The 72,089-nt window shown below is 38.3% G+C and overlaps 1 protein-coding gene and 1 long non-coding RNA gene across 2 annotated transcripts; both read left to right on the top strand.

Moving 5' to 3' along the window:
- The first annotated feature begins 10,016 nt into the window (after positions 1-10,016).
- LOC103096349 (uncharacterized) lies at positions 10,017-13,548 on the top strand. The gene is made up of 3 exons (XR_008917223.1): positions 10,017-10,118; positions 11,054-11,252; positions 13,199-13,548. It is a non-coding gene; the product is annotated as an uncharacterized LOC103096349 (long non-coding RNA).
- A 19,347-nt stretch (positions 13,549-32,895) lies between these two features.
- On the top strand, positions 32,896-43,981 carry OTP (orthopedia homeobox). The gene is made up of 3 exons (XM_001381591.5): positions 32,896-33,070; positions 34,407-34,816; positions 41,279-43,981. Exons 1-3 carry the CDS (start codon positions 33,034-33,036, stop codon positions 41,807-41,809), a joined length of 978 nt encoding a protein of 325 aa, XP_001381628.2. The 5' UTR covers positions 32,896-33,033; the 3' UTR covers positions 41,810-43,981.
- Positions 43,982-72,089: the final 28,108 nt, after the last annotated feature.

Below are 72,089 nucleotides of genomic sequence, written 5' to 3'. Positions count from 1 at the left end.
TCTGATTCGTCATCCACTATTGCATACGTGGGTCACAGACCTCCCCCACTTAATCTTTAAGTGAGATATTTACACTTTTGGTGATTAAATTTAAAAATGGGCAGGGGAGTTAATTTAATCTTCACAATCAGGGAAGAGTTAATTAATTTCATTTTCACAGTCAGGGGAGAGTTAAATTTAATCTTTACATATCCCTTCCTCATCATGACTTCCCTATCATGATCTTGATATATCTCAAGTTGACTTCAGAACTTATGAGAATTTTTGGGAGTTTTGCAGAAGTCACAGATGAAGTCCAGCAAAAACACAGAAAAAGTTTAGAAATTCAGAAATGCATAATACAAATATATAATATACATAAATATATAATTAAATATGCAATATACAATATTACAATGTGAAATAGCAACATATTTTATCTTTTAATAACATAAATATACACTATTTCTTTTTTTGAATTAAAATAAGTAAAAAAGTTAAAGTTTGTGCAAAGAATGGAAAAGCCAACAGAAAACTCACAAAGACTAGAGAAGTAGAGATATCTTTAAAAGCTCAGTAATTCACAAACTCATAGAAGTTACTGTAAATTCCTATAAAAGAAAATGAAAAAAAATTCACAATTCTTCTCTGGCATGAAGAGATGCCAAAAATTTTTATGCAAATTTCCCAGATTGCCAGGGCATCATGTCCCTAACCCCTGCAATGTGGAAGGGATACTTGTACTTTTATCCTAAAGAGCCAACATATATTTCCACAGCTAAAGAATGTTAAGGCATTGTACTTAATTTCTCCTTTTGTCTTCTCTGTTGGTATTATTACCTATACCATTCATTCATTCATTCACTCATTCATTCATTAATTCATTCAACATGTATCTGTTAAGTTCCTACTGGGTGCCAGGCACTATATAAGGTACTAGGGACACAAACACAAAAACAAGAAAGTCATTGATCTCAAGACACTTGCATTCTGGGGACACCTAAGTGGCTCAATGGACTGAGAACCAGGTCTAGAAACAGGAAGTCCTGGGTTCAAATCCAGCCTCAGACATTTCCTAGCTATGTGACCCTGAGCAAGTCATTTAATACCCATTTCCTGACTGCTACTGCTCTTTTGCCTTGGAACTAATAAAAAGTATTGATAGAAGGTAAGGGCTTAAAAAAAAAACAACTTACGTTCTACTGGAGGGTGATAGTATGTGCATGGATAAAGAAACATAAAAAATATACTAAATAAACTTGATGTAACTTTAGGGGGGTAAGAGAGCACTAACTGTTCAATTTGATTTCATAGCATTTATTAAAATACCTACTATCATTGGGGAGTGGCTGAACAAATTGTGGCATATGTTGGTGATGGAATACTATTGTGCTCAAAGAAATAATAAAGTGGAGGAATTCCATGTGAACTGGAGCAACCTCCAGGAATTGATGCAGAGTGAAAGGAGCAGAACCAGGAGAACATTGTATACACAGAGACTGATACACTGTGGTACAATCGAATGTAATGGACTTCTCCTTTAGTGTCAATCTTCAGGGATCTATGAGAAAAAACACTATCCACAAGCAGAGGACAAACAGTGGGAGTAAAAACACCGAGGAAAGGCAACTGCTTGACAACAGAGGCCAAGGGGATATGATTGGGGATGTAGACTCTAAATGAACATCCTAATGCAAATACCCACAACATGGAAATGGGTTTGGATCAAGGACACATGTGTTACCCAGTGGAATTGTGTGTTGGCTATGGGAGGGGTGCCTGGAGGGGAGGGAGGAAAAGAAAATGATTTTTTGTATCCAATGAATAATATTTGAAATTGACCAAATAAAAATAATGTTTAAAAGTAAAAGAAATAAAAATAAATAAATAATAAAATATCTACTATCTACCAAACACTGGGCTAGTCACAGTATATTATGCGGAAAAAAATTTTTTTTTACTTCCAAGTAGTTTATATTGCACTGGGGATAAACAAGATTGACACAAATAAACAAGTGTAAGGAGGGACTGGCCAATGAGGGCATATGCTATGCCTGGTGTCAACTTAGGTAGAGGCTCAGTGGGCTTGAATCTGGAAGCATATGATAGAGGAGCAGCTCCATACCTCCTTGGCTCAGAGAATCTAAAGGGTTTCTCTGACTACTTCTTGTAGCTTTGCTGTGCAGTGATGGAAAACCTTTTTTAGCTGCTGAGCTAGAACTGATGTACGCAGAGAAGCTACGTAGAGAAGAAATCTTTCTCTGGTAACCTTTCAGTGGCTAAGAAGAAATATTATAAGCCTTTAGGCTGGGGAATCCCTGTAGGCAGGGGAAACCCTGCCCCACCTCATAGCTATGAGGTTGAGAACACATGTCCTGGGTTTCTTCAGATATCATTGTGCTTATTCTTTCATGATCTCAAAGGACTGGATATCAGAGACAGAATGGGTCAGAACACTATGATAAAAATTGTCCTAGGAGCCATTGATTAGGTACTGCTGCCAGTCTTACAATTAATAGAGATAGGGTCTACATTATATTATGTGCAGAACATGGGCTACCCTGATCATATTCAAAAGGTTTTTAAAATTAATATTCAATAATTATTATATTTTAAAAGTTTTATTAATAATAATGAAAGTAAAAAAGAACTAGCCAGAAGGTGTTAACCCAGCCCAACTTGCAAAAGAAGAGAGAAAGATGGAGGGGCTTCAGAATTTATAAAACAACATGATCACACAAATGTGGAGGCCCAGGAGAGATTAAAGGGAATTTTGGGAAATGCTAAGGAACTTCTGGGGGATGAAGTCCAAAGGTTCAAAATCTCCATTTATACAGGTCAGTGAGCCTTCTTCAGCTTCAACTTCTTCAGCTTCAACAACCTTATTTAGAATTTAGAATACATAAACAGGATGCATACAATGAAATTTATATAAAGTAGAAATGAAGGCAAGAATTCATCTATCAGGGAAAAATAATGGAAGGAAAATGACCAAGGATATAAGGTTAGGGAACTAGATAGTCAAAACTGGAACTGAAGTTTATACTCTAAGCTTGATTTCTTTACATTTAAATTTATTATGTGTTTGTAAACCTATGTCTTACTTATTTGTATGTATTGGTTTTTTCTCTGGAGGTGGACATCCTCCAAACAATGTTTTTGCTGCTGTATATAATATTCTTTTGGTTCTGCTCATTTCATTCTGCATAACTTCACATGTCTTTCCTTGTTCTTAAAAATTAGCCTTCTTGTTTTTTCTTACAATACAACAGTCTCCCATCACAATTATGTGCTACAATTTGTCTATCTATTCCACAACCAATGGACAATCCCTTTGATTTCCAGTTCTTTGCCACCACAAAGGGAACTGCTAGAAATATTTTAGAAGATATAGGCTCTTTTTCTCTCCCCCTGATCAATTTAGGAAATCAACCTAATTGTGGTATACACATAATTCCAGATTACTCTCCAAAATGGTTGGATCAGTTCACTCAATTCCACCAACAGTGTCATTTTTCCACATCCCCCCCAACATTTGTCATTTTGACTTTTTATCATTTTAGTAAATCTGATAGGTGTGTGAAATATAGCTCAATGTTGTTTTGATTTGCATTTCTCTAATAAATAATGATTTAGAACATTTTTTCATATAACATATATTATATATCTGTGATTTTTTTATCCAAACACTGATCATATCTTTTAGTCATTTACCAATTGGGAACTGGATCATATTCATATATTTGACAAAGTTCTTTTTATATTTTATATATGAGACCTCTATCTAGTAAATTATCTATAAATTTTTCCCCAACTTACTTCAAATCTGGGCTACATTAGTTTTATTTGCACAAGAAATTTTATTTTAATGTCTTCAAAATTATCTATTTTATCTCACAAAGCTTTCTGTCTCTTGTTTATTCATAGATTCTTCTCCTATCTATAAATATGATGTGTAATATATTCCCTGTCCTTCTGATTTGCTTATGATAACTCCCTTTATGTCTAGGTCATATATCCATTTTGAGCTTATCTTGGCAAATGGTGTAAGATATTGGTCTAGATCTAGTTTCTGTCAGACTGCTTTCCAGTTTTTCCAACAACTTTTGCCAAATAGTGAATACTTATTCCCCAAACTAAAATCTTTACTTTTGCCAAACACAAGGTTACTAAATCTTTTACAATTATTTATCATATGTCTGTTCTCTTCCACTGATCTACCTTTTAATTTCATAGTCAATACCAGATAGTTTTGATACTTTCTGCTTTATAATATAGTGTAAAATCTGGTAAAGTTAGACCTCTTTCCTTTATGTTTTTTTAAATTTGTTATTCTTGATCTTTTGATTTTCCAATTGAATTTTATTATTTTTCTAATTCAATAAAATAATTTTTTTGTAATTTAATTGAGATGGCATTGAATAAGTAGAGTAATTTAAGTATAGGATCAAGAGTGACACAGGGATGCCCATTATCACCAATATTATTTAATATTGTATTAGAAATTCTAGTAATAGCAATAAAAGAAGAAAAATAAATCAAAGGAATCATAATATGCAAAGAGGTAATAAAACTATCTCTTTTTGAAGACAAAATGATAATATGTATAGAAAATCCTTATTCCAAAAGTGTCTTCTTTGGCTTAGGATAGCTTTTTTTTTTTTTTTATCTTGAGTCCCTTGGGATTATCTTGCTTCCCTGTTTCTGATCTCTTTGATATATAAAGCCAGTAGCAGTATTGCTGGGTAGAAAAAAATTTATGTTTTTTTGGGCATAGTTCCAGATTACTCTCCAGGATGGTTGTATCAGTTCACAGTTCTATCAACAATGTATTAGTGTTCCAATTTCCCCACATTGCCTCCAGCATTTATCATTTTACCTTTTTGGTCATATTAGCCAATCTTATAGATGTGAGTTGGTACCTCAAAGTTGTTTTAATTTGCATTTCTCTAATCAATAGTAATTTGGAACATTTTTTAAAATGTGGCTATAAATAATTTTAATTTCTTCATCCAAGAACTACCTGTTCATATTATTTAACTATTTATCAATTGCTGAATGTTTTGTATTCTTATAAATTTGACTTGGTTCTATTTGAGAAATGAAGCCTTTGCCAATGGCACTTGCTATAAAACTTTCCCCCCAACATTCTAATCTTGGTTACATTGGCTTTGTTTGTGCAAAACCTTTTGAATTCTATATAATTAAATTATCTATTTCATTTTTTCATTATATTCTTTATGTCTTATTTGTTCATAAATTCTTTACTTATCCATAAGTCTGACAGGTAAGCTTTGCTTTTATTCCCCTAATTTGCTTTTGGTATCACCTTTTTAAAATACCCATTTTGACTTTATCCTGGTGTATGGTATGAGATGTCAGTCTATGCCTAGTTTTTGCCACATTGGTTTCCAATTTTCCCAGAAGTTTTTTGTCACATAGTTAGTTCTTCCCCCAATACCTTGGATTTTAGGTCTAACTGAATACTAGATTAGTATGATCATTAAATACTGTGTGCTGCTTTCTTAATCTATTCCATTGAGCCATTATTTTGTTTCTTAGTCAGAACCAAATTGTTTTGATGATTATCACTTCATAGTATAGTTTGACATCTGGTTTGTCTAGGTCTCATTCCTTCATATTTTTTAAAATTAATTTCCTAGATATTCTTTTTATCTTTCATTCTTCCATATGAATTTTTGTTATTTTTCTAGTTCTGCAAAGCAGAATAGTTTCTGATGATTTTTTCCCCCTTCATTACAATTTTGTGTCATCTTTCTGGTTAGTTCAATGCACAACTTTGTCCATTCCTTCCATAATGGTATAGTATGGTGAATTAATACCAGTTCTCAAAGTTGTGTGTTTATTTTCTAGAGTTTATCAGTTTAAAAAAAAACTTTCCTTCTCCTTGATTTTTCTTCATATTGCAACTTCCTCTTTCCTCTTAAACAAGTGTTCTAGTTGATAGCAAAGTAGTAAAATTGAATATTTCATCAATATAAAAATACTGTTATAGAAGATATTTTGAGTGAGACTAACCTTCTACATTTAAATAATGTTTGGGGACTTCAAATCATTATTTTTTTATTGTCCTAGAGGTTACTATCAATTACAATGTTATTATCTCTAATTTATAACAACAACAACAAAAAAAAAAACAGGGCAGAAAGAAGCTTATTTCCTTGAGCCCTTAAGGCAAATAGGAGAACCTAAAATGGAATCTAAGGTTTGTCTATGAAATACAAAATAATATTGACATTTGCAAACTCTCTGATGATTTCTATCAATGTAGACAGTTTAGACCTCTAATTCAGGCCCAACAAAAGTATATTTTTGCTTGCTTCTGTTTGGTATTTAAAGTCCTTCATAATCTCATTCCAGACTGAACTTTTCCATTTATTTCTCATTACTACTGGCATATATGAATATAGGCTACAATCCATTCAAATTGATTTACTTTTGGTTCCTATACACACAACTTTCTGTCTTCTGTGGCAGTACCTTTGCACAGGCTAAAGCCCATGGCTGAAATGCTCTCCTTCACCATCTTTATTTCTTGGAATTCCCAACTCCCTACAATGCTTAGTTTATGTGCTACCAGCTATTAACTATTATGCTCTTCTTAACTTCATCTCCCATTCACTTTGAATTTATTTTGAACTTATGTAGCATTGATGGTTTCTGGGCTTATTCTCCCAACTTACCCTATATTTAGAAGATCATACATCAAGAGTAAGGCTATTGCTCCTCTCAGACTTCTAGAAGTAATATTGCTAGGCATTTGGGGTATCTTTTATAGTATTATAGATTGCAAATGCCCATAATATTGCCCTGATACCACCTGAGAATCACCTTATTCTTCATTCAAGTTCTTCCACAAACCTATCATCTGTCTGATACCTCCAACCACCTCTCAACTGAGGAGAGGATACCTGAAACCCCAAAAGAGGAGCTGTGGACTCACGGAGGAGAGAGCCCAGCTCCCTTGTCCCTTCCTACCTTCTTACACCTGTCTCTTTATAGTTTATTAGGCCAAATAGATACATAAAATAATAATGGGATTATTTAGTTGATGTGACAGGTTGGTGAAACCTGAGCCCATGAAAACACACTGCTCAGGTGAGAGACCCTGTAGGAAAATATTGGGGTAACCAAACCCCACTTTCCATCACCCAGACTACCTATAGATCCTTCATTAAGTCTTACAACAGCAGACAGATTTTGCCAAGCCTTTTGATTATATCTGAACATGTACATGTTCTAAGATCAACAGAGAATCATCAGGACATTGTTGAGACAAAGCCTCCATTGGGGCTTGTCTTCAAAGCCTCTCTGTGCCAGAGGAATTGAGGCCATTCTTTGGTTTAGTTGATAAGGGGTGACCTGTCTTCAACTCTTGACCACCCCTTTCCTCAGGGAACCTCAGTATACCTGGTGTAGTAACTGACAACTGCCTCTCTCTTAGAAAAGGTGAGAGGAGGGCAGAGGCTAGTCCACTCAAGCCTTAGCTTTCTCCTTCATATACAGATCCTTCTCCAGAAGTACTCTGATTACTCCCTAATATACCATCAAAATCAGTGAGGTGAAACTTTATTTTTACCTCAGGAACCTCCATTATTACAATTTTAATAAATAAGTTAAGATGTATAGACCATAGTCTTGATATAAGGATTTAGATGACACCTGGCATATAGATGATGTAAACAAACTATTGTTGATCTAAGCCCACAGATTCAGGAACTACATTATTTAAATACTGCAAAGAGCACCAGTCAGTCTGCACAGAATAGGTGGTTAATACATATTTGAAGTTTATTTTTGTTTTGGGGGAGGAGTGCTGAGAATTGGGGACCAGAAGCTATAGATCACCCACTGCCTTATTTTATGCCATTATAGTTGTTTTTCTCCAAATATTGGTCAGAAAGAAATATAATTCCCCCTTTAAAGGATTCACATTCAAACCCTTGACTGTACTTTATCCACCTTAGTCTTCTTCAGTCTAAATATTCAGTACCTTAACAAGATCCATATACTCTCCAGTTTATCCATGGGTAGTTCTTCCCTAAAATGTGGTGTCCAGAATTGAACATAACACTTCAGGAGAGTTTTATCTATGGCAGAACACAATGTTGCTATTCATCATTCTAGTCCCACATCTTCTGCCTCTTTTAATATAACTTACATTTTTGGTTAATTTACTTTTCCCTCCATCATATTTAAAACAGCTTACAACATTTAAAAAGAATATTGAGTCTCAAATTTTTTCCCACTTCACCCCACCCCACTAAGATGATAAGTAATCTGATATAGATTTTACATGTACAATTATTAAAACATTTTTCTACATTAATCCTTTTGTGGATGGAAACTTGAACAAAAGAATTAAGAAAGTGAAAAAAGTTGGCTTTGGCCTGGATTCAGACTCTATCAGTTCTTTTCCCTGGAAATAGATACTTTTAAAATTACAAGTCCTTTAAATTATTGTATTTTTGAGAATAACTAAATTGTTCATAGTTGTTTATCATATAGTATTGTTGTCACTATGTTCTCTTGATTCTGCTTGCTTTACTCTACTTTGGTTCATTTAAATCTGTCCAGGTTTTTCTCAGTTCCTCCTCCTCCTCATTTCTTACTGCACAATTATATGCTATTACAACCATACAGTATAACTTACTCAGCCATTCCCTAATTGAGGGGAATCCCTTCACTCTCCAATTCTTGGCCCCCACAATAATAGGTTCTTTAAATATTTTTGCACATAAAGGCCTTTTGCCTTTTTGTTTTTTATCTCTTTGGGACACAAACCTAGTCATGCTATTGTTGGGTCAAAGGGTAAGTCCTGTTTTTACAGTCCTTTGGGCATAGGTCCGAATTACTCTCCAGCATGATTCAATCAACTCACAACTCCCCCAGCAGAGTGCATTAGTGTCTTAATTTTCTCACATCTCCAAGTTTTGTCATTTTCCTTTTCTGTCATAATAGCCAATCTGACAGGTGTAGGGTAGTACCTCGGAGTTGTTTTAATTTGCATTTCTCTAATTAATAGTGAGTTAGAGCATTTTTACATGACTATAGAGAGCTTTAATTACTTTGTCTGAGAACTGCCTCTTCATATCCTTTGGTAATTTAGTAATTGGAGAATGACTTGTATTCTTATATGTTCAACTCATTTCTCTATGTATTTGAGAAATAAGGCCTTTATTAGAGAGACTTGTAAAAATGTTTAGCACCATTATAATTACTGTGTATTATTCTCCATCCTATTTCCTTGTGTAGCTTCTGACCACCACCTCCCCCAATTTGTTCTCTTTTCTTTATATCTCCTTCCTCCTACCTCCACTTTCCTGTTGGGTAAGATAGATTTCTATATTCAATTGATTGTGTATGTCCTTCTCTCCTTGAGCCAATTCCAATGAGAATAAAGTTTATATGCTCCCCTCCCCATTTTCTCCCACACTGTAAAAGGTCTTACCTCTTTTATGTGATGCAAAGTAAAGTAAACAGAGTCAAGAAAAATGATATGCACAGTAATTACTATGATGTAAATGGAAAGAACAGCCACACACAGAAAATAAAAGATTGTAGCAAAATTACTAAGATCAAGCATGACTTGAATAAAGAGATGTGAGAGGGCACATCTCTTTGTAGAAATGTTGGATGAGTGTTACATTTTGTACATTTTGGTCAGATCTATTTTTGCTTTAGTTTTGTCTGAGGTCATAATTGCTATTCTCATGCCTTCTTTGTCTCAGTTGCAGCCTAGTAAATCTTGCTCCACCCTCTTATATTTACTCTGTAAATGTTTACCTGCCTCAAGTGTGTTTCTTGTAGACAACATAAGGCAGGATTCTTCTTTTTAATCTATCTTTTAATGCTTTATGCTTTAATGCTTTAATGCTATCTGCTTCCTTTTTATCAGTGTGATTTCATCCCATTCACATTCGCAGTTATAAGTAACCATCTGCATGAACTGGTTGACTTCAGCACCTGGTCAGCAACCTCTCCAGCACAAGCTGTTCTTTTGAAAGTTCCACAGAGGTCTATAACTGTCTCTCAGAACCTCTGCACCTAGACTTAACCTAACACCAAACCAACTAACCCTAGATTCAGTACCTTTAAGATCACCACTGAAATAAATGGTAAGGATTTGGGGATGGGATTGGATGTTAATTTAGGCCAGTATCAGAAGAATAACCTGGTTTTGGGAAGGCTACCCAAACCCAGTGTAGGCAGATCCAGAACCTGAAATGAGTAACACACACAGAACCCTATGTTATAAATAACAGTTGTTTAATAAAATAAGGACAGGTTAGAAGGGATTTGGATATACCTTACTCTAATAATAACTATCTACACCTCCCCAGATCTACAAATCTCTTCACAGAGATTGCTTCTGAGTGGTTTCCACACTCTACTCCTATACTCTCTATATAATCCCAAAATTATTATAGTCAACTAAGCTAACACTAAACCCCACTTTGATAATCTAAGGAAAAGGATCTGTGTGCAAGTCTGACAGGGCCCAATGATGGTTTCACGATCAGATGTCAGTAGTCACAAGAGCAGTACAGGAACTCAGCAGTTGTCAAAAGGCCAACAGGGTAAAGGATAATCCAAAGAGCAGGTAGGATGTGAAGAACAAGCAGCCAAATGCCACAGGGGAAAAACTAATATTCTAAGGTCCACCCAGAGAGAAAAGCCACAGGCCCTAGGCTTAACTGTCTCTTTCCAACAATAGCTGCTCTACCCCAAAATGCCAGAACTCTACTACCTCTGTACTCTGCACATACTTAACTTTACCTATAGCAGTCCTGTCTGTATATTCCCCTCCATTTTGACTTCCTCCTTTGATTCTGACTTTTCTCTTATCCCTCTTACTCTCCCCTACAACTTTTCACTTTTAGTCAATCTCTCCCCTTTTCCCTCCCTAATGTTACTCCCCTTCCCACCTCCTTCCCTCTTATTTATTCCCCTCTTATTATATAGTGCCTTTTAAACACCCTCCCAACCTTTCCCTCACTTGTATTGCTCCCCTCCCCACCAGCCTGTTTATTTCCCTTTTACTTCTCCATAGGGCAAGATACTGTCCCTAATTCTGGAAACAACATTAGGAAAAATAACATTATTGAACCACAAACTTCCCAAGAAGATATCTTCAAGGTTATTTAGGCCAACCTCTTCATTTAAAAGATAAGAAAACTATAAAGCAGTGGTCATAAAAACAATATGGTACTGGTTAAGAGACAGAAAGGAGGATCAGGAATAGACTTGGGGTAAGTGGCCTCAGCAAGACAGTCTATAATAAGCCCAAAGATCCTAGATTTTGGGAACAAAATCCACTATTTGATAAAAACTGCTGGGAAAATTGGAAGAAAGTATGGGAGAGATTAGGTTTAAATCAACATCTCACACCCTACACCAAGATAAACTCAGAATGGGTGAATGACCTGAATATAAAGAAGGAAATTATAAGCAAATTAGGTGAACACAGAATAGTATACATGTCAGATCTTTGGGAAGGGAAAATTTTTAAAACCAAGCAAGAATTAGAAAAAAAAATCACAAAATGTAAAATAAATAATTTTTATTATATCAAATTAAAAAGGTTTTGTACAAACAAAACCAATGCAAACAAAATTAGAAGGGAAGCAACAAATTGGGAAACAATCTTCATAACAAAAAGCTCTGACAAAGGTCTAATTACTCATATTTATAAAGAACTAAATCAGTTGTACAAAAAATCAAGCCATTCTCCAATTGATAAATGGGCAAGGGACATGAATAGGCAATTTTCAGTTAAAGAAATCAAAACTATTAATAAGCACATGAAAAAGTGTTCTAAATCTCTTATAATCAGAGAGATGCAAATCAAAACAACTCTGAGGTATCACCTCACACCTAGAAGATTGGCTAACATGACAGCAAAGGAAAGTAATGAATGCTGGATGTGGCAAAGTTGGGACATTAATGCATTACTGGTAGAATTGTGAATTGATCCAACCATTTTGGAGGGCAATTTGGAACTATGCCCAAAGGGCACTAAAAGACTGTCTGCCCTTTGATCTAGCCATAGCTCTGCTGGGCTTGTACCCCAAGAGATAATAAGGAAGAAGACCTATACAAGAATATTCATAGCTGCGCTCTTTGTGGTGGCCAAAAATTGGAAAATAAGGGGATGCCCTTCAATTGGGGAATGGCTGAACAAATTGTGGTATATGTTGGTGATGGAATACTACTGTGCTCAAAGGAATAATAAACTGGAGGAATTTCATGTGAACTGGAATGACCTCCAGGAATTGATGCAGAGTGAAAGGAGTAGAACCAAGAGTACATTATACACAGAGACTGATACACTGTGGTACAATCGAATGTAATGGACTTCTCCATTAGTGGCAATGAAGTGATCCAGAACAACTAGGAGGAATCTATGAGAAAAACCACTATCCACATTCAGAGGAAAAACTGTGGGAGTAGAAACACTGAAGGAAAAACAACTGCTTGATTACATGGGTCGAGGGGATATGGTTGGGAATATAGATTCTAAATGATCATCCTAGTACAAACATCAACAACATGGAAATAGGTTCTGATCAAGGACACATGTGAAACAGTGTAATTGCCTGTAGGCTACAGGAAGGTGTGGGGGGGAGGGGAAGGAGGGAAATTATATGATTCTTATAACCAAGGAATAATGTTCTAAACTGACTAAATAAATTTTTAAAAATGATAAGTAAGCTAAGGTAGAGGAACACGATCAGAGTTTAATGCCCAGCTAGATTCTGTGTGTGTGTGTGAATAGCTTTTGAACTGACTATTCCTCACACCTGGAATGTACTCTCTCTTCCCCTCCACATATTGGGATCCCTTATTTTCTTCAAAAATCAGTTTAAATACCACCTCTACTTGAAGTCTTTCCTAATACCCCCTACTACTTATGTTCCCCCCCTAAAAATTTACTAATATTTATGTCATTCAAATCTGGCCTCAGCTACCTCCTAGCTATGTGATCCTGGGCAAATCACTTATACCCAGTTGCCTAGCTCTTATCCCTCTTCTGTCTTGGAATCAACACTAAATATCTAAGAACTTAGTATCTAAGGATTGATTACCTCTTCTGTTTTGGAATTGATACTAAGCATCTGACAACTTAATATCTATTGTAAGACAGAAGGTAAGGATTTCAAAAATGTTTAATGAATTTCTTTTGTTTTTACATCAGTCATTTACAGAGATCCCCCTACCACTACATTTTGTTGGATCTCCTTTATAAGAAGGAAGAAGGAAGGAAGAAGAGAGTGGTTGGATATTCCAGAATGGGGAGACATTAGATGCTGAGAAAGTTCTGGAATGAGACAGTATTATTTGGAAATCTGGGAACTACAAACAGCACCAGGAGGGTTTACCATTATTAGATTTTGTTGCATTTTCTTATGGCAAAGTAAAGGTTAAGCAAAACCAGTGACCATGTCTGACAGTGTATGCAATGTTTTGTAGCTGTAATGCCTAACTCTCTTCAGAAAGGACAGAAATGATCTCATCTTTTTTTATGAGGCCAAGATTAGTAATTAAAATCACATCATTTCATTTTGTTTTAGTGTTCTTTTCATTTTCATTATTGTAGTCATTATGTATGTTGTTCTGGTTCTGATTGCTTTACTCTGCATCAGTTCATAAGAGAAATCCTCATATTCATATGAATAACTTTTTTTCAAGAAGTTTAGCAGTAAAGAGGAATAGAAAGTTATAATTGTAGATGGATAAGGTAGAAAAGTTTAAATGTTTTTTATTATTGAGTTTACCTAAGGATATGAGTACATAAATGATAAGAAACAGTGGGGAGAGAGAGAAGAAATGCATGACAGAGAGAGAATGAGCCTTGAAGACAAGTTTTAAAAGTGGTGAGAGGGAATGAGGCCAAGAGCACAGGTGGAAGGATTCGATACTTCTACTTCCAGGAGAGAAAGGGGGGGCCATGTTGGATGGCTTCAATATAATCCATAAATAGACCAGATGACCTATCAATTAATGGGAATAGGATGGGTGGAGGAAGAAAGGGTTTGAAAGAAACACTAGGGAATAAGTTGTTGCTAAATTATAGGCAGGGATTATTTGGGTCCAGATGAGGTTCTATCTTACAAATTGATGGTAGGTAAAATATTTGGTTAAGGTCAAGCCCAAAGAAGTAGAAACTCTACTCTTGGCATATAACATGTTCTGAACAAAATTAACACAAAGATGTGGTTTAGAAATTTAGGACGGTGAAGAGGCTAAAAGAAGCAATAGAAGACCTGATGTGATAGGGGAAAAAACACTGAGCTGGGGAGCCTCAGCCCTCACTGACTGTGTGACTGGGAATAAGTCACTTCACCTGTTTGGGTTTTATTCCTCATTTATATAATAAAGAGATCAGAGTAATACTTCCCGAATTATTTTCTAGTTCTATGATTTTATAATCAAGGTTCATCCTAGCTAATGTGGAGTCATCTTACTGGGTGGGGTGAGGGAGGAGTAGGAGAACATGATAGGAATCTCTGCTAGGTATAGAAATAGAAGCCTCTATTTATTCAGGCCTACCCATCTAGCACTTTTCCCTAGTACTGTACCAAAATTCAGGAGGGAAACAAAGCAAAACAGTTCAATTGGGAACTGATGAGCTGATCAATTCTCTCAATTTAGCTCTTTAGCTCAGAGACCCAAATTGAAAACTATGGCCACAGTCTCCAATGGGCTGCAGCCAGGGCACTCTCTCTTGATGGTTCAGCCATTCTGTGATGAGCAGCACTTTGAGAGGGGGTGGAAAGCCAAGGAAAACATTCTGTTTAAGTCAGTGAATGTCAGCCCTTTTGGAGCTGCTCATGGGAACCATGGAAATTCGTTTGTTAGAGTTTTAAATTCATAGACCCATAGGGCTAGGAGGAACATTCAGAGGTCATTTAGACCATTCTCCCATCTCCAAATGGGATAATTAAGAAATTTACTCTGAAGTTAAACTTTTTAAAAGGGAATTGGAAAATTTAGAGACCAATGAATGGGACCCTAAATCCCCAGCTCTACTTCCCTTCTTCTCCACTCTCAGAAGATAGATAAACTCACTTCTTCTGTTAGGAAAGAGATCAAAATTTTCATAACTCCTCTCTTCTCCATCTAACAATCTACTTCATTTCCATATCTTCTATTTCCTTCTTCCTCTCTTATTCTTAACATAGATATTGTCCCTACTATTTGTCAATGCTAACAGTTTTTTTGTATCTTTGACCCTATCCTCTCTTACCCTTCCTAGAACACTGATTCATTCATCCTCTCCTCTTTCTCTTCCACCCTCAATTTCTTCTTTTCTCTTGCCTCTTTCCCCTATGACTACAGAAATGTTTAGGTCTCCCTTACTCTTTTTTTTAACCTTACCTTCCACCTTGGAATCAATACTGTATATTGGTACCAAGGCACAAGGGGGGTAAGAGCTAGGTAATGGAGGTTAAGTGACTTGCCCAGGGTCACACAGCTGGGAAGTGTCTGAGGGCAGATTTGAGCCCAGAACCTCCTATCTCTAGGCCTGACTCTCAATCCACTGAGCTACCCAGCTGCCCCTTGGGTCTCCTTTAGTCTTAAAAAATATCAAACTTCACTTTTGACCTATTTATTCCCTCAAATTACCATCCAATTTTCCCTTCCTTTTCCTATCAAACTTAAAAAAAAAACTATTCTTTACTTTTCACCTCCTACTTGTCCTTCAGATTCTTGCAATCTGACACTTATATGACTGCTTACTCAGAGGTACACAAAGTGTCATGAATTTACTTTATTATTATTTATTATTTTACCCATGTAAGAAAGCACCAGAACCTTTTTATTTTTGTCATTGTATCCCCCGAACTTAACATGTTGGGAGTGCTCAGCACATTTCTCTCCAGTTGAATTATAAAAATATTTTATGATAGGAAGTACATATATGTCTGTATAGATGTATACATAAGTCTATATCTTCACATTCCTCATAGAACCTGATATAATTCTTTGAATGCTCAATAAATATTGAATTTTTTGATTGACAGGCAAATTTATAAGCAAGAGTTGTTTTGTTAGAGGGTCTTTTATAATTTAGGGCCTTATCCTTTATAGCTGGGCAAAACCATTCTACTCTTAGAAGTTAAAAGACATTGCAACCCTTCCAGTTAAGAAGCTATTAGAAGGGGGGGGGCAGCTGGGTAGCTCAGTGGATTGAGAGCTAGCCCTAGAGAAGGGAGGTCCTAGGTTCAAATCTGGCCTCAGATACTTCCCAGCTGTGTGGCCCTGGGCAAGTCACTTGACCCCCATTGCCTAGCCCTTACCACTCTTCTGCCTTGGAGCCAATACACAGTATTGATTCCAAGGTGGAAGGTAAGGGTTTAAAAAAAAAAAGAAGCTATTAGAAGGGATAAAACTTTCATTGAATGCCTCTTATATGCAAGTTACTGTGCTAAACCCCAGGAACACAAAGACATAATCCTTGCCCTCTTCCTTACATCTATTCTCAAACTCTACTAGTAAAATTAAAATATGTTTCTTCTTACTCTTTTCTGACTAGCTATGGAAGCTGGCCATGACCCATTGATCAATCAATATTAGATTGCTTCTCAGCCATCTCTTCTGGAGGTCTCATAGCAAGCATGAATGAACACTCGTTAGATTGGTTATAGAAGAGATTCATATTGAAGTATAAATTGAACTCTGAGATCCCTTCTAACTCTGATATTCTGTGATTGTAAGATTCTCAGGCTCATTAATACTAAATTCTTGAATTTTTTCCCTCCCAAGTTTTGACTGTAGACCATTTGATTACTTTCATTTTTCTCCTCCAAAACCATTTTTCTGCACTTTGACCAATTTTTTGGAACACACACACACACACACACACACACACACACACATATATATATGTACTCAAGACTCCAAGAAGATCCTGGCCATTATACATACTCATGTCACACATGCCTTTAAGGGATAGTGCTACCTTATGTTGTGATTCATTTGTGGTACATTATGATCTTGTAATACATATTGAACCCATGGTTAAGTAGTTACTTTCCACCTTTTATTAACAGACATAATTATGGTAGAAAACCAAATGGAATTAGACCAAATCTCCTAACCCATTTTAGTTTAGCTACTTTGTTCTCATGATAGCATATTTTCTAATGGCTAACTAGAAAATGCTGATGGAAAAAATTTCCTTTGCCCAGAATGGACAATGTAATTTTAGGCACCAAGTTCTGTATAGAGAAACCCAGCATGATATATTTTAAACATAAGAAAATCCATGAATGTATTATTTTGTGCTTCTCTTTACAAAAAGAATTGCCATAGTCCTTCCAGTCTATGATTCTGACTTTGCTGCTGGTTTCAACGCATGTGTTCTAGATGGGAATGGTTGCGTAGCAGGTGTACTCCCCAAATAGAAAACTAACCCCACATATACAAATTTCCTGTAGCAATCTATTAAAGAATACTTTTTAGGGGCAAAGAGTCTCATAAGTTTACCACACTATAATCATACTTCCTTTACTTTTCCAAAATTCATTTTTTCTGATTTTCAAAGATAAACTCAGAATCATCAATACATCCACAGCAAACATTTAAGTACCCATTATGTGCAAAGCCCTGCGCTAAATGCTGTAAGAGACACAAAGAAGAATTAAGATAGTATATCTACCCTTGGAGAGCTTACACTAGCAAAGGAAATGACAGAAGTAACCATAAAACAAATTAGAATATGACAAGCACAAAAGATAAGTACAATGTTTCACAAGAGATCTTAGTGATCTAATATTTAGTCAAAGACAAAACTGAACCATGTTCCCACTTTTATCTGTATTTATTTTTATATCTGTATATATTTTTAGAGACTTCAGTTATATCCTTTCTCAACTGTTTTCTTTGCAAACTGAAGAATTCATCATCTCATCAACTTGTATTTGCTGTCCAATTTCACATTTTGGTGTCCATACATATTTTCTTGTCTTAAGTAATGCTTGTGCATGGTCTCCCATATGTTCTTCCCTAAATATCAACAAATAGCCAAGAAGCCTTCTTTCAGATTTAGGGTTAATATTCCATGTGTGCCAGTACTGTATCTGTGAGAAATAATCCCCAACACACCTTCAGAATTTTCTGAACATCAAAGGGATGCTGTTACAAAAGTGAAGGCCTCCTACTAACAACGGAGTATAGGAAATTTCATAATCCTGATCCCAAATATCCTTCAGCAGATTTATCTATAGTTGCTGCTAAAGAACAGTCTCTCATTCAGAGGGCAAGGGTGCTAAGATTACAACCAAAAAATTATTTTCCCAGCAAAACTGAGTATGTCTTTGTGGGGGGGATGGATATTTAATGAATTAGAATATTTTCAAGCATTCCTGATAAAAATAATAGAGCTGAATAGAAAGTTTCTGATACAAGATTCAAGAGAAGCATAAAAAGGTAAAACAAGATAAGGAATTCAGAAAGTTCAAACTGTTTACATTCCCATATGGGAATAATACTTGTGTAATTCCCAGGAACTTTATCATTATTAAGATAGTTAGAAGGAGGGGGCAACTGGGTGGCTCAGTGGATTGAGAGCCAGGCCTAGAGACGGGAGGTCCTAGGTTCAAATCTGGCCTCAGACACTTCCCAGCTGTGTGAACCTGGGCAAGTCACTTGACCCCCATTGCCTAGCCCTTACCACTCTTCTGCCTTGGAGCCAATACACAGTATTGATTCCAAGGTGGAAGGTAAGGGTTTAAAAAAAAGATAGTTAGAAGGAGTATACATAGAGGCACAGGCATGAGTTGACTGTGATGGGATGATAACTAAAAAAATAAAATTGAGGGGTGAGAAAGAGGGATGCACTAGGAGAAGGGGAAGGGAGAGGTAGAATGGGATAAATTATCATTTTCAAAATTATCATTATAGAAAAAACCATACACAAGAAATAGACACAAAAGGGCTTTCACAGAAGGGGTAAAGATGGGAGGGGTGGCAGACAACCCTTGAAACTTACTCTCTTTGGAATTGGTTCAAAGAGGGAATAACACAGATAGGTATAGAAATCTATCATCCTACAGAGAAGTAAGAGGAGAAAGGGAGGTAGGGATCTGATGGAAAGGAAGCCAGATTGGGGGAAGTGTTGGTCAGTAGCAAAACACTTTTGAGAAGGGATGGAGTGAAAGGAAAGAGAGAGCAAAGGATCAGTATTGGGGAAATAGGATGGAATGAAATAGTAATCATAACTGTAAAAAAATTTACAGAAAGTTTCTCTAATAAAGACCTCACTTCTCAAATATATAGAGAATTAAGACAATGTATAAGAATACAAATCATTTCCCAAATGATAAATGACTATAGGATATGAACAGAGAGTAATCTACATCACAATTGATTAGAGAAATGCAAATTAAAACAACTCTGAGCTACTGCCTCATAGCTTCAGATTAGCTAATAGAAAAGAAAAGGAAAATGACTTATGTTGGAAGGAAAACTGGAATATTGGGGGAGATGTGAACTGATTCAACCATTCTAAAGATCTATATGTTAAAAAATATTTATAGCATTGCCTTTTCTGGTGTCAAAGAATTAGAAATGGAAAAGATGCCCATCAATTGGGAAATGGCTGAAGAATTTGTGGCATATAATTGTGATGGAATGCTATAAAAAGTGATGAACAAGATGTTTTAAGAAAAACTTGGAAAGACTTAAAAAGTGATACAAAATGAAGTGAGCAAAACCAGAGCACAATACACAGTAACAACAATATTGTAATGCTCAGTTGTAAATGGCTTAGATATTCTTAGCAATAAGAGCCAAGATAGGTCATAAGGACTTAGGATGAAAAATGCAAGCTATCTTCAGAGAGAACTGATGATTGAGTCTGAATTCAAATTGAAGTATACTTTTTAAAATTGTATTTTTCTTGAAGTATTTTTGATCTGCATTTCCTTTCACAACATGACTACTATGGGACTATAAATTTGTATGAGTGAACATGTATAACTTATACCAGATTGTTTGCCTTCTCAATAAGGAGGGAAAGGAGGAATGGAGGGAAAGAATTTAGAACTCAAAATTTTAAAAAATGAATGTTAAAAATTATTTTTGTGTGTAACTAACATTACAAACATACTGAGCTTTAACCATTGGCCATCAGTGGATAGAGTGGGCTTAGTGTCAGAAAGACTCGACCTCCTGAGTTCAAATTAAAAAAAAAAAAGAGTCTCAGACTCTTATTAGCTGTATGGCCCTGGGCAAGTCACATAACCCATTTTCCTTATCTGTAAAATAAGCTGGAGAAGGAAATGGTTACAACTCTTGTATCCTTACCATGAAAACCCCAAATGGGATCGATTTGGACAAGATTCAACAACAACAAAAACAACATTTGTTGGTGATGTGCTCTGTAGATTACATTGTATTTGGTAGTGAAGCAGAACAATAAAGAAACAGTGGATACATCGCTTTAAGAGCTTCCTTTTTACAATTTCCATGTTGGCAATTGTTGTAAGAGAATAATCGTATAATATCCTCAGAAGGAAACCATAAATAAATCAATGTGAAAGACAGTATGCTTTGATCTATATTCAAATCCAACAATTCTTTCTTTGAAGATGGATAGCATTTTTTTTGTCCCAGATCATTGTATTGCTGGGAGTAGCTAAGCCTTTCACAACTAATCATTGTATAATAGTGCTGTTACTGTGCATGATGTTCTTCGGGTTCTGCTTATTTCACTCTGCATCAATTCATGTAGATCTTTGCATCTTTTTCTGAAATTATTCTCCTTATCATTTCTTATAGCATAATAATATTCTATCACCAACAGATACCACAATTTGTTCAGCCATTCCCCCATTGATGGAGATCCCCTTAATTTCCAATTCTTTGCTACCAGAAAAAAGAGCTGATATATATATATATATATAAACATATATATATAGATATATTACAAATAGGTCCTTACCTCTTTTTTAATAATCTCTTTGGGATTCAGACCCAGTAGTGGTATTATAGGACTATAGGGTATGCACAGTTGAGCATAGTTCTAAATTGCCCTCCAGAATGGTAATATTTCATAACTCCACCAACAAGACATTAGTGTTCCAATTTTGTCACATCTCCAACATTTATCACTTTCCTTTACTGTCGTTTTGAAAGAGTTTTCCTTTTAATGAGGGAAACAAGTCATATCTGAACAGACAAGAAATCAACCTGTGAAAAAGCATAAATAATATATAAATTGTGTTTATAAGCACTGCCCAGACTGAGTAATGATATTATCCCGATCAAATCAAATAAGCCAAAGAAAGCTTTCTTGAAGTGAATTTTGACCTAACTTTTGAATTGGGGGAGAGAATGAATTTTTAGGGAAAAGAAAGGCATTCTAGGTTGTTAAAAGGCATGTGAAATTATTTTACCAGGATTGTTAATGAAGCCCAACAAACAGATTTACTTGACTGAAGAAGAGAATCTTTAACAAGTCTGTTTATATTACTTGGTGAGGGAACAGGCTGCAAATACCTTTGGATTTCAAAGAATAGTCTGTACAGGTTACCCTCCACCCCAGGTAACCCTCAGTTTCAATTAGAGCAATTCAGCCATATATAACCAAAATTTACTATAGTCATCCTTATGAGTGACCTGTATAACTGAGGCCACTGTTCATAATCATTTGCCAAGTCTTTCCAAATTGAGGTTGAGCATCTTTGGATATTGCCCTAGGTGTATCATAGAGAATAATTTTCACTTAAACTTTGTCTTATAGAGTGTCTGGGGATAAGGTGGGTTCTAGAATGAGAGATAGTGATACTGTAGTTGTTTTGGCAATTCATTTTCACTCCCCTACCTATAAGTCACTATAAATGGATTTGTATTATCCTTTCCACTCAGAAATTAAAAGGCATGTGAAATTATTTTACTAGGATTGTTAATAAAGCACAATAAACAGATTTACTTGACTGAAGAAGAGAATCTTTAACAAGTCTGTTTATGTTACTCATTGAGGGAAGAGCTGGAAAGGAGCTCAGAGATAATTTGGTCCAATTATCTAATTAACTTTTTTCCTTTTCTCTTTCCTTTTCTTTTCTCCATTTCCCTTCATTCTTCTTTTCTTCTCCTCCTCCCTAAAATCCAAGTGAGATAAGTGAGAGAACATGGTGAAGGTTGGAAATTGCCCCTACTTCTCTATCCCCATCTCAAACCTTGCTTGTGGTATACATTTACTGAAGAACTGATTTGGTTAATTAGCTAAAGTTAGGATGTCATCAATGTTAGTCAAACTTTATTTTCTCCTCACATATTTTGGTATCTGATATGGTTCATGCTACCAGAGTTATATTTGGGAAATCATAGCATAATAGACATGAATGTTGCTGAGTCTATAATTCTGTTTCTAAGAAGGATGATGCCAAAAATATGTCAGGACAGAGACGCCCTTCTCTCTTTACCTCAACAATTAAAGTTATATTTTCTAGGATATGAATTGGAAGGTCTCTGAGGAAACATCTAATTCATCCCCTTCATTCTACAGGAAGAGAAACTGAGAATCAAAGAGGGAAAGTGACTTGCCAAGGATAAAAAGGTAGATGATAGCAGAACTATGCTTCAAGTCCATCTTTGAGCATGAATCTCAACATTCTTTCTGCTATATTATTGTGCCTGAGGTTTCATCCACTGAAAACCACATGAGAAAATCAATATCCCTCCTAATGGGAGGCCAGGGATCTTCTCAAACACCATGAAAAGAGGGAAAGCAAATCCTTATTCTCAGAAGCAAGAAAAAAAAAATTAACTACAGCCCAACCTAGACGCCCTGGTTCCATATGTTAGCACTCGTCAAAGGGGGTAGGGGGAGGGGAGGCAGCTTATGACTGTGGGCTTTTAGTCCCTAATGCTTAAAATGTCTTAGTGGGATGAATGAAAGAATTAGCCTAAGCTCTTCTTCTTCTTCTTCTTCTTCTTCTTCTTCTTCTTCTTCTTCTTCTTCTTCTTCTTCTTCTTCTTCTTCTTCTTCTTCTTCTTCTTCTTCTTCTTCTTCTTCTTCTTCTTCTTCTTCTTCTTCTTCTTCTTCTTCTTCTTCTTCTTCTTCTTCTTCTTCTTCTTCTTCTTCTTCTTCTTCTTCTTCTTCTTCTTCTTCTTCTTCTTCTTCTTCTTCTTCTTCTTCTTCTTCTTCTTCTTCTTCTTCTTCTTCTTCTTCTTCTTCTTCTTCTTCTTTCTTCTTCCTTTAGCAGACTTAAGGAAGACTCATAAAGACCCTCTGCTCTCTGTGACTCTAGTGTGTGAATTTTAATCACCTTATTAAGGGGATGGAGAAGAATTCCAGTTCCAACTGATGGCATAGATCTCATAGTTCAGTAGCTATAGCCTATTAGTGCAAAGGTAGAGGAGTATTTCAGGTAAATTCTGTCTAACTGGGAATAGTGTTAGACATGGCATCCTTAATATTGATATATAATCACAAAATACTATTATATATATATAAAATATAATAGCTATAAGAGAATTGTCAAAGTTCAGCTAAGAAAAAACTGAATGTGCAGAAGGAATTGAAAAGCTTGTATTTTGTATTTGTTATAATTGATTCCACTAATCAGCTCTTTGGTTTTAATTTACCAGCTCATCTAATTGTCTTTTGTCATTTTCTTTCTGAGATTTGACCCAGCTTTTTTCTAAATGGATATTTTTAACTTTATTGATGGGAACTCTTCAGGAGTCATTCTTTCTTTTCTGAAGTTCCTGATGAGAAAACCATATACTCTTGTTGCACTTTAAGGTGTTCAAAGGTTCTTTCATACATTAGAAGAATCACTCAAGTCCTATTAGAGGAATCCTGAGGATGTATAATTTAAGGAGTGGCATGATGTCCTCCCATCCCATCCCAAAATATATCTTCAAACTTTCTTGGGTTTAGGAATGGTCTTCTTCCTGCCATCCTTTTTAAAAAATGTGAATTCTCTTGGAAGAGAAATCAACATGAAGCCCTTAATACTATGGTATTAATGAGATTAGTTGGTTCCTTTCCTTCTGAAAATATTGAAAATCAAAAGGGGTGGGGGAAAAGGACAGAGAAAAAAAGCCAAGAGGCTTGGGAACATTCAAGATCCACCAGCTTTTGGTGGCAATGATTTCTATATTGGAGTCACAGTTTGATCATGCCATTGCTCTGCTCAAAATCCTTCCATAGCTCCCTGTTGCCCACTGAAGAAGTTCAAACTCTTTAATCAGGCTAGAGTCCTCTACAATCTGGCAGCACTGGACATTTCCAGCTGTACTCATGTTGGTCCTGTCCATATAGTCTAAGCTTCATACAAAATGAACCAGAATAATTATTGTCTGGTCCTTTTCCATCATCATACCTTGGCCTTTGATTTTCTTTAGCCACAGCCCACCTCTCCATCTGTTGAAATTCTACCCATCTTTTAAAGTTCTGTCTAAATCCCACTTCCTCCATTGAGACTCCCCCAAACTCCCAATCTTTCCTCCTAATATCTCACATAGACCTTAACTTATGCTTTTCAGATATGCTAATCCTGTATTATCAAGTCACTGAACTGGGGTAGTTTTAGGAGGTTCACATATCAGATGGAAATTGTTTCAAATGACTAAAATGAATTGACACTCAAACAAAGAAGAATTTAGTTAATTAATAATTTAGTTAGAAAGACATTTTCTTTATAGATTAAAAAAAGGGGGCAGGGAAAGAATTTTAAAACTACCTAAAAATCAATCAATTGTTTAAAGACTACAAAAACATTTTGGGCCCTTTTTTATGATAAAATTAAAATACAAATAGGGATGATGCCCCTTTTTTCAGAGCTAGAACAATATATGAGGAGCCATTGTTTACAATACTAACAGGCGGGCCCTTCTGACTCTGGACCTCAACTTAAACTGGTACACAAATGAATGATGTGTCTATCCATTTGTTTTTTCATCTTGGTCCACAATCCTCTATCTCAACCTGTAATTACACACATGCCCCCACAGAAGATGGTATCAATTGAATTCGAAAAGACTTTAATGTGATTTCTCTTCCACACTACATCAGAGCCCCAGATTCATCTGGCTCCATGGCCACACCCCGGGGGAATGGTTTCTGAACCGCTCATGCCTTGCATGTGCTTTATTTTAGCAAGTTTGGATAATGTGTGGGCTCCGAGACACCTGCCACTAAGCACAAACGCCATAACAACCTTCATAAGAGATTTCTGTTAGGTGCTTTCTAAGGTCCTTCCAGACGCAACATTCCCTGACTCTACTCCACTCCGTTTCTCCTGTCCTGCTGCTATGCTAACCAACCCAAGCCCAGCTTATCTTTCAAACCCGCCGGCAGCTTCTGCTGGGGTCTTGGAGAACATTTGGTGCCCGGGGCCGATGCCGCCCCCTTGGGGTCGGAGATAAGGAAGGAGCCTCGGAGAGGCGGGACCCTTCCCGGTAACTTTGGGCGGGCTCTGGTTTTGTAAGAGGAGTTGGGTTATTTTGTAACTCCACCATCCACCCAAGCCTCATTACCACCTCTTAATGAGACCCCTTTACTCCGTGACGTGCAACCGCTCCATCTCATTAAGGAAATCGCTCTTCAATGCTGATTATTTTATTTGCAGCCATAATTATATTTCTTTCGGCTAAATCACGGTTTAATCGAGCCCACATGGAGGGCAGCAGCACTAATTACGGCGGGAGATGCGGTGGCGGTGGCTGCCGGGCAGGCTGGCCGAAGGAAGCAGCACCCGAGGCGGGGCACGCAGCCCCTGCTAGCCGATCTCCTCCCGGGTAGGGCGGGGGAGGGGAAGAAGGAAAGGGAGAAGGGGGGAGGGGGTCTCAAACACAACAACTTATTACTTCTAATTCCCCAACTGTCACCAAATCACCTGCACGAAACAAGAATCTAATTTGTTAAGCTGGCATGTCTGCAGATGGAAGATCGATCTTCTCTTTAGATTTCTCTAATTGAGTGAATATAGACGCCCTGAATTAGCCGCACTTGGGGGGGGGAGGGGAGAACAAGGGGGAGAGGGAGAGAGGGAGGGGGAAAGACAGAGGGGGGGTAATCAGAGAACACACAGAAAAAGAGGTGGAAAACAGAGAAAGTGAGGAAAGAGACCCTGTTAGAGATGGAGACAGAAAAAGAGAGCAGAGGAAAAGAGAAGAGAAAAAGCAGATGGAGAAAGAAAAAGAAAGTGAAAAAAAATCTTCCTGATAAAATAAGCCATATTACCTCTAGAATTGCCCCCCCCTCCCAATAATAAAGGGAGTTGTGGTTCGAAAGGCCCAGAGTGAGTGACAGTCATATTTCTGTGACTAACTGGTTTTTAAAGGGAAAAGGGTTAGGATGGCTAGAGCATTCTAACTATCTGGAGAAAGGCGGGGAGCGAGAGTGAGCGTTGGCTGATCGCTGAAATGGCTTACAGAATTACATTTGTTTTTCTTGTGATTTTATTAAAAGTCACTCCTCATCTCCAGAATGCGTGAAAATATCTACTTTCCACTCAGATACACCACATTAACTTGTTGGAGGCGAATTTGTTTGTTTGTCTATTTTATTTATTTGCTAGATAAGATTGATGCAGTCTTATTAGCGGTATATCTAGTTATAGAAAGAGATAAGGATGAGATGTTTTTCTTTTTATTCCAATTACTAGACTTGTCACCTAACTGAATAACTGATATATGATTATTTATCTTGAGTAAATAGAAATCAGAAAAGCAACGAACTTAACCCATACAAACAAAATCTCTATGTTACTTATTATAGTCAGTGTATCTAATTGGGGACATTAGAATTGCGGGGTGAAAGGCAAAGAAGGAAAAAAAAGTGTCTGTCAATCGCGGGCGCTGGGTTTCCATTGTTGGGCTGTATTCCTCCAGCCAGCCTGTGAGTGTTCTTACAAAAACAAACAAGCCCCACAGACACCCGAACAAGTACTGAGGGGTTTTGTTACGCTTCTATAATACAAGCCGTGTGGGAAGCCGCGCTTACCCCGGCGGCAGCAACAAAAACAAAGAAGCTTTCTCCAGTCACCTTAGACTTTCCGGATAGGGCTGGAAAATAAAGACGCGCTTTTACATATTTGAGGTTCCCTACTATCCGCGCCTGCCGTCCCGACACTTTCGCTCGCCCCCTCTGTATATCTGACAATTCCTGTCATCTCACATAATCTAGAGCAGCCCCGAGCTTTCTGTTGACACGCGCAACCCCCAATATACACGCGCGCGCGCGCGCGTGCATTCCTGCTCTCTGCCCTTGGGAGTGGGGGGTGGGAGAGAGAATGCAAGAGATGAGCAAGATTGTGACTTTGGGCTTGTGAATCCTTTGCTTTAGGATCGGTAGGCGTTTAGGGTCACCAGTACCTCTTGCTAAAATTGTTTCCCCCCCTAAAAGACTGGTTGTCATCGCTCTGATGGGAATTAATTGAAAGCAGCCTGAGCTTTCCATCTAAGGTAACGGATTCGGCAGTGAAGGTTTCCACACCTAGCCTGTCAGCCATCATGCAGTTTGAGGAGTTGCCACAGACTTGACCAGGCAGATTTCCTGAATCAGGCAGGGACATGGGGGAGTGGGGAGGACCTAGATATTGGGGTGGAGGATGGGGTTTAAACTCGTTTCTCAAATGTCCGCAAGCCAAATTACAATAGGGCGTTTGTGCAGCTCGGATGGGTACCCTATGGGGAGCCCAGCGGCAAAAACACAAAACCTGACCTCAGTCTGTCTAGCAGAGTCTAAAGTTGCCTTTCTGAGAAATGGGTACTGACATCTCATCCTTCCCTCGGTGCCTTTCTTTACCTCTTTCCCATCCCCTCCATCCATGCCTACCCCAAGCTCGTCCTCCACTCCCACATCCCAAATCTTCCAATAAACAAGCAAAACCTACTACTATCCATACCGCAAACTTTCTCTAGCTTCTTGACTAGGAAATGAAGAGGATGCTAGTTGGAAATGCCATTCCCAACAACATATTACACACACACACGCACGCACAAAGTTCTCTTTAACATCTTGGGATGAGACTTTTTTGAAAGAAAAGTTCTATTTTGTATATTGGCATATCACGATTCTTTTCCCGTTTTCATTCCTTCCCTTTCTCCCCACAACCAAAAGATATCTTCCCAGGAAAGGCGAGAGACTGCCTGGCCGTCTGGGCTTGGGTTAGTGTAGATCTTGAAAAGTAAACAGTAGCGGCGCACGCCACTTGATTTGTTTTCTGTAAGCAAATAACACCCAAAAGCATGGCTGTAATTTACAACGAATTAAAATTGATTCTTTTCATCAGGCAAGAAAATAGGAAAATGTGAGATCGTTAATTATTGAGGGAGGCGCTCCTCATTAAAGGGAACAATGTTACAATTCAGCATTTAATAGCAGGAATGTGAATAATAATGCACCATATTTCAGCCCGTTGCCTGCAAATAGGAGAAAGCAGTTTACAAACAACTCAAGCAGCCGAAAGTTACATTTAATAAACATCCCAGGCTTCTGTAAGTGTAAAAAGCAATTAGAGCGCTGAGCACACAGTCCATTTCTTTCCCAAGCCTATTTTTTTTCTTGACAAAGGATGCGCAGTGAACGTATAAATACAATTAGAAGGAAATTTAGAATTACAAACCTATCGCAGTAATTAGTATAAATCCATCTTTATGACATTAGTAGCTCAGCCCCTCTCTCCCCATACACCCCCATAACGTTTTTAGGTCCAGTTTCTAAGCAGAAGGGCTGAGCTCAGCCTTTACTGAGTATGTTTTGCTTTTCTGTAGTGGCTGACTGTACTTCTCTATTACAATATCGTCCGTCTAAACTTTGATTTAAAAATAAAATACAAAAAGCCCGCAACCCCCCAAACTCTAAAGTTCTCCACCTTTGCTCAGGCACCCAAGTCCCAGCAGGAGGGGAAGCAGGTTGTTTCTTCTTTAACCACTCCGCGAGCTTCGTTAAAAAGGAGAAAGGGGGGAAAAAGAGGGAGAAAAAATGATTTCCCTGTGCCTAGCCCCTTGGCAGGCTCTTGTACAAAATTCAATCTCTATTTTTTATGAGAAGTAAACTGTCTAAATAAATTTTATTAGGGGCAACCAATATATTTTCTGGTAGTTCCCTTTGTTCCACTTCTACGTGTGTGTAACAATCTAAAACCTATTTATTGAGGAAAAATCACTGGATCCGTCATAGAAAATCCTTTTACTTTGCTTTGAAGTGATTTCTAAAGACATTCTTGTCATTCTGAAGATTTTGGGGCCATTGCGCGAAAGCCTTTCCTTGTTAGGGACTTCAGCTCCCATGATCATGTGGGAAATGCCTTAAATTATCCACGAAAATAGGCCTGACTGGCACTTTTCTGGCTGCCCCGAGAACGTGTAAAGATGACGGAGAATAAAATTCTTGTAAATACATCTCAGCCACTGCACAGGTGGATGCAGACATTTGACAAAACGAGTGGAGGAGAGGGAAACAGCGCCGGAACGCCGTTTTACACCCAGACTATTGTCATTTTCTTCTGACGTGCCTCCTGTCAGCTCCATTTCTTTCCTTCTCTGCTCCTCCTTTCCCTCCCCCATCCAACCTCCACCCTGTGAGCGCCCACCCCCACCCTCGCCACAGAGACACCAGCAGACTTCCCTTCCTCTTTTTTCCCCCCTTTCTCGTCTTTTTTCCCCCCTCCCTGAGACGATTGTGCTCTGAAGTCTTGGAAGAAATGATTTAGTTTGTTTATACTGCTATAAAAATCAAGAGCAGTTGAAAAGTCATAAAATGAAGCGGGCTATCAATCACGCCGCAACATTGTTATTCAGCAGTTACTAACAGAGATGGATAATCCTTAGATTTCGTCCCATTGTTATGACTCTGATGTGTCTTCACATTAACTATTACACATTTATTTATCGACCTGAAAGATACAACAAAGCAGAATATATGAGCGAGTGCAGGCGCGGCTGTGGGTCTGCGTGGTTGGAAACTTGTTCGAGAATATGAGGTTCGTGCAATACACAATATCTACCCATCTGCACTCACACTCGTGGAGATGCTGTCTCCTTTTCCTAACCCAGGGCTGTCCTCTTCTGCTTCCCTCTCTCCCCACCTGGTCCAGGCTCACGGGAGCACCTTTTCTCTGATCATCCTTCGAGCTGATCTCGTCTCCCAATTACGGTCAATAAAATAAAGTCAAATAAAATAGGGAGCAAGACCGTTTTTCTTCACCTCCCCCTTTATTCTCTTCGTAGCTTGCTCACCCTCCTTACACCTCGCCTAGGATCTACTCCTGAAGAGTTGTAAACCACCACTAAGCCTCGTCTGAGGAGAAAAGACCATGGCGCTCAGATGCACTGGGAGGCGCACTTTGGCCTGGACCCCACAGTCTCCACAAGGGTTCGGGTGGGGCTGGGCCCAGCTCCCCCTCCTGGCACCCCCGCCCCTGAGCAGTGCTGGGTGCTTCTCCATGGCTGGGGCTTTTAGTGGTCTTGGTGATGGCAGACACCGTTTCCTGATCCTTTTTCTTCTTATTTATTGGGGGAGGGCGGGACAAGAGAAGGCAAAAATCGAGACCAGTAAAGAAAAGAAATAAAAGGGGGGAGGGGCGACTGGGGAGAGACATGGCACTGTTTTGGGAGCCCAGCGGTTCTCTAACCCGGCACGATGATCTTTCTCTAAAAGTACACATTAGGAGAGGGGAGTTTATTGAAACTGAAACAATAAGGAAAAAAAAAAACCCCAACCCCCCCACTCGCCCCCCAAAACCCCTAACTAAATAGCTTTTAGGCACGGTAACTCGGAGACCAGCTTGGGGTCGAGCACCCTATCTGTGTGTCTGTGAATGTGTGTTTTCCTCTGTCTCCCCAGCTCTATAAAAAGCTTGCAGTGGCAGCAGGGCGTCTGCGGCCCTGCTGGCTGGTTCAGGGGAACCGCCTGGCATCTCTATAAGCTGGAAATGAATCAATGTGGTTGAGGCCCTCAACACTCTATGCTATGAGTGTGTGTTTGTGTGCGAGAGAGAGAGAGCGCGCGCGCCCTCGAGGCTGCGGGGTGGGTGGGCAAAGTGTAAAGGGGTGGGGGGCGCGGACAAGAGAATAAAACTGCCCCAGAGTTCGCTCTGTCGACTCCTTTGTCTCCTCGCTCAGTCCCGGTCGAAACACATAGTAGAGGAGACACGCACACGCGTATGCACACACAATTCCTCTCGCATCTGGTCGAAGGCAGCATTTTCAATGTTTTGTGTAAGTCAATTGGACTACGAACAAAAAAAGCCATTTGTTCGGTATTATTTAAAACAGACTTCATAGGGCCATCCTTTTGTGGAAGCTTTATTTGCACTAAATGAATAATCTTAATTGCATCACTTTCGAATTAAAAATCAATGTTAATCAAGTCGGGAGTAGTAAATATCAGTTTTCATTGTGTCTGGGTAGAGGGCATTTTTCTTGTTTTGCAAATAAAAATACAAGTCAAATAACTTTAAAGGGGCATTATGTTCTGCTACAAATACAATTGAAACGGATTGTTTAGGAGCGGATCAGAAATGGTACAGAATTTTGCACTTAATTTCCTCAGTTATCATTTACAATAAGACCCTCTTGGCTTGACAGCCAAGTCTAAACAGTAGTAAATTAGTACAAATTTATACTGATTTTACTCTAATAATCGTAATAAAAGCTTATAGATTTGGCACTAATTACATAAATGCCTAATGATCTTGAAAATTACTCTGGTTAGAAATATATTACTAATCTAAACTTTGTTGTTGGCTGGCTTTGAAAAATCAGAACATTAGAAATGGTTCGCTTCACTTGTGCAAAGCACTTTAAATTGTTCAAGTAGTTTAACATATTCAAGAGGAAAATAAAAAGCCTTTAACTTTATTTACGGTCTTAAATGGAGTTTGAGAACAAACTGAACTTGGAAACTTTGACAAAAAACCAAAACAAAACCTAGCTCCAGGCGTGGGGGGAGAGGGGGGTAGGACTAGGGGCAATGTTAAAATTTCTGTCTGAGCCAGGGAAGAATTGGGAGGCGGAAGGAGGCGGAAAGAAAGGACTAGTGGGAAAGCTTGCTCAGCGCTGACCCTTGGAGGCCCTACGAGCTGGGTCTGGGAGCACTGAGGAGCATAAAGCCTGAGAAGCAGCGTGCCAGCTCGGCCCACAGAGGAGGAGGGGGGGACCTAGCCTTCCCTTTGCTCGGAAGAATAGGCTCAGGACTTCGGAGTCCTGACCTCAGTCACAACTAGGGGACCAAGCTAGAAAAAGTTGCTGCTGGAAGCCTCTGGGAGACACCGAGTCTCATCCCCACTTCTCTAAATTCTTGTCCAAAAAGTGCGTTTGGATTAGAGACCCTGGCGCCCCAAAATCTTCCCCTCCCCCCACCGCGGTATCTAGAATCGCCTCCAGTTTATTAGATTTGTTAAATCTTTGAAGGGTCATTCCCGACAGGATCTCCTTTCCCCCTCTACCTCCTTTCACACATGCCGGGTCTTTCCTCGCTACCCCTACTCAAGCTAAAAAAAAAAAAAAGAAGGTGGAGTTGGAAATAAAGAAAAGAAAAAAGGAGCAAGGATATGGGGGAGGGGGTCTTGGAGGGAGGGAACGATGGAAAAGAAGATGGGTTCAGAGAACATGTTGGAAAGGAAAAAAGATAAAAAGCCCAAGCCAGCAGCTCTGAGATGATGCCGATGTCGCTGCATTTGCAGCTACTGACTTGCTATGGCTCGTCAGTGTTGCTGCTGCTGCCGCGGCCGCCGCCGCCGCCGCTGGCGCTCCGGGCTGCGGGCGGGCGGGCGGGCGGGCGGGCGGAGTGGGGGACTCTCCGGGCTCTGACATTTGCAGGCTGCCCTCCTGATTGGTCCCCTCGCAGAGCTGCTCACGGGTTCATTCAACTGTTAAGCACCTCCCCGTCTCTCTAAAGGACATTATAATGCAAGAAGCCCCCTTTTTAACCACAAACCGAATTTTCTTTCATTTAGGTGATCTATATATATCTATATCTTATAGCTTATATCTTATATCTATTTTAAATAACTTAAAGCCGCTAAAATTTGGGGGGGAACAGCTTTCGCCCTGGAGCGGTGCGCGATGCTATCTCACGCCGACCTCCTGGACGCCAGGCTAGGTGAGTGTGCTCCCCTCGCCCCGGCAACCAGGAGAAGCCAGGGCAGGAAATTGTCAATTTGTTCCTTATTTTACCTTAATGCGCCCTAAATGGGCTAATTTCTTTAAAAGTAATTGTGCTGCATTAAAGTTTAATTTGATTTAACATCGTCTTTAAAAAAATCTATGGAATATGTAGATTCAAAAAACGACTTGGAGAATATTGCTACTTTTCTTCCGTTTTCTTTTTTCTTCTTTTTCTTTCTTTTTTCTTTTCTTTTTTTTCTTTTTGGAGGGAAGGGGAGATCTACACCAGCGATAATTTGTTTGGGGCTTTTCCCTCCTTTTCTGTTTGTTTTAATTTTAGTTTCTCTCTCTCTCTCTCTCTCTCTCTCTCTCTCTCTCTCTCTCTCTCTCTCTCTCTCTCTCTCTCTCTCTCTTTCTCTCCGTCTCCTCCTATATCTCCCCCCCTCCCGACCCTAAAAAAAAAGATTAGGTTTGTCAAAAATCTGGCAGGAAGAAGGCGATGAAATGGAGGCAGTTTTGTTTAGTCTATGCTTTTGGAAAAGAAAAGATACAATTTACTTTCACAGGCTCTTCTGCTTTCTGAAAGGGGCTCAGAGATCCTGATGACTGGGAGATTCCCGCCTCTCTTCACTGAAAAGAAAAGCTTAATTCTTTAAAGTTTGATTCACTGTCCTACAAGCCATGTCAACTTCAGTTCAGTTATATTCGTTGGCGGGTTCCTGGCTTTTACTAAAATTTTCATTATTTCTTAGCCTTTGTTGAATGTGTCTCCAATTTTCAAACCCAGCCGTGTACTTGGGAGGAGGAGACAGTTAGTTGGGATTGAAGTTGGGACTAGGGTCTTAATTTGTTCCCGGGATGGAAAGGTTTGGAGATTTTCGTCAGAAGGTGAGAAGTGTATTGGCCATGGGGGAGAGTTTGCTGCTCTTTGGAAATGCAGGTGGGAAGAGCGATGGAGTTATGTTTGGTTTACTGTTGCAATGGGAATGCGGTTTATCAAAGGGGCCTGGGACATGTTTTATTGCAGGGGATGGGAGTGTATTTTATTACAGGAGAGACGGAGGTATGTGCTGTTTATCACGGGAGATGGATCTAGAGAGTGAGGAAGGGGACATGAGGTATTAATCCAACTTGAATTTCCAGATCATGGGCTCACAAGGCGAAGATGTTGTGAACTTTGATGGGCCGACTGGAGTTGATGCGAGTAGCAGTCAAGCCAAGATGAGCAGATAGAACAGGGGTTGCGCTGACTGGGCTGAGAGAGGCAGGAAAGGAGTCCTTGTTTTGGCCTCTCTGAGAAGGTAGTGATGCCACTTCCTTTACTCCCTCAGGTATGAAAGATGCAGCCGAGCTTTTGGGACACCGGGAGGCGGTGAAGTGTCGGCTGGGCGTGGGGGGCTCCGACCCTGGGGGTCACCCGGGAGACCTGGCACCCAATTCGGACACGGTCGAGGGAGCGACACTTCTCCCCGGGGAAGACATCACCACGGTGGGCTCTAACACGGCCTCACTGGCGGTCAGCGCCAAGGACCCGGACAAACAGCCGGGGCCACCGGGCGGTCAGAACCCGAGTCAGGCAGGACAGCAGCAAGGGCAGCAGAAACAGAAGCGCCACCGCACTCGTTTCACCCCAGCGCAGCTCAACGAGCTGGAGAGGAGCTTCGCTAAGACTCACTATCCAGACATCTTCATGCGCGAGGAGCTGGCCCTCCGGATCGGCCTCACCGAATCCCGGGTACAGGTATGTGGGGCCTTGGGGCTTGCACCGTCTTTTCCTACCTGGGGGAGGGGGGGGTCGGATAATTTAGGGACACGCGGCATCTTTTCCCTTGTCCTCCTCCCTTATCCCTGGCTGCTATCCAAATCGCCTCCAAGATCCTAGATAGGGTTTCTTCGTCATCTACTCTATGTCAGGGCTCAGACTCGTCACTCTAGCTCCCCAACAAGTACAAAAGCAGGTCGCTAACAACCTGCCCTTAGCCCTTTATTGTGAGGCCGAAATACACACATGAAACTTTAACGTCTGAAGACAGAAACGAGGGTCTTTCTGAAATCAGTTTCATTTCACTCCTATGGAGGGGAAAATCCAGATTTTTCCTTCAAGCTAAGTCAGTTGACAAAGTACTCTCACTCCAGCTCCAATTATAAAAATACATCTTCCCTTTCTCCTCCCCCTCAACTACTCACAGAAAATATCTAAGGTTTGCTTCCAAATTGGTGTGAAAATAAACATAGTACAAACACACAAACAGAGAGAGAGAGAGAGAGAGAGAGAGAGAGAGAGAGAGAGAGAGAGAGAGAGAGAGAGAGAGAGAGAGATTTGGTCCGGAATTCAATCCTTGTTAAGAAATCATACCCGGGCTTGCATATTTCTCCTTAGTGAATTACACAAATTCAAGCTTTGGTTCTTCATCGATTTTTACATTTAATAGGCCACAGGGATCACGGTGACAACTGGAAAATGGACCTCCAGACACGCCTTAAGGGGCTTAGTATTATTTTCCCAACATTCATTCTTTCTTTTTTGAACAACAGCACGTTGTAAGTGATCAGAGACCTGAAGGGTCTTCGCAGTAGGCTGTGAGGTTTAAGAATAACGTTCACGTTTGTAAATATTGGCAGTGGAGATAACTACTGACCACCAGGCCAGCAGGAAAGCGTAAATAATCTAGGGGATTACTTTTATAAAGATTCCTGGAATGTTTGAGATAAAATAAAAGCCTAATAAATTTCAAAACCTAAAAGCACTGTTGGTCTCCAAACCCAAACAAGAATAAGAAGTCCAAACTTAACTCTAAGGTCTCATTCGTGAGCTCTCCGGGGTGCTGAAAAAGCGACAAACTCTGGGGCGTTTTCTTCAGGGTAAATTGGAGTAGTATCAACTCTTCCAGGCATTTTTCAAACAAGGTAAAAAATTTGTTGAATCAAGGTCAGCTGCTTTGAGAAATTTAATTTTAAAATGTCTCGGTGGTTTCAGATGTAGATACTATCCAGTAATAGAAGAGGGAGGATGTTGACAGTTATAACATTATTATACCTTATATGTATATGAGTTCATATTTAAAAATACATATATATACATATTATATATACTCCTATTACTGGATTTTTTTAATTGCCTATATTAGATGTCCTAATATACAGCAAATGAATGTCGTCAGGGGCCTGGACAAATCTAATGGCCAAAATTAAGGATACTATACAGGACACAATATTATGACATTTTTAAAAATTCTGATAAATCTAGGTGGTTCTCATACTAAAATGCAAAGGCCCAAACCTGTCCTATTGAAATTACTGAAAGACCTTTAATTGCATTGTGCAGTAACATTATGAATGCCCTTTAACATTTTTAAACCAGACCTCTTTCTCAATCTGAATTTGAACCTGTATAAATACAATTTCAATATTTCCATTAACATTAAGATCATATTGCCAGCTAAATCGCTATTGTGGTGTTTCAAAATGAGAAAGTTTGGCAGTTATTTTCCTTCAAGCAAAATAGTAGCTATATATTAATTTTTGTTTTTAAAAGTAAGCTTCTTTTGCTTAACCTAACCACATTGATAATTAGTTTAAATTAAAATAGAGATTGGAATCACAAATAAAATATAATTGGACAAGTGACTTTATGAAAAAAGAAAACGAGGTCTATTAAACTTTATTGGGTCTTCCAAAGGTTAATGACAGCAATTTCTATATTAGGAAAGTTATAAGTGAAATAAAATATAAAATATGTAATGGAAACAGTTATTTTCCAAAAGTACACAAAAGAAATATGTAAGAAGAAAGAGACAAAGTACTTTAATTGTCTCAGCATAATCTTAAACCAAAGATAATAGCTTGAGACTGCTGATAAAAACAATTTAATAGAGTGGCAATTTCAATATTTTTTAAAAATAATGTTCTGTAGTTTAAAAAGTAATCAGATCAACATAACCTTCTTAATTAACATTTCAAAATGATTAACATTATGTAATGTAATGCAGAAATAATTTATGTGAAATGTATTTACTTCACAATTCACTGTACCACTGCTCCTTGACCAAATTCAAATTAAGTAGTAATTGGTTTATGTTCTTATATGATGAGTACTTTATAGTTTTCTTTATAGTTAACAGATTGCTAGTGTTCTTTCAGTATGTGGGCCACCACACTGATTAAAGAATGATCTAAACATTTAATTTATTGCCATTGTATATGTTTTAAAATGCTTCTGATTCCAGAGCAAATTGTCCCGAATATTATATTTCAACCTACATTTAATTTATATTACACTTCTAAGCAATTATTAAATAGACTTCTACTCATATGGAGACCAATTCCATGTCTGATATCTCTCCCCTTTTCAGGCTGGTGTAATAAAACCATTCCTTTTATAGCATGCCATTATTAGAAACCAATTTCAGAATTATTTATAACCTGGAATGGCTTATTAAGCAGCAATGCGAGAATCATGCAAATTACGCGATCAAATGCAATATAATAAGCATAATCATTAGTCTCTAGCACGGATTAATTAACTTTCAATATTTTATTTACATAAAAACCAAATCAGTGAAATAACTTCTGCACAGTCAGGCTTGTCTTTCAATATTTTATACCAACCAAAATAATGTGCTGTAATTCCATTGACCGTGTCCCCCAGAATGGCCCCTGTCACCTGCCACATCTTAATAGGGGACAAGCTGAGAGTATTTTCTAGTTTTCTAATGGAATGAGAAATTGCATTTTCTTCCTCTCCCAGCACTATTAAAGTGTAATGAATTCGGCCCAGAGTTCACGGCTGGCTGATCGAAATGAACCTGAGATCTGAGCTTTAATACAGCTTTCCAGATTTCCTACCAAATCTTCACATTAATCATTCTCTGGATTCCAATGAGATCTTCATAAAGCTTTCATTTCTAGAAAAAAAAGAAAGTAATATCCCGCACCACCCCCACACACACACACACTCTATTTCTGAGCCATTTATAGCTAGGGAATTAAACGGGCTATATATTTTAAAATACATTTACAGTATGTCTATATTACTGTAACAGCAGATATCATGAAAATAGATTTTTAGATTCCAACCTCCATTAGACCCTCACTGTTGTATTAAGCATTTTCAAGGAATAGTTGCATTTCCAGCAGAGTACAAAGTTGGCCAATGCTTATGGTTAATATATTTTCTGGAGTTGTCATCTGTGCATTGTCAAAATCTCCCTCAGGTTTTCTCTGCATTTTAATCTGTCATGCACTAGTTTTCAACCGGAAACATTCATATTTTTTAAAACATATGTGCCATATCCTTGAACTGAGGTGATCAAATCTGATGGAAATTCTTCCCAACCTCAGTAAGCCATGAAACCATAAAAAATTTCACAGTTGCCATTTAACTGTTAACCCTAAAACGTAATTGAACACACTTTTTAGATTATTTATGTAATATTTAGTTCCTGAACAACTTCATTTTGCTAATGGCTGATCTTATTTGCTAACCTGCATAGATGGTAGTCTGTGACAAACCACTGCAGATTTTGAATTAGGACCATTAGGATAAGTTCCCCTTCCTTCCCCCAGTTTCAAGACTTTTAAAAATATTTCGGGATCCTCTAGTTGAAGCCAAGTTGAATTTGTAGTGTGAGGAACTCATCTTGCACTTACGTATTCTCGGCAGAACTATGTGGAGTAGGATCATATATTTGTGTAGTGTGAGTGTGTGTACACGGGAGATGCAATCACCTTGAAACCAAACACTAGTTCATCTTTGTCTCATTCTCTCCTTCCTTCCCCTTACCTCCTCTCCCAAATCAGGGTTAGAATTCAATTCCCAGAGCCAAATATTTTGAACCAGATTTTTATGGTTTGGAAGTCGGCCTTGGGGAACCAGGTTGGCAGCATTCTGCTCACTCATCAGAAATCTGGAGGAAAATGAGACCAGAGTGGTTTCCAGATCTGCTACAAGTCTCTGAGAAGGAAACTTCCAGTACCTCCTGCTTCCCCTTTAACTTGCTTTCTCTAGTAACAGGTCACAGACAGCTCAATTTTAGGCTGGCCACATTGATCCCTTCCACTATCAAAGTTACTGCAGCTTCATTAATCCGTCATGCCGCCAAATAGCTGGGCAGCAGTTCGAAAGAAAAGAACCCTCTCCAATGAGAAGAGATTAGGGGGGGCAAGCAGTTATCTTAGTAAATAAGTCAGAGATGAGAGAAAAGTAACAAGGGATACAGAAAAGCAGGCCCCATATGAAAGGTAGTTTCTGAAAATATTGTCCCTTGTTCCAATTTTGGAAAGAAAGAATGAGGAACTCCAGATTGCAAAATGCTTCAGTACTGGAACTTTAGATAGATACATAGCTCAGGGTGGCCCTGTGTCCACATTACCTTCTTCAGGTAGAATGACAGGTACTTGCTTTGTGGATAGTGACCCATAAGTGGATGAGGTTAGACTCCTAGGAATACAATTGTCAAGTTATGTCTCCTAACTTCTGTAGTAAACTCATTCAAATCCTAGAGCTCTGTCCAACATCATTTAAAAAAATGTCCACATGATTAAAAGTGTCCAAATGAAAGGCATGCACAACCAAAAGTCTTCCAAGCATCAGTTGGCCTTTGGATGAAAGAAATGGAAACCTAGTTAGTAAACCCAGAAATAAATATCCTAAAATACAAAGATGATATTAAGCATGAAGTCATATGATTCCCTACAGAATCAGAGGGCCATTTTGGTGATTTTCACATCTGTATGCCAGTATAACTGGTAAGAGCTGTAATTCCAGAAGCCATTAATAAGAAATAAAACAAAAAGTCCTCCATTTCTGTTTGGGGTATTATTTTCACTAATCAAATATTTTTCGTTGAGAAACAGGTTATTCAAAGTAAAATAATATATTATTGACTATTGTAAGACTGGACTATGACTTACTTTCATTTACAACATTGGAAAGATAAATGTACTTTCATCAGAAGAAAATGGAGTAGCTTTAGGTAATGAAGATAGACTTTAGTTTTAGGAATCTCTTGCTGGCTTAAGAAAAGAATAGACTTGAAGGCAAATCAACTTCAAAGGCTCTGAAAACAAGATTAGAGAATTCTAGAGGACATTTGGAAAAGGTGCAGTTGAAGTAGTTGCAGACACAGAGGTGGATTAGGTGGAAAGCTGGGGGCAGTGGCCTCGAAAATTATTGGGGCAACTTGGAGAAACCAGAGGGCACAGTGGCTACACAAACAATCATGTATATCGATAGCATTCACTTTCCCACAACAAACCTTGCCTTAGCCAATCCACTCGTCCATAGTTAGATTCTAAGCCGTTTTCCTTTTGTCTTTTGAATCTGGCCACTGTTGCCCAGGGTATCTTTTTTCCTTCCAAATTTAAAATTTCTGAGTTTTCTGGAAATGCTATCCTATGTAAAACTTCCAATTGTGTTAGGAAATGTAGCTACTGTGTTAGAAACAGTCCAATAGGAAATACTTGGGTTCACATATGGTTTTCGATGTATATAAAGCTAAGGAATAGGTCCCGGACGCCATGCTCTCTTTTTCTAGCCAGACCTATACCACTCAGTGCTCCTCCGTTTCAGCATGTATTTTCTAGAACATGATAGATTTACTTCGTGCATAAGTTTCCACAGAACTTATATGACATGTCAAGCCAATACATCCATGCCCATAGGGCACGGTCCGGTCCGAAGGTCTGTATTTGTTGGACTCACAGGATATCAACAGGATTAGATGCAACAGAAAATATGCCAGCATGAATAAGGTGGGGTTGGGTCTGGTAGAGAACCTGTGCAAGTAGTGTAAACACTGCATAAAAAAACTGAACGGAGGTGAAGATGAAAGAGCGGGCAGAATCAGAGACGTTGTTCCGTGTGGTTTGGGGTATTTTTAGTGAAATGCCTTTTTGCTTTCCTTTGCATCCCCAGAGCTTAGCTAGGTGCCTTGCACATACTGGCGCTTAATAAATGTTTATTGATTGACCGACCCTTGCACCCATGACTGCCATTCACCCAGTCCTCCCTTGCTTCTCTAGTATCTCCCTGAATTAGACTGTGGGAAGCCCGTGACAGTCTCTTCCTGCCCACCTGGCGACCTCGCTAACTTCGGCCTGTTTTCTACGTCTACCTGTCCGTCTCCCTTCCCTCTCCCCGTGTGTATGTCTTCTCCTCCCCCAAATCACGCCTTCACCCCTCCCCAATCCCGTCCCTCTGCAGGTGTGGTTCCAGAACCGCCGTGCCAAGTGGAAGAAGCGCAAGAAGACGACGAATGTGTTTCGAGCTCCTGGGACGCTGCTGCCCACGCCGGGCCTGCCGCAGTTCCCCTCGGCCGCCGCCGCCGCCGCCGCCGCGATGGGGGATAGCTTGTGCTCCTTCCACGCCAATGACACCCGCTGGGCAGCGGCCGCAATGCCGGGCGTGTCGCAGCTGCCGCTGCCTCCGGCGCTGGGCAGGCAGCAGGCCATGGCGCAGTCCCTGTCCCAGTGCAGTCTGGCGGCCGGGCCCCCGCCCAACTCCATGGGCCTGTCCAACAGCCTGGCGGGTTCCAACGGCGCTGGGCTGCAGTCTCACCTCTACCAGCCCGCCTTTCCCGGTATGGTGCCCGCCTCCTTACCCGGCCCGAGCAATGTCACGGGCTCGCCCCAACTCTGCAGCTCCCCGGACAGCAGCGATGTGTGGCGGGGCACGAGCATCGCGTCCCTTCGCCGTAAAGCGCTAGAGCACACAGTGTCCATGAGCTTCACCTAATGCCCCCTCTCCCGGCCTCCCCGACCCAAACCCCTACTCCTCCTCCTCCTCCTCTTTCTCCTCTTCCCCGTTGGCCCTGCAGCACTTCACCCATCTCCTGGTCATTCCTCTGGCCTCCCCCCTTACCCCACAACCACTTTCCGACCCCACCCCTGAACCTCTACTAGATCTGTCCAATCTCCTCGCCCGCTTCTGCTCCCCCCAACCCCGAGACTCTTCTTTCTTTCTTCGCCTCTTTGCTTTGCTTATCCCTTGCTCTCCAGTTCCCTCTGCTCATGAGGCCTCCTCTTTCTCCTCTTCCATTCATCTCTCTCCCTGACTTTTTCTTACTCCCTGACTTCTTACTCCCTCTCTGCTCCCCCCACGTGCCTCCCCCACCCCCACCCTTGCTAAAAGCCAGTTTCTTTATCTTCACCGTCTCCCTCCCTACACTTGACCCTCCAAATCAAATCCGTCTGTCCTTCCTCCACTCCAGATGCTCACCCTCTATTGGGCAACTACTTTTTTCCCCATCATCCTCTCCAAACCTTTACCACAATTCCTACTCAAACCTCGATTTTCAGTTATTCCTCTTCTTGAAGGATTATTCTCACCGTCCACATTTCTCATCCTCACTGTCATACCTCACCCCTCCTTGTTGTCTCCTCTCTGATTTCCTATGTATATCTCCTATACATTCTCGTCACTCCTCCAAAGCTCTCTCTTCATTGCCCTTCTCTCCAGCTTCTTCTTCATTTTCCCTTTTTAATCTTCCCTACCTCACTCACCTCCTCCTACCCTTCTCCTAGCACCCCGAGAAATGCATTATTCCCTCCATTTTACTTACCAGGGAGTCGACTCAGGATCTGAAATCAGACACCAATGGACTGGTTTGTGGGCAGAAACATACTCAAACACAAATACACACACACACACACACACACACACAATACCTAAGTCACACAAGGACATGCTCAAGGGACAACACAATATTAGAGACTTTTGTCTTAAAGGAGGACACGTGTCTGCTACCCGCTTCCTCACCTAAGGGCCTAATTGATCTAATTTAATTTGTTCTCTTTTTTCTTCCTTCCTTCCTTCCTTCCTTCCTTCCTTCCTTCCTTCCTTCCTTCCTTCCTTCCTTCCTTCCTTCCTTCCTTCCTTCCTTCCTTCCTTCCTTCCTTCCTTCCTTCCTTCTTCCTTCTTTCTTTCTTTCTTTCTTTCTTTCTTTCTTTCTTTCTTTCTTTCTTTCTTTCTTTCTTTCTTTCTTTCTTTCTTTCTTTCTTTCTTTCTTTCTTTCTTTCTTTCTTTCTTTCTTTCTTTCTTTCTTTCTTTCTTTCTTTCTTTCTTTCTTTCTTCTTTCTTCTTCTTCTTCTTCTTCTTCTTCTTCTTCTTCTTCTTCTTCTTCTTCTTCTTCTTCTTCTTCTTCTTCTTCTTCTTCTTCCTTCCTTCCTTCCTTCCTTCCTTCCTCTCTCTATTCACCTACTACCTTACCTTTCCACCCAACTACCTACCTAGACATTTCTTTGGCTTACTTCAGAATCTTGTTTTCCTGTCTTCTTTTCTTTTCTTTTTAAGAACAAATGTGAAGTATAAATAGGAAGTTTCTTAACAGGAAATTGCCACTTGGCTGGGAGGCTGGAGCAGACTAAGAAAGTAACATGTTGCATACAGGAGAGGCAATCTCACCCATTTTGATAAGTATTTATAAGAAAGAATTAAAAAAAAGTCCAAGTAATATTTCCTTTTGTAAAAGCAAAAGCCACATCATCCCTTTTCTGGGTCTTTCAGGTTTGGCTTTCTGTTGGTTTTGTTTGACTTTTCTATCTTTGTTCTTTGCCAGTCTGTCTGTCCCTCTTGGTTGTTTTGTTTGCTGTTGCTGTTGTGCACCTAGGCTAAGGCCACTGGCCCCTGCTGAGGGAGCAGGTCCATGACCAGGCTGGGTGCCTGTACATGGACATCTCCAACCCTGCAACTTTGTACAGAGAAACACAATCAGCTTTTTCTGCATGTGCTGGTCAAATCCAACCCCAGAGAACAGAAGCTATTTCTAAGAATGAACAAACATGTGAAATAGGATGTTTTGTGTAGATAAAGCATTCTTGTTACATACTGGTCAATTTGTGATATGTTTTATCTTATTGTCTGTGCTTATTTATTGAATTTGATTTTCTTAATAAATGTTTGAGCTAATATAAAGCATATTATTTGACTTTTACGGACAACTTTATATCAAGTTAAATGTAAATGGATAAAATAAAATCATTTTCAGTATGTGATATGGAGAATTATGAGTTTTGGTTTTGCATGTGAGTGAACAGTCAGAAGATGTTTGGTGGCCAGGAGGAGGTTTCCAGTGCAATTCCCATTCAGATGAGGGTCCAGAAATTTAGCAACATTGGTTTGCTTGACCTTCACATTTGGGGCATTTTATTTGCAATAATTACTGTATTCATTGTCAATACACTTTGTTTAAGCTATCTAGTTTCTGGTCCAGAGCATAAACCAAATGAGATTTGCATGGGAGTAAAGAGGATTAGATAGGAAGGGCCTGGGAATAACAGATAGATTCCACTAAAGACTGGAGTCTCTGGGTCTACCTGTACCAGATTCAGGACTAAGGGTGACGGTGGGGACAAGGGTTGTGGGTAGGGTAGCAGGATGGTCTGTCTAGGATCTCGACTTTCTTTGAGGTGAAGAAACCAGACTCTTGTTTTGGGTTTGATCATCAGGGTGGCAGTGGTATGTGTTAGGGGCATGTGTGTGTGTGTGCATGTGTGTATTTATGAGAGAGAGACAGGGAGATAGATAAAAACAAACAGAAAGAAAAAGAGATCGAGAAATGGGGGGGGGAGTAGGAAGGAAATAGTAATAGAAGAGAGCATTAATGAGTGGATAGAGACAAAAGAAATGGGGTTGGGGATCTCTGGTCTTCAAAGAGTGGCATGGACAAAAGACCGGGCTCTTTGTCTTGAACAGACTCTGTTTCTGTCAGTGAGAAGGGTAGCGCCTAAACTATTTCTTCAGGGTTTTGACCACTCTCAAGACAGTCCTGGAGAGCCTAACTCAGGGGCTCAGGTTTCTTTTTTGTCCTTCCTAAGGCTTTGCATTTTGCTTCCTGTCACTGGTGACCTGCTAAGTATAAATTCTCTGTAAATTCTCTGAAACAGCCTTCTATGCTGGGGCCTGGGAGGGCAGGGGCTCCTAGCTGGGAGATCTGCCCCTTTTTCATAAAACCACCAACTTGGGCCATATTTCACTACAGGGTGCGTTCTAACTGCTTACCATTTTGTGTAATCCACTTTTGCACACGTTCTCTTGCCAAAGGACTGGTAATGGTTTTGACCATCCAGTAGTAAATAAACACTGTTGTTTATAGCCTCAAGTGATGGCAAACTATAGTGGGAGGGAGACCGATGAGTTGTTTTAAAAATGGAACTTCCTAGCAGGCTGTGTCTATAAGGTCAAGCCATCCAAATGTTACCTAAGAGAGTTTTATCTTAAAACTAAATCAATTTCTTGCCTTGAAATGTATAAGGATTCACAAGAGGCCCCATTTTCCTAGAAAAATTATTCATTTGGCCACCATAAATGACAAACCCTTTTAAAAAAGTGCTATTTATGAATTTTTTTACCACTTATTTTAATGAACTACATATTGTCTTCATTGTTACTTAGTTAAGAACTCTAATGAAATCTACTATATTTTTCTTAAAAGAACTACATCTATCAATACAATATTATACATGGTAAGGAAGGGGAATGTCTTTAGAAATCTAATTGATAGATAAATCTCACAATATTTCAATTCTCTACTTTTTGAAACATTCTTGACAACTTTTGGAAAGTTAATTCAAGAGATAGATGACTCGTTTTGTGTTTCATTAGGAAAAATACTTTTTTGCATAGTGAATATCACTTTGGCATCTTATCCTATAATCTTTAATTTTTCAGGGGAGGAAGTATTTTTTTCTTATGGCATCTTATCCTATAATCTTTAATTTTTCAGGGGAGGAAGTATTTTTTTCTTATTTTTACATTTCAGCATGCTATTGATGTCTCCCACCTATGTTAGCACTTGGCAGTTGTTGTTTTTAGTTGGAAATGCCATGCAATATGATCTCAAATCATGTTTAAAAGATCAGTACAAATCACAGTTTGCTTTATGCAGAGAACGTGGAAGATTGTTTACAAGAATGCTAATTTTACAGCTTCTTTATGCTGCTGTAAAGCATAACTTTATGTCGGCATGCAATAAAGAATGGTAAATGGGATCTTTGAAAACATTGGATTCTCAAATGCAGGAAAAGTGGCATCTCTGATTGGGAAAAAAGATTCCAACTTATGACACAAATGAGAAGCTGCAAATCAACAAAAGTGATAGATGTTTCAAAAGAACCTTATATTTTCTTAAATAGTAATTATTTCATCAATATTTTAATGAAAGTTCACAGTGCTTTTGACTTGACCCAACTTTGTTAATATATCTGTTTCCATGGTGATTGATTATCATGTTATGGATCTTGAACATACTACACAGACACAGACACAGACACAGACACAGACACAGACACAGACACAGACACATACCTCCACCCCCACTACCCCTCAGCACAACCATCTCCAGGTGAAGCCTTCTAGCCTAAACTTTCCAAATTGACTGAGCATTTCCTACTTAACAAATATCAAAAAGCTGAAGTTTAAATGGGAATGGCTTAAGTGTGAAAAATCTCTGCCTTCAAAGAGAAAAAAAAGATGTTACACTATAGAATGATAGTTCATCCTATTCTAACCAACAATTTTGACTTGGTGTTATTAAAGTTATGCAAATAAATAATCTGCATAAAGAATTAAAGAGAAAAGTATGATGGAAGAATGGAAATGAAGCAGGTAAATAGAACTTAAAAGATGTCCTACTTTCAGAGAATTGTACTTTTTCTGTTGAGCAGGCTGTCAGGCATTGAATGTTGTTACCAAGGTACTAGTTCTGTCAAGTCAAGGCCCCAGGTACAGCTATAGGATGATTGGCTTACTTGAATGTAAATATTGATTCTGGGATGTTTTCTTACTCACAGATTCAGTAAACATCACATATGACAAACAAACAGACTTTAACAATGATGCTGAACTTGTTGATGTGAAAGGAGGTGGAAAAAAAGGGATGTAATATAACAATGCACTGCACTAAAGATGGTATTTACTGACTGAAAAGCCAGGAGATGAGCAACTAAACTTGGGAAGATAGCAACTTTGAAGAAAGAAGATCCTCTGGCTTTGCTACAATATATTCTATGCCCTCAATGATTGAATCTTCTGAAAATGACTTTTAATTTGTATTGTGGACTTTAAATTTTCGTTTTTAGGGTAAAAAAAATCTTAGCCCATGAAGATGTGTCTTGTAGTAATGGAGGTAGTTAACTTGTCAGTTGAAAGTATGTAACCTTCCTTTTCTCCTTCTCATGACACAAAGGTAATCTCATCTGAGGGCATTTATGTGAAGAAATAACAGCATGGCATGGTGAAACTACTGGCTCATTAATCCTGGCATCTACTTCCTACAGGGTTCCTTGATTAGTTAAATTCATTCATTGGATATTTCAGAGTTTTTGATTTGTCACCATTGGCTAGGTTCACTGAGTTCAGGCTAAATTGAGCCAGAAGCAATGTTTATTAGTAATTTTGTAGTACAGACTACCCTAATAATTCAGCACAAATATCTCATCTGAAAAATATCCATTCACTCTAGCATCTAATGTGGGTTGCAGCTGTGTTCATAAGGAATTGAAAGAACACAAGTGATTGGGCATGTATTTTCTAAATTATTAATATGATGGCTAATAGCTGTAAACCCATCTTCATATCCAAAGGAGAAATTAAGATCCATTTTAAGCAAGAAAGTACTGGCAAGGGGGTGTACCTCCCTCCTGGCTCTCTGATAACTATCACCAGCCCAGAGGATTCAACCCAGGGACTATGGCCTGGATAGCATACTGCCATTAAAAAAGGGAAACCAGACAAGGCCCTTGTCTTCTCCTTCTATATACTGGGGTTAGATTTGCAGCCCATGCTGAAGGATGCTGTTAAAGAATTACAGACCTGAGCTTTGTGCAAAGGCCTTTCCCTATGTCATATAGAAGTTGTCACCAGCCATAGAGAAGTCATCATTAGCAGTTGTACAGATAACAGTAGCTTTCACTGGAATCAACCAGTACAGATGAGTCTTACCTTTAAAGCTGCTTTGGATTTTCAGTGCCCTCATGGCGGCTATTGAAATCTCACTCCAGCCTCTGCTAGTTGCAAGTTAAACCATCTCTCAGTAACCAGGAAAAAAAATATATGTGTATATATAATAACTGTTTAAGTGCTATGTTGCACAGGAGTTTTATATATATATACATATATATATAATATTTATAATTTATAAATATTTATAATCTTCACTGAAATCTCAGAAACCCTAAATATTTTTAATCATTAGTCCCTAGAGAATCAAGTTAAGATTACATCAGAATGATTGAGCAGACCTTTCTGAGGTCACTTGCTTTACCTCAATGCCTCCCAGAAGGGTTGCACCTAAACTAGTTATGACAGATGGACATTAGTCCTATTTTCAAAAAGATTTCTAGGAAAGGATGTCAAACAAAAGTATGAACTTCTTTATCTTTAACCTAAATCCCTCTCAGAGTAATTTAATTATGGTGGTTTCTTATACAGTTCATCTGAGCCAAGACAATATCCCTGTAAAGATTTTCTTCATTTCTACAATGCCAAACAAGATTTCTATATTATCCTACTGAGGAGAAGTTTCCTGAACATTCAAGCATTGGGGAACACAAATAGTAGCAGAAGGGTCAGTCACTTTCTTTCATAATATTCCCAGTTCTGGATAGTTGTCTTTCTTCCTTCATTTTGAAGTGTATCTTGACTTTTGAGTGAATTGAATTTAAGTGAGGCAGAGTTCCACAAAGTCATCAGCCTCGTTCTCTTTTCGAGAGTTCCCACAGTACAGTGGTAAGACAAAAGTTAGGAAAACTAGTGATGGCTCAGGGTGCAATGGATGACCTTGCCATTTTCTATGTCTGACCAAGTTCTAAGCACTTCACAGTGCCTGTTTTAGCTGCTTTTGGAAAAAAATATTCTCATCCACAACTTCCACAAGAAGTCTTCACAAGTTTAGGATAGACATCTCCTAATTCACCAATGGGCTTGAAACCTGTTGGTTTCCCTAAAACTGGTTTAGCCTGTAAACTGAGAAGGTTTTACTATGTATGCTTGCTGAACCCTTTTCAGGTTCTCTTCCATTGGATATGGTATCTTCCTTGAAACTGAGCTCTTTGGGGGCACTTGAGTAGGGATGGAGGGAATTCTTTCTTTGTTTTTAGTGACAAGGAGTTTTCATGTGTCTTTGGTAGTCCAGGTGGATTCCATGGATTCTCCCAAAGCATCTTACAAGGAACAGGTTCTTTTGTGATTTCTGTATCCTATCATGAGGCTCACTGTGAACCCACAACACCACCATGTCCTACATACCTCAAAACACTTGTTATCATAGGATGATTGAATCTTAGAGTTGAAAAGGCTTAGATTTTCTGCTGCGATTTTAAAGGTGGCATGTTCAAAATTAAACCCATCATCTTTTCTCTAAAAACTTGCTCCTTTTCCTAACCTTTTTATTTCTCTTGATGCCACTTCCATCCTCTCGACCATTAAGAATTAAAGCATTTTTCATCACCCCCCCAACACGTGCTCCCCATCCAGTCAGCAAGTCAATTCTATCTCTTTGATGTTTCTTTTGTTCCTCAACAACCTCCTAATTCCCAGAACTGTATTCTATTTTAGGTCATTACTTCTCTTTATCAACCAATCATTCAATAAACATATATTAAGTGTCTACTATGTGCTAGGCACTGTGCTGAGCACTGAGTTATTGACCATAGCTGGCTTTTCAGTCTCCATCTCCAATCTCTCCCCTCTCCAACCTGATCTACACACTACCACTGCAGAAATAATACTGACTTAGTGTTCTAATGACATCATTTGCTCTTTTCAAAACCCACTAATCTACAAAATAAAACCCAAACTCATTGGATGGTATTCTAGGTTCTCTATGTTCTCTCCCCAATCTTTAGAGTATTTAACTTATACTGCCTTCCTTTGCAATACACCTTCCAAACCATCCAATATTCCTTGAACTAACTTTGCTCTTTCTCATTTCTACGCTCTCTTTGAACTGCAGTTTCCAACCAAAATAATCTTTCCCTTATCTTCATTGATCCAATTTCTACTCATTTTCAAAACTACTCAAATGCTATGTCCTACACAAAACAGTCGCTGATCTTCTTAACCAGAAATGATCTCTCGTTCTCTTCTGAACTTCCATTACTTCTACTTGGACAGTAGGATGGGGACATCAAAGTTGTGGGAGTCATAGGAAAGGTGGGACTCATCTTTCATCCCATAGAGCAGGAGAAATTGCTGTGCCTAGTCAGCCAGAATTTCTTCTCTACACTAAGATTACATGCATGTTGTTTTTTAAAAGAAAGACAATGAGGGACAGCTAAGTGGCATAACAGATAGAGTACCAGACCTGAAGTTGGGAGGACCTGGGGCCTCAGCCACATCTTAACTGTGTGACCCCACTTACCTCTGATTACTTTGCCCTTCTGTCTTAGATTTGCTTCTGAACCAGAAAGGGTTTTTAAAAAGAGAAAGATAATACTATCTTTGTTGTTGTGTGTGTGTGTATGACTTACTCCTGATAATCTTCCTGATTATGACATTGAATGTAGTTTTAATTACTTTGAATCCATAGACATATGATTTTTCTGCATGGGTCACTGTGTTCTGCTGGCTTGCAGACCACTGTGAAAAGCCACACTAAGCTTAGATGTCTTTGGCCAAGTTGAGAAACCAGACATAGTTCACACTGTTTGGAGTAGTCTATGATAAATCTGTGTCTTCTGGGTGAATAGAAACTATACTTACCATCTCAGACAACTCCTGCCGTCAGTGCCCATAGTAGGTCCAAAAGCATGATATTCTCATTGCCCCTTTACTTCCTATCTTATCATTATTTTTATCCTTCCTGTCTCTTATCCTTCCTTCACCTATCTCTTTTTCCCTCCACCCCCCACCAAAGTGTCCACCACAGATACTTTACACAGCTGGAACTCAATAAATATTTGCTGAGTTTGTTCAAAGAATTGTGTTCAGTCTATCAAGTCATGCAAAAAACATTGACATATGATCATCCAGATTCTCCTGAGAGTTCTTCCTACTGGTCAGGAAATCACTATCTTAAGGGGTAGCTCCAGTTGTTGGAAAGGTCTTTCTTATAACTTCCATTTATTTATCTTCTTCTTCCTGGAGCAATAGAGGATAAGTGTATGCACTTTAAAATTGTTTTAAAGTTATTTTAAAAATATTTTCTGATGTTTCTATGATTAATTTTCTCCCCGCCCCCTTCTCTCCCTCCTCCTAGAGACAACAAACAATTCCACTGGGTGTGGAATACACACTTTTCAAATATTTGGAAAGAACTTTTATGTTCCTTCTAAGGCTTTTCTTTTCCATGTGAATAATTTCCAACTCTTTGAGCCTCATATATAGTTTTGGAATTACTCAATCAACTGATCTTTATTGGCTTTCTCCTAAGGAGAAGCTATGAGGGGACAGCAGAGAAATAAAGGGTACTGTTCCTGCCTTAAGAAGCTTACAGTATAATTGAGAATATGTTTAGAATCCATGAAAGATAAAACAATGCAAAACCATATATTACAGAAGTTCTAAGTGATGCAGTTCAGATGAAAAGTATACATTTTTAGAGGAAAGAGAGGTAAATGGTGATTGAGATAATCATATCAGACTTCATTTAGGAGTTGGGTTTGGACTTAAAGGCCTGATAGTATCACCTCTTCAGATCTCCCCCCTTTAATTTCCATACTCCTAAACTCTGTTTCATACTCTCAACTGGGTCATGTCTAAAGCAGAAACAAGATCCCATCTTTTAACAATAAAATAATACTGTTTCTATTCTTCAAATGGAGAAATTATCCCAAAGGCAAAGTGATCCTCCTTAAGATTAGATGCCTTAGATAGTTGATTATAAAGGCCAGGAGTACTGGTTCTTATTCTACTTCTGTTGTCATGCCACCAGTACTTCTGTTTTCCTACTGAAGTAGTTGGTTAGGTATCATTTCTGAGATGATGAGTATAAAGGGACTTGGGTGATTCTTAAGTTAAAAAAACAAAAGAGAAGATAAAATGAGCAAGGCAACATTTTTAATCCCACACAAGAGAGTTTGGGAAGATCTAGTAGTGAGTAAACTACTTGTTCAGAGTAAACTAGTCACCCATAAGAGTCTAATTATTTATTCAAAGGAACTGGGGTACCATTTAGTATCCTGAATGTGGTAATTTTCTCAATGGTGCCCTGGTGTCTTGGAAGAGTTAATTCACTACTCTTCAGAAACTCTGGTGACTTTCTGGTTTCCCACAGAAGAGAAAGGAGCACATACTTTGCTGGGAAGCCAGGGCTAACTCAGATTTCCCTGTTGGAAGCCTGAAGAGCTTCATTTTCCTATTATCCATAATAGTGCCTCTGAAAACTGGTTATATTCCAGGAGATATATCAGAATTGAAGAGATGTGATGGGAATTCCCTCCTCAGGCAGAGAGGCAGAGAGGTTCCAAGCTAGAGATTCGATACCACATCACTTCTGCAGAAGACTGGTAGCCTCAGTACAATTTAGTGAACTCCTAGCCTATTCAGATAGAAAAGATGTTTCAGATATTTAGATATATAGAGAAACAAATCCAACCCACATATTGCCTTTTTTATTATGAAGTCATATATACAGTTATATATAACATCAACAAAGTAACCCTTCAATATTCAAAGAATGAAAAAGAGTATTACATAACTTATCCAATTTCTTTAAAGTGCTTTTAAAAGTTAATCTCACTTCTATTTCTAGTTGGTTACAATTGTAGGCATGGAAAATTGTAGCTGAATTGAATGAGGGAAGTTTTCCATGGATTCAGGGGGTCTCCATTATCAAGAAAGTATTGGTCCTCGACTGGTCATTCTCCATTTCAATTCACCCAGGTGAGTAACTCCTCTGACCCTTTTGGGTTATGTGGAAATCTATGCCAGGGAAACATTCAATCAATTGATATTCATGATTGTGCCATGGTACAAGCCTGTGGAATTTGTCACAAGTACCTTTCTATTGTGAGTGTTGTTGCCATTATCATTATTATCTATTCTTTGGATTAGAACATACCTGAAGGATGGGGCCTGGGTTTTGATGTCTCCCTCAACAAAGAAGGTCAGTGCTATACCAGTGGAGGATCACATGGTAGTAAGGAGGAATGTGAAGAGTACAAGAAAATAACTTTTTCATGGAGAAATATGCCAGTATTGGAGGAATCACATTCATGGGGGTAGAGAAGTGATCTAAGAACATATACATAGTCCAAATATTTGACAGAAGAGAAGAAATAGAGATGTAATATTCCAGAAAGTCACTAATTACTACTGTAAATTTGACAAGGCAATACCATCTTCTTAGGATTATGGAGAAATAACACCAGAGAGTGGGAATAGGGAGCTTGGAGATGGGGATGGAGAACAGAAGCAGGTGCACTTACTACTCAAAGATTTCTTTGGCTAAATCTTGGGAAAGAAGTGATGTGATATGAATGTATGACTGAAATACAGAAAAGTTGGGGGGGGGGAGGGACCTACAAGAAGGCACAGGTTGGAAGACAAGGACTTTAGTTTGAGGTATCATGTCCAGGTCTGGTTGGGTGAGGATGGTGATGATTAGAATGATAAATGATGTCATGAAAAACTGTCAAGATTGACACTGATTATAAATCTTGTAGAACTAACTTAGTAGTGTAGTGAAAAGAATGCTGAACCAGCACCAGGGTCTTCTTGGTGGTCCAGTGGCTCTGGACTCTGGAAGATCTGATTTAAATCTTGACTCAGACATGTAAACTAGCTTTGTGACCCTGGGCAACTTATTTCACATGTATCTGCTTTGCTTTCCAGATCGATAAAGTTGGGATAATAATAGTATCACCCTTCCAGGGTTGTTGTGAGGATAAAATAAGATATTTGTAAAGTGCTTTGAAAGACTTAAAATGTTACAAAATGATAGCTATTAATATCTTACCCCTGATACTTAATTATTTTGTGGTTGTGGGCAAATCATCTAACCTTTCTAAACTTTGGTATCCCCATCTGTAAAATGGGCACAAAACCTGCAATAAATACCCACCTTCTCAGGATTATGAAGTATATATAGATAGGTAGGTAGGTAGACACATATATATATTTATATTGTATATCTGTAGATATTGTATACATGCATATATATACAAAGATATACTATCTATACTCATCTATATCTATGTGTATATGAAATAAACATTATGTTATATTAATAATCTCATGGGTGATCATATATTATATATGACATATATAACATATTTGAATATTACATATATTTGTATATTATGTGTATAATGTAATATAGAATATATCCAATTTCACACGTGTATCTATTTTTAATACAATATGTACTAAACACACATAATCTCATTATCTTTACAGCCTTGAGAAGACAGACATAGATCTTATCTCCATTTTACAGATAAGGATAAAAAAAGGTTAAATGCTTTTACACACACACACACACACACACACACTCACTTCCCTTTTTTTTTTTAGCCCTTAACTTCCATCTTAGAATCAACAGTGTGCTTTGGTTCCAAGGCAGAAGAGCGATTGGGACTAGGTAATGGGGGTTAAGTGACTTGCCCAGGGTTACCTAGATAGGAAGTGTCTGAGGCTACATTTGAACTCGGGACCTCCTGTCTTGAGGCCTGGCTCTCAGTTCACTGAGCCCCCTAGCTGCCCCCATGCATGTACTTCTAGATATAAACATACATATATATATATGCACATATATATAATGCACATATCAATGTATATATAGCATTCATTTATAAAATGCTTTATAAACATCAGCAATTTATATTAATAAAACAAATTTTGTATCAAAGTCATAATAATAATTATTATTTATGTGAGATGCTCACTGTACAATACAATGGTTATTTGATGTCTATCTGACAGACAGACTTTGGTTTAAGTTTGATTTAATTCCAGCAGATTCTCCATCAGTCTGCTAGGTCTTGGTCACTGTTCATGCAATATATGGCCATCTGTTCTCAGCATAAAACAATTAGAGGAAATATAGAACTATCAATGATTTCTCTACATCCAGTGAAACTCGTTCAGAATGAGGGAGGCGGCAAAGAAATATTCCTTCTTGCTTTCTTTCATTGGCCAATATCTTTAGATACCTGAATCCACTGGCAGGAGATTACAGACAGAAAGGCAGGCTCACTATTTTTGCCTAGTTATGAAGAATCAATTCAATTCAATTCAACAAACATGAACTAAGCACCCTCTAAGTGCAAGGTATGATAGTCCAAGGGGCTGACGAGATAAAGACAAACTACCCCATCTCAACCCTCAAGGAGCTGACATTTTACTGAAGGCAAATAGCACAACTAAGGAAGTACAAGACAATTTGGGGGGGAGGAGCTCTAAGTTACCATGAAGTATAGTTTCGGGTAAGAGGAAGTAATGCCTGAAATCAATGTAGGCCTTCTAAGAGGGGACAGTACAGGAAGAGGAAATGCCGTCCAGGCCAGTCATTCAGTCAACAGAGTTATAAGAATTTACTATGTTCCAGACACTGCCCCAAATGCTGGAAATATAAGGAAAGGCAAAAACTGTAGTCTTTGCCTTTGAGGAGCCCACATTCTAATGGAGGAGACAACTTATAAGTGATTGTGTGCCTCTAAGATGTACAATGTAAATCAAAGCAATATCATCGAACAAAAAGGGGGAAAGTCTGGAAATGGGGATTTGAGCTGAGTCTGAGGAAGGAAGGATATAGAAGGGAAGCAAAAGAGCATTCTAGACATGGGAGACCAACAGTATTTGTGTTTATCATTTTTTAAAAATCCTTGTCTAGAGACTCAATACTGATTCCAAGGCAGAAGAGTGGGAAAGGCTAGGCAATGGGTATTAAGTAACTTGCCCAGAGTCACATACAAGTATCTGAGGATGAATTTGAACTTAGATTTCCAGGCTCAGCCCTCAATCCATTTTACTACCTAGCTGTTGGCATAGTTTCCTAAATCAGTGAAATTATAGGTCTGGACCAAGAAGAAGAAAATTGTTTTAACTTCCAGTGACACACATAGAGGTTTTCATAGTCTCTCAAATACATGATTTCAGTTTCATTTGCAGTGTCATTATCTAGTAACTTCTCATCTAGATTGCTGCAATTAGCTTCCTATTCAGCTTACTTTCAACCTTTTCTCCCTTCCGTCCATTGTATACACCCTTGCTCACAGGTCTAAGTAGGAATTTCTTCCTCTGGGGCAAAATTGAGGGGGCAGGGAGGGGCACAAAGCACAATCTGGGTAGAGGACAATGGAAGTAACACAGAGTAGTCAAATCATTAAAAAAAGTTCGCACCTCCCTTCCCTTATCTCCACCAACCTCTATTAATTCCAAACTCCAGTCTTTTGTCTCGACTCTCTTCCAGGAACTTTTTTCTCCCCTAGGAGCTTGGACCAGGAGAGATCTATGAAGGTGAAGGCATAGAAATGACTAGAATGATACTTTGTCCCTTAGATGTTTGCACTTCTAATCCTAACTGCCCTTTCTTAGTTACAGCCCTGATACTATTACATTAATATTTTAAAATACTACTTTGGTAGTATTTTCTTAGTCTTATTCAAAACCCTTTAATTGATTCCTCATTGTCATTACAATTATTGGCAAAATTTCAACCTTGTGGAAACCAATTCCATTTATCTTTCTAACTTTCTTCTTCTAGGAAGAAAAATAATCTTTGTTCTGGTCAGGTTGATCTCTGCCCTCAGTAAGCAAATAGATCCCACTCTACATTGTTTCTGCCACTTAGGGTTGCCCATCTTTCTCTATTTTGCCTTCAAGCTCTACCTTTTCCTTAAAGACTTCTCTAACCTCTTGTATTCATAAATTTAGATTTGGAGAGAACCTCAGAGGCTCTCTAGTTCAACCTCCTTCTTTTGTAGGCAAGGACTGAGGCCCACAGAAGTTTAGCCACTTAGCCAAGAGAAAAAAGTAAGTGGTGAGTCAGTAGCTAAAAGAGCCAGTTTTAAAAACTGGTTCTTTGACTTCAGATCCAGGGCTCTTGTCACAGAGATATCATCAGGGGCTTCCTTAGCCAAGATCCTACCACACTTAATGGCTATTTCAGCTACTCAGCACTTTATCATATACTCCCTGGGAGTTACTGTGTCCATCTTGTCTCCCCAGCTATATCTGTGAGTTCTTTAGAGACAGATACCATTTTTTAATGTCAGGCTCAGATGATACAGTGTAAATGGAATCCTTAGAACAATATCTGGGATCAAAGAGATTGTTTTGATTAAGCTTGATTTCCAAGACAGGTCTGTAACCCTGGGTGAACACAAGCCATAGTCATTCTTAAAATAAAATAAAAATAAAAACTGTATGTTTTTATTTTAATTCATTTTTATTTTTACTTATTTATGTTAATTAAAATTAAAAACAATTCATAACAAATTTCCACATGAGTTTTCCAACGTCATATGATTCATATTGGCTCCCTTCCTTCTTCCCTTGCCTCATCCCAGAACTGACAAGCAATTCAATCTGAAGCTACAGTCATTCTGTTTGCTTCTAGAAGTGGGTGAGGCAGACCTTAAAAGTTCTCCAAGAACTTCTCGAAGAAAAAAATCTCAACTTTCAAAGAAGGTGAATTCCTGGTCCCAGATTATCCTTGCTGGTCCCTGCCAACTACACTATGATTGTTCATGACCTTATTCCAGGCTAACCCAATATATGTCTTAGACATCCCCACATAGTCCTGGCCAAGTACTCTGTACATCACAGGGTCTTCAACCTTTGACTTCATGAAGCAGTATCATTGGGTTTTAAACTAGAGTAGACCTAGACATCATCTAGTTCTAGTCCTCATTTTACAAAGGAGAAGAATCAGCCCCAGAGAGGCTAGAAGAAAGGAGCTTGAACCCTGGCTGTGATACTGAGTAGCTATGTAAGCATGTGAAAGTAAGTTATTTTACCAGTCAGCTTGGTGGCACAGTGAATAGAGCAATTGGGCCTGGAGTAAGGAAGACCTGAGTTCAAATCTAGCCTTAGATATTTATTTGCTGAGTGAACTTGGACAACTCACTTAACCCTGCTTACCTCAGTTTCTTTATCTATAAAATGAGCTAAAGAAGTGAATGGCAAACCACTCCAGTGTCTCTGCCACGATAACCCCAAAGAGTTTACAGAGTCAGATGTGACTGCAAGCAAAACCAATTTCTTTACCAGTAAAATGAGACTAATGATGTTTGCTCTGTCTCTCAGCTTTGATCTCACTCCAGTTGAGGCCCTCATCACCTTGTGTCTGGACTATTGCCTCAGCCTGTGGGTTGGACTCACTGCTATAACTCTCTACCCATTCAAATCCACCATACCTTCAACTGTGAAATCAATCTCTTTAAAGTGAAGATCTACTCATGTCACTCTCCCTCCCTATCCCCATCCAGTCAACTCTAATGGAACCCTATTGTCTCCAAAGTAAAATATAAATCCTCAGGCTTTATTACCAATAAAACCCAACAGCAAGAGAAAGAAAGTGAAATCCCATTTAAAATAACTATAAACAATATGAAATAATTGGGAGTCTACCTGCCAAGACAAACCCAGGAGCTATATGATCACAACTACAAAATAATTTTCACACAAATAAAGTCAGATCTAAACAATTGGGAAAACATTAATTGTTCATGGACAATTTGAGCCATTAGTATAAAAATGACAATTTTTCCTAAATTAATTTAAATATAGAGTGCCATATCAATCAAATTATCCAAAAATTATCTTCGAGAGCTAGAAAAACAATAACAAATTTTATCTGGAAGAACAAAAGACCTAGACTATCAAGAGAATTAATTAAAAAATATGAAGGAAGGTGGTTTAACTGTACTAGATCTCATACTATATTATAAAGCAGCAACCAACAAAACAATCTGATATTGGCTAAGAAATAGAGTGGAGGATCAACAGAATAGATTAGGCACTCAACACACAATGATAAGTGACCAGAGTAACCTAGTGTTTGACAAGCTCAAAGATCTAAGCTTTTGGAAGAAGATCTGACTACATGACAAAGACTGACAGGAAAACTGGAAAACTGTATGGCAGAAATTAGGCTTAGACCAATGCCTCATGCCATGTACCAAGAGAAAGTTGAAATGAATACATGATTTAGAAAAAAATGTAATTGCATAAATAAATTAAGGGAGCACAAAATAGTTTATCTGTCAAATCTATGGATAAAGGAAGAATTTTGATCAAAATATGACAGAGAATATTCTGAGATGTAAAATAGATAATTTTTTACTATATTAAATTTAAGATTCTGCACAAACAAAAGCAATACAATAAAGATTAAAAGACAAACAACAAACTGGGGGAAAATCTTTATAGCCAGTCTGTCAAAGGTTTCATTTCTCATATATAGAGAGAACTGAATCAAATTTATAAGAATGCGAATTATCTCCAAATTGGCAAATGGTCAAAGGATATGAATAAGGCAATTCTCAGATGAAGAAATTAAAGATAAAGATATAAAGATAAAATTAAAACTATCTTTATGAAAAATGCTCTAAATCACTGTTGATTAGAGAAATGTAAATGAAAACAACTCTGAGGTGCCACTTCACATCCATCCAACTGGCTAACATGACAAAAAAATAAAATTATAAATGTTGGAGGGGATGTGGGAAAATGGGGAAACTGATACACTACTGGTGGAGCTACAAACTGATAAAAACCATTCTGGAAAGCACACTGGAACTATGCCCAAAGGGCCATAAAACTCTTCATACCCTTTGACCCAGCAACACCACTATTAGAAATGTATCTAAGAGATTAAAGATAAGGGGAAAGAACTTAATTGTACAAAAATATTTATAGCAACTTTTTCTGTGGCAAAGAATTAGAAACAGAAGGAATGCTTATCAGTTGGTGATTGGCTGAACAAGTTGTGGTATATGCTTAAAATGGAATAATACTATTGTGTCATAAGATACGATAAACAAGATGATCACCAAAAAAATCTGGAAAGACTTATATGAACTGATGCAAAGTGAAGTGAGCAGAACAAGGAGAATCATTGTACACAGTAACAACAATAATGTATAATGATCAATTGTCAATGACAACTATGATAAATAAGGCAAAGAACCTTTGCTCCAAGAGATTTGTGACCAAAAAAGGATAGCTACCAGCAAAGAAGGAGCAAGACAGGGTCCAAATGTGAATGGAAACATATTCTTTAATTTCTTTCATGAATTTTTCTCTAGTTGGAAGCAATATGTCTTTCATAATATGATAAACAGGGAAATATGTAGTATATGATAATATATGTACAACCTATATCAAATTATTTGCTTTCTTGGGGAAAGATTGAGGTGGGGTAGGGTGGAAGGGAGGGAGAGAACATGAATTGCAAAATATTAGAAAACAAATATTAAAATCACATATATTGACATGAAATATGGAAAAAAATAAAAATGTATTATTATTTTTAGAACATCATCTGGCATTTAAAACCTCTGACCTTCACAACCTTGCTGCCTCCAGTCTTCTTTCATCTTATTCATTCCCACATACTGAGGGAGGATTTGAATTTACATCTTCCTGGCTCAAAGTCCAGGGCTCTACCCTGGATGACTTAGCTTCCTACAAATCATTTAACCTGGCCACCTTTCAGTTTCATTTATAAAATGGAGATAATAATAGCATCTAACTCTCAGGGTTGTTGGGAAGATAAAATGAAGTAACACTTGTAAAGCACATTACGAATCTTAAATTGCTCTCAAATACCTATTGTTGTTACTAGTGTTATCCTTGCCATTGTTTTAATTAAAATATTTCAGGAGACTGGTTTTGGGGTAAGAATATCAATTTGTTGATTAGGCTAGCATATAATCAATAAATTAATAAGTCAGTGACCCTCTTGATGATCAAAGGCCCTGGAAGAGCTTTCAGATAGATCTATATATACAATTTGGGAGCTCATTATTCATTCCCTCCCTAGGACATCCCAAGACATCTTTGATTGGTGAGTAGATAATAAGAAAGCTGATCATTAAGACTTTCAACCCTTCCCACCTTCATACACAGGAAAAACCTTTATCAAGTAGCCAGGTTTTATTGGGTAGGTGGGTGGAGAAGAAATAGTCCTAGGAGTTCCTAAGAACAAAGAAAATGTCAGTCAATAGACTTGTTGGAATCTCTTTAATCCATGATACTAACATAGGAATTCTCCCTAATCCAGGACCCTGATATAGGAATAACATTATATAAAAAATAATTTCTCATACCATGCAATAGAGGACAATAAAGGAAGACTTAGTAAAGGACAGAGAAAGATTTATACTCAGAGTTTTAGTAGGATTATTCTCCAATGGGGGCTTCATGCTAATGAGAAAAGAATTATTGAGTCACTTCTTATGTTCCCCCATTACAGAGAGACCTCTTATTCTATGATTTCTCTGAATCAGCAGTTCTGTTCGTGTGGAGTGATAAGGTCACTGTGATTAGCTGGGTTGGTATTGGAGTGGGACCTTAGCCACTTTTATTTCCAGCAATGCCTATGGCTTGATTTGAAAGGGAAACTACTTCTCCAGAGAGGAGACAAGATATTGACCAGAAGCAGTAGACACACAAAGGCGTGGAATGAATCAGTACAGTGGCACAAGTTCTTTAGCTTTCTTGGCTTCCATATCATGCACAATTCTCTAGACCCTCCAGGTAATTTTGTTTCAGATAGAATGACTCCAGCCTGTTAAAAGTATATATAATTTGGATAGAGGGAAGGAAAGTAACAGAGAGGGGAAAACATATAAATATTGAATTTATTTAACATAGAAGGGATGAATGAAAGGGAAATGGAAAAGGGTGAAATCTGAATTCTTTTACTCACTAAATAAACAATATCTGACTTACACTAGATTAAAACCCAAGTTATTTAAAGGCAAGTCCAACAGGGGATCAGTATCTCACAAAGAGTCGCTGGTGAGCCAGAAACAGGAATCCCAGGTGTAATGTCCACAGATGGTCTCTTCTAAGTAGATATTCCATTCTTCAGTCACTGTCCAGCAGAAGACTGAAGCATGACTCCACACCACAGCCAGTAGATATTAAAAAGGCACTCAGTATCTTGATGAATAGGTTTCAAGATGATTCACACATACACCTGTCTCCTTTCTCTCTCAGGTCCAGAGTGACAGTTAATCAACTGTCCCTAGGAATTCTGACCCAACCAGGCTCAGGAAGATTCTGATCTCAAGACCCTGTCCATCATTCCTTGCAATCTTTATTTTCCATTGCTACAAGCCATACCTGCCCTATCTTGGGCTTTCAAAGTTGATTTTTCTAATCCAAGTATAAAGACTTTCATTAACCTCTATTAAATTTCATCATGTTATATTTGACTGAATGTTCCAGTTTGTCAATAGATTTTGGAATCTTGAATTTTGAGTGTATTAGCTGTTTCTTCTTATTTTTATATCATTTGGTTTTGAAAAACTAATTAATTAATTTTTTCCACCATCACCAAAAACATTTAACAAAACAAATGTATAAAAAAGATTATGTATAAAACTACCAACTCGACATTGTTTATAATTTGTTTTAAATATGTTTTTACATTATTTGTAAACTAGAAAACTTTCCTTTTTTTCAGTATCTGAGGCTGCTAAGAAGGATGCAGCGGCAGCACCCACAGAATATGTGGCCAAGTCATGTCACATCTTTACTTTCCTGTGTGATGGCTTTGAGAGCTGAACTGAAATCAGATCCAATAGTCTAGGAAGTGCTTCTATTCTTAAGGCTTTTGGGCTCAGGGTCATTGACCATCTTCATTAGGGAGACTGTTCCACATCTATAGTCCCCCATGTCTTTAAAGCAGGGGAAGGGGAAGAGTACATTTGTTTTCAACTTTTCATTTGGGCTATCCTTGGTTAGTGGAGTAAGTTCTGGGATTTCATCTGTTCAAGTCATTTATAACAATGTTTAATAGGAAATAGATGGCATAGTAGATAGAAAGCTGGACACGGAGTCAAGAAGTCCAACAGTCAAATGAGACACTGAGCGCAGTGTCAACTTGGAGGAGCTTCTAATACTGTTTCAGGTATCTGTCTTTAGCTTTTCTTTAATGGTAACAATAGCTATCACTTATACAATTGCTTTGAAGTTTGCAAAGTACTTTTTAGCCATGGTAATATATATGTACCTATATATATATATGTATAATATATATAAACAAAAAGGCAATAAAATATAGATAATATTACATTTTAAAACTAAGCTGATATTAATAATATTATACCATTTTATTCTCACAACAACCCTATGAGGTAGATGCTATTATTACCTCCATTTTAAAGATGAATCAACCTAAGCAGACAGAAGTTAAATGATTTTCAGAGTCCTACTTCCTACTGTCAGAGGTGAAATTTGAACCTAGTGGTACAGATTTCTGAGGCCATGCTTTGCTTTGGCAGATAATAATAATACCTAGCATTTACATAGCACTTATTATATGCCAGGTACTGTGTTAAATGCTTTATAATTGTTATCTCATTTGATCCTCATGACCAACCTGGGAAGTAGGTGCTATTTTATCATCCTCATTTTACAGACAAAGAAATTGAGGCAAACAGATTTAAGTGACTTGCCCAGGGCCACACAGTAAGAGTCTGACATCAGATCTGAGCTCAATTCTTCCTCACATTAGGCCCCCCAACTTCATGTACTGCACCACCTAGCTTCCTCAGTCACACCAGGGAGGATTTTAAGTTCATCTTTAATCAGTCTTTCTTTCTGATAGCAAAACTATCATAGAGATCTCAAAATATCATGTCTCCAAAATAAAAAAAGACTTCCCCATAAGGTAGAACTGAGGTAGTAAAGAACTAAGGCAACTCATTCATTCAAACCTGAAATATAAAAAATAATAACCTTAATGCTCATCTCAGTTGCATTGATTGTTTTTTATTTTCTTTTTAGTATTACTGTACTTTTGATTTTTGCACTGTGATCACTTCTAAATTTTATCATGGTTCCACCCCACAAACAGATTTCTTCCTTTGCTAATAAGGAGAAACAATAAAAACCAGTTGACACAACTTCATCTGTTAGCATTCACTGATCACCATTGGTAGTCCCTCATCTATCTATAAAGAACAAAAGAATGTAGTTCATCATCGATCCCTAGGAAAACTGTGACTGGTTACTTCCTGTTGTGGTTTGTCATTCATTTTTGAAGAAGATCAATGATATCATGGGAACATGTCTTAACCCTTTCCAGAATTGGATTTAAATGAATCAGAGCTGCACAAAGTCATCAGCATCAGTGATCATTTCCAGAGTCATCAAAGTCCAATGGCAAGGCAAAAAGTCAGTACAACCAGTGATGGCTTGGGATATAGTGAATGACCTTGGCTTCTTTAATGTCTAAGTTCTCCACAGTGCCTGCTTCAGCTGCCTCCATGTCCTTTGGAACAAATTGTTCTCGCCCATTTGGTTAGAGGAAGTCTTCATCTTCTTGGAGTAGACATTCTCTTAAGTCACCAATAGATTGGAAGTTTGACAGTTACCTTCAGTTTGGTTTAGCCTATCTGTTGAGATGATTTTACTGGGGTATGGCTTCTGCTAATATTAGTTTCTAGGAGTGTATGGGGGTATTCAGGGAGGATTAGCACCTCTGGTATGAGGGCCTGCCACACTTGATATTCATTTGTCTCTTACTTTCTCACATCCTGTAACTGAAATTCGGCTGCCTTTTGATGATTTCCTTTATTATTTTTTTGAAAAATATATTTAATTAGGTGATTTAGAATATTTTTCCATGGTTACAAGATTCATGTTCTTTCCATCCCCTCCCCCCACCCCCTTCCTGTATCTGACACACAATTTCTCTGAGTTTAACATGTATCATTGTTGAGGATTTCCTTTATAGCAGAGGTGTCAAACACCCAGCCCAGTGGGCTACCACATACTGTCTACAACACTCTTTAGTGCACCCTAAACCAGATCAAATGCAATTGGAAAATATAAATAAAAATATTATAAAGCATAGATAATGATACATTTTAAAAATAAGTCATATAATGGCCATGGGTATAGTTCCTCCTTATTAAATCAAATCAGCAGTCATTTATAAAGTACCTATTATATTCCAGGGACAGCTAGGTGATGTAATAGATAGAGTGCCAAGCCTAGAATCAAGAAGACTCTTCTTCCTGAGTTTCGTATCTGATCTCAGACACTTACTACTTGGATGACCATGGACAAGTCACTCAACCCTATTTGCCTCAGTTTCCTCAACTTTAAAATGAGCCAGAGAAGGAAACAGCAAACAACTCCAGTGTCTTTGCCAAGAAAACCCCAAATGGGACCATGAAGAGCTGGGGATGATTGAAAACAACTGAACAAATTTGTAAAATTCTTGCCCATTTCCTTCCTTAAGTTTGCTACAGGTAGGGCAAGCTCAAGTTCCTCAACCTGTCTTGAAATTTTAAGGATACCAATGAAATATGAGGGCTGATAATCAGCTATCCCATACCCTTACTATACAGACTGGCTCATCTTCTTTCAAAAATAATTCACATTATGAATTTATGTGATAAAAGTAGAATGCTCCCCAGACAGGTTAGGCTAATTTTTCTTTTAAAAGGGGAAGAAGAAGGGGGAAGAATGAGACATAGATTTTTGGACATAGCTAATGTGAAAATTTGTTTCTCTTTGATAAGCATATTTATTATAATTTTTATATATGCATGATGAATCATAAGTATTATATTATTGTCATGTTACATATTTTATTGTTACATAGTTAAATTTTTTTTAAATGGTAACAAAAAAAGTGCATTGAGACATTCATTGAGTCTTGACTGGCTCAGAAGACTATTTGCTGTTCAGTTGCGTCTGACTCTTCATGACATCATTTGGGATTTTCTTGACAAAGATACTGGAATAGTTTGTCATTTTCTTCTCCAGCACATTTGACAGAGGAGGAAACTGAAGCAAACAGAGTTCAGTGACTTGCCCAGGAGCACACAGAGAGGAAATGTCTGCTTCAATTATTGGCATCACTTTGTCTTTACTTGGATGTAAATGAGCTATGAGGAGTAGGAAGAGCTTGAGAGCCCCTTGAGTAGTGGATGGTGATGGGAGCTTCATTTATTTGAATCAATGCAAGAATTCTCATTGCCCATTTTTGTTGAATATCTTCTAATACTATGACTAAATAAATATCCTCTTGTTAACTTTTGAATGACTTAGGAGTAGTTAATTTTATTCCAATATCCAAATGAAACTGCCAGATAATTAACCTAAGTAAAACCCAAATTCAGAACAATACCCAACACAATTTGTTTAATCATCCCTCAATTATTATATGTCTAATTTGTTTCCAGACTATTGCTACCCTTTCCCCAAAGTCACTTCTACTTTTTTGCTGTTCATTTTTTTAAACCCTCACCTTCCATCTTAGAATCAATACTATGTATTGGGTCTAAGGCAGAAGAATGGTAAGAACTAGGCAATGGGGGGTTAAGTGATCACACAGCTATGAAGTGCCTGAGGTCAAATTTGAACTCAGGTCTTCCCACCTCTGGGCCTGGCTCTCAAATCCACTGAGCCACCTAGCTGCCCCCTGTTGTTCATTTTTTAATCATGTTTCCAGCAAAGATACTAGAGTGGTTTGCCATTTCCTTTTCCTCTCATTTTACTAAGGAAACTGAGAACAAGAGGGTTAAGCGATTTGCTTAGGGTCACAAATCTGGTAAGGGTCTGAGGGCAGATTTGAATTCAGGAAGATAAGACTTCTTGACTCTAGGTTTAGCACCCTAAACATTGTGCCACCTAGATGCCTTCCTCTACTATTTTAGTATACATATATTCAGCTTTTCTGTATGTCATTAATATTGTTGGTTAGATGAATCAAAATAGATTCAATGGATCAAGGCCATGAAGAACAACATATATTTTCTCACATAAATTTAAATCATTTCTAAAATAGTTGAACGAATTCACAACTCTTCCAAAGTTTTATTAATATCCCTCTCTTCCCATAACTCCATCATTGACTTTTTCAATCTTTGCCAATTTTCTGGTTGAATGTGAAACTTTGAAGGTATTTGAATTTGTATTTTTCTCACTAATAATCTGGTGGCATTTTTCATATGATTGCTGATAGTTTATATTTCTTCTTTTTAAGCCCTTCCATTTCCTTTGATAACCCATCAATTAAAAAGTTATTTGTTGAGGCAGAGTCAAGATGGCGGCATAGAAGCAACAAAAGTTCAGACCTCTGAATAGGCTTTATTACCAATTACAAACTAAATGCTCCTAAGACACTGAAAATCAAACCTAGCAACAAGAGAGCACAAAGAAACCCTCCTGCTGGACTCAATTCAAAAGATACACACCCAAAAGCCAGAATTCGAGAATACTAGGGTTTAAGGGGAAGGCAGAAGAAAGGTCCCAGGACCCCTCCCCCACGTAGAGCGCTAAGCCTCCAGCGGCAGCAGGAACCTCTGGGCACACAAAGGCACTGGTCTAGAGGGTGTACCTTGGAGGCAGGGCTGTGCCAGGCTCAGAGCATCAAACACAGGCAGTGGGGAAGGAGCTGGAAAGGGAGCACAGAGCAGGCAGTCTGGTCACAGCGGTGGAGACCCTCCATATTGCTCCAGCCTTCCAGGAGGTTTTGGCCTCAAAGCACATCCATCCCAACCCAACTGAACTTAATCCCATCAAAAGTCTTCAGAAGTCAGGGAAGCCCAAGCTTCAACACCCCTCCCCCAGAGACGGCTGGACTTTAATCCAATCAAAAGCCTCCAGAGGACAGGGAAGATCAAACTCCAACACCCCTCACCCACAGACTGCACCAAGAGATCTCCTAGCAAAGTTCCAAGAGGGGAGACTGTCAATAAACCCCAAAACTAAAAAAATGAGAGGAGCAAGAGCACAGACAAATATGGGGAGTAAAGAAGGGGTAAATATGAGCAAACAACAGAAAAAGAAAAAAGAAATTACAATCAACAGTTTCTCTACAGGCAACGAACAAAGAACAAATGGAACGGGGGGGGGGGGGATCATCAAACAATAAATCAGAAATCCCAATGAATTGGATACAGACTTTGGAAGAACCCAAAATGCAATTCAAAATACAATTAAGAGAGGCTGAAGACAATTGGTAAAACAATTTAAAAACTAAGAGAAGTCATCTGGAAACAGAAAATAGTGTCTTGAAAGCCAAAATCAACCAGCTGGAAAATGAGGCAAAGAAGATGAAAGATGAGGCAAAGAAGATGAAAGATGAGGTAAAGAGGATGAAAGATGACCTCCAAAGAAAATCAGACCAGAAGGAGAAGGATGAACAAAAAGCCAGGGATGAAATCCAGTCTTTAAGAACCAGAATACAATAACTAGAATTAAGTGACCTCACAAGGCAACAGGACACTATAAAACAAAACCAAAAGAATGAAAAAATTGAGGATAATATAAAGCATCTCATTCACAAAACAGAGGATTTAGAAAATCGTTCCAGGAGAGACAATTTAAGAATCATTGGTCTACCAGAAAAACATGACAAAAGAAAAAGCCTGGATATAATACTAAGGGAAATTATTCAAGAAAACTGCCCTGATATTCTAGAACAAGAGGGAAAAGTGGAGATTGAAAGAATCTACAGATCACCTCCTGTACTTAATCCCCAACTAACAACACCCAGGAATGTTATAGCCAAATTCAAGAACTACCAGACAAAAGAAAAGATATTACAAGTTGCCAAGAAGTCATTCAGATACCACAGAACCACAAAGAAGATAACGCAGGATCTGGCTGCATCCACACTGAAAGGCATGGAATATGATATTCTGGAAAGCAAGGGAACTAGGTCTACAACCAAGAATCAACTACCCAGCAAAACTGACTATATTCTTACAGGGGAATGTATGCTCATTCAACAAAATAGAAGAATTCCAAGAATTTGTAAAGAAAAGACCAGACCTGAACAGAAAGTTTGATGCTCAAACACAGAACTCAAGAGAATCATCAAAAAGTAATTTAAAAAGAGGGAAAAAAGAAAAACAAAACAAAACCTTTTTTTTTAAAGAGACTCAATAAGTTAAAATGTTATGTAACCCAAGAAGAAAAGAGGTCATTGGTAACTCTTAAAAATTGTTATTATCACCTGGGCAGCTAGAAGAATTACACTTAGAGGGAATAGTGATAAACTGTATAGGATGAAATGACAAGACATAAATAGGAATATAGATATATGTATTCATAAATGCATATACATGTGTGTATAGATATATACGTATATATATATATATACAACTAGGGCTAAAAAAGAGGTTAATACTAAATGAAATGGGAAAAGAAACAAGGGGAGGTAAATTTATATGTCACAAAGAAGCTCATTGTGGGAGGGGGGAGAACATCAATACACGAGAAGGGTAAAGAGGTTGGAGATAGGAAATACTCAACTCTTACACACATTTAAAGTGACCCAAAGGGGGAAGAACAATCCAATCTATTGGAGCAGAGAATAGATTTGCACCCTATAGGGGAGTACAAGGGTAACAAATGGACTGATGGGGAGAGAAGCTGTATAAGGGAGGGAGAGGGGGGAGTTTTAAAAAGACTGCAAAGAAAATAAGGGGAGGAATAAAAAGGGAAGGGGTAGAAAGGGAAGTAAAACAAGGGTGGGAAATAGGGGGACTGATGAAAAACAAACATTGGTGTAGAAGGAAAGAGTGAAAGAAGAAAAGGCAGAACTAGGAGTAGAAAACATAATGCTGGGAAATACACAGCTGGTAATCATAACTCTGATTACGAATGAAATGAACTCACCCATAAAACACAAGTGAATAGCAGAGTGGATTAGAATCCAAAATCCTACCATATGCCGTCTACAAGAAACACACATGAGGAAGGTAGATACACATAAGGTGAAAGTAAGAGGATGGAGCCAAAACTATTGGGCATCAACTGATAAAAAAGAAGGCAGGAGTCGCAATCATGATATCTGACAAAGCCAAATTAAAATGAATCTAGTTAAAAGAGATAGGGAAGGTAATTACATCCTGATAGAAGGCAGTATAGACAATGAGGAAATATCAGTACAACATGGCATAGCATCCAGATTTCTAAAGGAGAAACTAGTGGAGCTGAAGGATGAAACAGATAGAAAAACTATACTAGTGGGAGACCTGAACCTTCCTCTATCAGAACTAGAGAAATCAAATAAAAAATAAATAAGAAAGCGGTAACAGAAGTGAATGAAATCTTAGAAAAATTAGAGTTAGTAGACATGTGGAGAAAAATAAATGGGGACAAAAAGGAATACACCTTCTTTTCAGGAGCACATGGTACATTCATAAAAATTGGCCATGTATTAGGGCATAAAAACATTGCAAACAAGTGGAAAAGAGCAGAAATAATAAATGCAACCTTCTCATATCACAATACACTGAAAATAATAATTAGTAATGATACATGGAGAGGTAAATTAAAAATTAATTGGAAATTAAACAATACAATTCTCCAAAACTGATTAGTTAAAGAACAAATCATAGAAACAAGAAAATTACAATGAAGAGATATCCTTTCAAAACCTATGGGATGCAGCCAAAGCAGTACTCAGAGGGAATTTTATATCCTTGAGTTCATATATTAACAAATTAGGGAGAGCAGAGGTCAATGAATTGGACATGCAAATTAAAAAATTAAAAAGTGAACAAATTAAAAATCCTCAGGTGAAGACTAAATTAGAGATTCTAAAAATCAAAGGAGAAGTTAATAAAATTGAAAGTCAAAGAACTATTGATTTAATAAATAAGACTAGAAGCTGGTACTTGGAAAAAACAAATAAAATAGACAAAGTACTGGTCAGTCTAATTAAAAAAAGTAAAGAAGAAAACCAAATTTACAGTATCCAAGATGAAAAGGGAGACCTCACCTCTATTGAAGAGGAAATTAAGGGAATCATTAAAAACTATTATGCCCAATTATATGGCAACAAATATGGCAATCTAGGCAATATGGATGAATACTTAGAAAAATATAAACTGCCTAGATTAACAGAGGAAGAAATAGATCACCTAAACAACCCCATATCAGAAAAAGAAATTGAACAAGCCATCAAAGAACTCCCTAAGAAAAAATCCCCAGGTCCAGATGGATTCACAAATGAATTCTATCAAACATTCAAAGAATAACTAATCCCAATATTATACAAACTATTTGACAGAATAAGCAAAGAAGGATTTCTACCAAATTCATTTGACGACACAAATTTGGTACTGATCCCAAAGCCAGGCAGGTCAAAAACAGAGAAAGAAAACTATAGACCAATCTCCTTAAGGAATATAGATGCAAAAATCTTGAATAGGACTGGCAAAAAGACTTCAGCAAGTGATCACGGGGGTTATTCACTATGACATGTAGGATTCATACCAGGAATGCAAGGATGGTTCAAAATTAGGAAAACCATCCATGTAATTGACCATATTAACAAGTAAACTGACAAAAATCACATGATTATCTCATTAGATGCAGAAAACGCCTTTGATAAAATACAATACCCATTCCTATTGAAAACACTAGAAAGTATAGGAATAGAACGGCCTGTCCTAAAAATAATAAACAGTATATATCTAAAACCATCAGCAAAGATCATCTGCAATGGGGATAAACTAGAAGCTTTCCCAATAAGATCAGGAATGAAACAAGGAGGCCCATTATCACCTCTATTATTTAACATTGTAACTAGAAACACCAGCAGTAGCATTCAGAGAAGAAAAAGAAATTGAAGGTATTAAAACTGGCAATGAGGAGACCAAGTTATCTCTCTTTGCAGATGATATGATGGTTTACTTAAAGAATCCTAGAAAATCAACCAAAAAGCTAGTCAAAATAATCAACAACTTTAGCAAAGTTGCAGGATACAAAATAAACCCGCATAAGTCATCAGCATTTCTATAGATCTCCAACCCATTTCAGCAGCAAGAATTAGAAAGAGAAATTCCATTAAAATCACCCTAGACAATATAAAATACTTAGGAATCTTTCTGCTGAGACAAACACAAGAACTATATGAACACAACTA

The sequence above is a fragment of the Monodelphis domestica genome, chromosome 3 (genome assembly GCF_027887165.1).
Source record: "Monodelphis domestica isolate mMonDom1 chromosome 3, mMonDom1.pri, whole genome shotgun sequence".
NCBI lineage: Eukaryota > Metazoa > Chordata > Mammalia > Didelphimorphia > Didelphidae > Monodelphis > Monodelphis domestica.
This window is presented reverse-complemented; position numbering and strand designations above follow the sequence as displayed.

What these genes read in the sequence shown, in the direction of transcription:
- OTP (XM_001381591.5), top strand. Translation starts at nt 33,034, where the DNA reads ATGCTATCTCACGCCGACCTCCTGGACGCCAGGCTAG. An exon ending in CCTCCTGGACGCCAGGCTAG is followed by an intron (nt 33,071 to 34,406) that starts GTGAGTGTGCTC and finishes TTACTCCCTCAG; the next exon opens with GTATGAAAGATGCAGCCGAG. An exon ending in TCACCGAATCCCGGGTACAG is followed by an intron (nt 34,817 to 41,278) that starts GTATGTGGGGCC and finishes GTCCCTCTGCAG; the next exon opens with GTGTGGTTCCAGAACCGCCG.